Raw genomic sequence first — 72,089 nt, 5'->3', positions numbered from 1 at the left:
CAAAAACACAGAGACCCAGAAAACCTGAGTCTTCGCCTTCACTATGGTGAATCACGAAAACATTACAGAAATACACTACGGAAAAAGAAGGAACAGTCAGAAATCAACTCAATGTAAATGAAGAATCCATAGACTCTAACCACTTCTGGGAAAATTGGAAAATACTAAACAAACAACACAAAGTATTATCTATCCAAAACGGAGAAGTATTGGTAAACCTCTTCTGCAATATTTTTGTCTCTATAACAAAGATAAAACAGTAAAAAGATACACATGATCAAATACAAAAAGGCATGTGGTGTTGATGGTATCCTCAATGAAATGATCAAATATACAGACAACAAATTCCAATTGGCTATACTAAAACGCTTCAACATCATCCTCAGCTCTGGCATCTTCACCAATATTTGGAACCAAGGACTGATCACCCCAATCCACAAAAGTGGAGACAAATTTGACCCCAATAACTACCGTGGGATATGCGTCAACAGGAACCTTGGGAAAATCCTCTGCATTATCATTAACAGCAGACTCGTACATTTTCCTCAAAACAATGTTCTGAGCAAATGTCAAATTACCTTTTTTACCAAATCATCGTACGACAGGCCACATATTCACCCTGCACCACCCTAATTGACAAACAAACAAACCAAAACAAAGGCAAAGTCTTCTCATGCTTTGTTGATTTCAAAAAAGCCTTCGACTCAATTTGGCATGAGGGTCTGCTATACAAATTGATGGAAAGTGGTGTTGGGGGTAAAACATACGATATTATAAAATCCATGTACACAAACAAGTGTGTGGTTAAAATACACACATTTCTTCACGCAGGGCTGTGGGGTGAGACAGGGATGCAGCTTAAGCCCCACCCTCTTCAACATATATATCAACGAATTGGCGAGGGCACTAGAAAAGTCTGCAGCACCCGGCCTCACCCTACTAGAATCTGAAGCCAAATGTCTACTCTTTGCGGATGATCGGGTGCTTCTGTCACCAACCAAGGAGGGCCTACAGCAGCACCTACAGTGCCTTGCGAAAGTATTCGGCCCCCTTGAACTTTGCGACCTTTTGCCACATTTCAGGCTTCAAACATAAAGATATAAAACTGTATTTTTTTGTGAAGAATCAACAACAAGTGGGACACAATCATGAAGTGGAACGACATTTATTGGATATTTCAAACTTTTTTAACAAATCAAAAACTGAAAAATTGGGCGTGCAAAATTATTCAGCCCCTTTACTTTCAGTGCAGCAAACTCTCTCCAGAAGTTCAGTGAGGATCTCTGAATGATCCAATGTTGACCTAAATGACTAATGATGATAAATACAATCCACCTGTGTGTAATCAAGTCTCCGTATAAATGCACCTGCACTGTGATAGTCTCAGAGGTCCGTTAAAAGCGCAGAGAGCATCATGAAGAACAAGGAACACACCAGGCAGGTCCGAGATACTGTTGTGAAGAAGTTTAAAGCCGGATTTGGATACAAAAAGATTTCCCAAGCTTTAAACATCCCAAGGAGCACTGTGCAAGCGATTATATTGAAATGGAAGGAGTATCAGACCACTGCAAATCTACCAAGACCTGGCCGTCCCTCTAAACTTTCAGCTCATACAAGGAGAAGACTGATCAGAGATGCAGCCAAGAGGCCCATGATCACTCTGGATGAACTGCAGAGATCTACAGCTGAGGTGGGAGACTCTGTCCATAGGACAACAATCAGTTGTATATTGCACAAATCTGGCCTTTATGGAAGAGTGGCAAGAAGAAAGCCATTTCTTAAAGATGTCCATAAAAAAGTGCTGTTTAAAGTTTGCCACAAGCCACCTGGGAGACACACCAAACATGTGGAAGAAGGTGCTCTGGTCAGATGAAACCAAAATGTAACTTTTTGGCAACAATGCAAAACGTTATGTTTGGCGTAAAAGCAACACAGCTCATCACTCTGAACACACCATCCCCACTGTCAAATATGGTGGTGGCAGCATCATGGTTTGGGCCTGCTTTTCTTCAGCAGGGACAGGGAAGATGGTTAAAATTGATGGGAAGATGTATGGAGACAAATGCAGGACCATTCTGGAAGAAAACCTGATGCAGTCTGCAAAAGACCTGAGACTGGGACGGAGATTTGTCTTCCAACAAGACAATGATCCAAAACATAAAGCAAAATCTACAATGGAATGGTTCAAAAATAAACATATCCAGGTGTTAGAATGGCCAAGTCAAAGTCCAGACCTGAATCCAATCGAGAATCTGTGGAAAGAACTGAAAACTGCTGTTCACAAATGCTCTCCATCCAACCTCACTGAGCTCGAGCTGTTTTGCAAGGAGGAATGGGAAAAAATTTCAGTCTCTCAATGTGCAAAACTGATAGAGACATACCCCAAGCGACTTACAGCTGTAATCGCAGCAAAAGGTGGCGCTACAAAGTATTAACTTAAGGGGGCTGAATAATTTTGCACGCCCAATTTTTCAGTTTTTGATTTGTTAAAAAAGTTTGAAATATCCAATAAATGTCCTTCCACTTCATGATTGTGTCCCACTTGTTGTTGATTCTTCACAAAAAAATACAGTTTTATATCTTTATGTTTGAAGCCTGAAATATGGCAAAAGGTCGCAAAGTTCAAGGGGGCCGAATACTTTCGCAAGGCACTGTAGATCTTCTGCACAGATTCTGCCAGACCTGGGCCCTGACAGACCTGGGCCCTGACAGACCTGGGCCCTGACTGTAAATCTCAGTAACACCAAAATAGTGGTGTTCCAAAAAGGGGTCAGTCGCCATGGCAACACATATAAATTCCATCTAGACACCGTTGCCCTAGAGCACCCAAAGAAATGATACATACCTTGGCCTAAACATCAGCGCCACAGGTAACTTCTACAAAGCTGTGAACGATCTGAGAGACAAGGCAAGAAGGGCCTTATATGCCATCAAAAAGAACATAAAATTTGACATACCAATTAGAATCTGACTAAAAATACTTGAATTAGTTATTGTCATTTATGGTTGTGAGGTCTGGGGTCCGCTCACCAACCAAGAATTCACAAAATGGAACAAACACCAAATTGAGACTCTGCATGCAGAATTCTGCAAATATATATTATAAGGATATATTTACTCAGGTATTTTATTTTAAGGATATATTTATTCAGGTATTTTATTAACAGCTACTATAATGGGACATTATACGGTAAAATCTACACTGTAACTGTCAATATTTTAACATCAATAACAGATCAATAAAAGTTATAAAAAGCACAAAATCTAAACAACAAATCCACGAATGTATTTCACACGTGTTAGTATTGTATTTAGCATGTTAGTAATGTATTTAACATGTGTTAGTAATGTATTTAACATGTTAGTAATGTTTTTCACGTGTTAGAAAAGTATTTCACGTGTTAGTAATGTATTTCACGTGTTAGTAACGTATTTCACATGTGTTAGTAATCTATTTCACACGTGTTGGTAACGTATTTCACACATGTTAGTAATGTATTTCACACGTGTTAGTAATGTATTTCACATGTGTTAGTAATGTATATCACGTGTTAGTAACGTATTTCACATGTGTTAGTAATGTATTTCACACGTGTTTGTAAAGTATTTCACACGTGTTTGTAACGTATTTCACACGTGTTTGTAACGTATTTCACACGTGTTTGTAACGTATTTCACACGTGTTTGTAAAGTATTTCACACGTGTTTGTAAAGTATTTCACACGTGTTTGTAACGTATTTCACACGTGTTTGTAAAGTATTTCACACGTGTTTGTAAAGTATTTCACACGTGTTTGTAAAGTATTTCACACGTGTTAGTCATGTATTTCACACGTGTTAGTCATGTATTTCACACGTGTTAGTCATGTATTTCACACGTGTTAGTCATGTATTTCACACGTGTTAGTCATGTATTTCACACATGTTTTTAATGTGTATATCATATGTGTTTTTAGAGTACACATAAATGAAGCATGTCTGTAAGTACACAGCCTGCCTGGAAAACATGATGTCTGCTGGCAGTCAAATGAACCCTGTCGTAGAGCTGCGTCTCAGTAAAAAGCACACTATTTCCTATATAGTGCACTACTTTTTGACCAGGACACACAGGTTGTAGTAATTAATACCTTTTTAAAGGGAATAGGGTGCCATTTGGGACAAAGACCTGTCTGGTAGCTGGTAGCCTGCGGTGTTAGTATTCAGAGAAGTACCTCGCTGTGAGGTAATCACACCTCGATACACGACCAGCCATTCTACAGACAGTTTCAGCACCGTCTGCCAGAATGGACCGTCTACGCCTGCTGTCACAGCAAACGGATGGATTTCAGGGAAATGGACACAAACAGAGCACCTGGAGTAGCTGGAGGCGATGTGATGTCGTTGGTCCTGTTTCACTGTGATTCACTGCTGCAGATGTGTGTGTGTGTGTGTCAGCATGCATGTGTTTTTGTGTGTGTGTGTGTGTGTGTGTGTGTGTGTGTGTGTGTGTGTGTGTGTGTGTGTGTGTGTGTGTGTGTGTGTGTGCATGTTTATCTGTGTGTGTGTGTGTGTGTGTGTGTGTGTGTCGGCATGCATGTGTTTTTGTGTGTGTGTGTGTGTGTGTGTGTGTCGGGATGCATGTGTTTTTGTGTGTGTGTGTGTGTGTGTGTGTGTGTGTGTGTGTGTGTGTGTGTGTGTGTGTGTGTGTGTGTGTGTGCGTGCGTGCGTATCAGAGAGATCAGTCAGTCTGGACGTTGATAAGCAGCAGTGTCAGGGCTGCTCATGTTCCTGTGAAGGACATACCCTCTGGTCGCGGCAATAACAGGCCTTCACAGCAAACATGCTTTACATAGGGATTTAACTGTCACAACTTGGTATGTATCATCACACTGAAGTGAGAGACACTGAACAGCACAGCGTTCTGGTCTTGAGCTTTTATTTTCACTGCCTGCTAATGCTAATCATTTAGCATTAACTTTGCTTTTTTGGAAATCATTCATTGTAGCATCATATTGTGCAGCTGTAATTGGTAAATTACAGTCTTCAAAAGCCTCCGTTGTGTTGGTTGTGTCTGAGTTTTAAGCACAACAGAAAGGGGGGGGGGGAACCATGAAAGGGACAAATGAACTCTTTCTGATTAAAGAGTAACAGATTAGTCATCTATCTTGACTGTCAATCACCTCCATGTTTGTCAACAGACATCGGTTTCAAAATTTGTGAATAATGCCATGACTGTCAGGAGTTGACCACTGTGTTTTGAAGATCACACCGACTGTCAGGAGTTGACCACTGGGTTTTGAAGAACACACCGACTGTCAGGAGTTGACCACTGGGTTTTGAAGATCACACCGACTGTCAGGAGTTGACCACTGGGTTTTGAAGATCACACTGACTGTCAGGAGTTGACCACTGGGTTTTGAAGATCACACTGACTGTCAGGAGTTGACCACTGGGTTTTGAAGATCACACTGACTGTCAGGAGTTGACCACTGGGTTTTGAAGATCACACTGACTGTCAGGAGTTGACCACTGGGTTTTGAAGATCACACTGACTGTCAGGAGTTGACCACTGGGTTTTGAAGATCACACTGACTGTCAGGAGTTGACCACTGGGTTTTGAAGATCACACCGACTGTCAGGAGTTGACCACTGGGTTTTGAAGATCACACTGACTGTCAGGAGTTGACCACTGGGTTTTGAAGATCACACTGACTGTCAGGAGTTGACCACTGGGTTTTGAAGATCACACTGACTGTCAGGAGTTGACCACTGGGTTTTGAAGATCACACTGACTGTCAGGAGTTGACCACTGGGTTTTGAAGATCACACTGACTGTCAGGAGTTGACCACTGGGTTTTGAAGATCACACTGACTGTCAGGTGTTGACCACTGGGTTTTGAAGATCACACCGACTGTCAGGAGTTGACCACTGGGTTTTGAAGATCACACTGACTGTCAGGAGTTGACCACTGGGTTTTGAAGAACACACTGACTGTCAGGAGTTGACCACTGGGTTTTGAAGATCACACCGACTGTCAGGAGTTGACCACTGTGTTTTGAAGAACACACTGACTGTCAGGAGTTGACCACTGGGTTTTGAAGAACACACTGACTGTCAGGACAAGGGCACAAGGCGAGCGTAACGGCTTTCTTCCGTCGAAGGAGATGAGGACCAAAATGCAGGGTAGTTCGTGTTGAACATGTTTAATAAAAGATGATAACGTGAACACTACACAAATACAAAATAACAAACGTGGCAAAAACCCAAAACAGTCCTATCTGGTGCAGAGAACACAAAGACAGGAAACAACCACCCACAAACCCCAACACAAAACAAGCTACCTAAATATGGTTCCCAATCAGAGACAATGACTAACACCTGCCTATGATTGAGAACCATATTAGGCCAAACATAGAAACGGACAAACTAGACACACAACATAGAATGCCCACCCAGATCACGTCCTGGCCAACACTAAAACAAGGAAAACACACACGAACGATGGTCAGAATGTGACAGCGAGACCAGATGGCGGAGCTCCAATATTTATTATAGCGAAGGGAGTAGGCAAAGGCAGATCAGAGACATTTCTGTCTTTATGGGACAAATTATACTACACTTTATATGACTGGAGACTTTAGCATAATCTTTTTTTTGAACCCCCAAAGTTCGATGTGTCCGTACCCCCGCTGGAATCTAATTGGCATAATACCAAAATCCCTATAAAAATCTGTCAGTTTATTATGACGGCTGCCCTAGGTCTACCGTGCTGACACTGACAACAGATCGATAAAAACAACCGTCTTGTCTTGAATGGTGCCATGTAATCTAGAAGATAGAAGTGATCCAGCTGTTTTTTTCAAATGAATGTCAAAAGTTTTTTGTTGTTGTTTTTTCCCAGTTTTTTTTTCAACCTTTTCCTAACTTTGACCTAATTCTCCTAACCTACAAAAAAGTCAAATCTGCTGTTCATTTGACATCCGTCTGGCCTGAAAGAGGACATGTACTACAGTAGATTCAACAGCTGACCTCTATCAAGACACTCATGTTCACTGGATTCCCCCTGTGAAGATGAGATATGAAAGAAGACCTCCCTCAGACTAGATGGTTGTAATATGCTGTGGATATGAAAGGAGACCTCCCTCAGACTAGATGGTTGTAATATGCTGTGGATATGAAAGGAGACCTCCCTCAGACTAGATGGTTGTAATATGCTGTGGATATGAAAGGAGACCTCCCTCAGACTAGATGGTTGTAATATGCTGTGGATATGAAAGGAGACCTCCCTCAGACTAGATGGTTGTAATATGCTGTGGATATGAAAGGAGACCTCCCTCAGACTAGATGGTTGTAATATGCTGTGCTTTGGTCAATCTGAATGATTCTGTTGTGCCGTTTGAAGTAGAGAGCACCTTCACCTTGTTGTCACGACAAACTTAAACCGCGTGAATATCTAAGATATGGCAAACACGCTGTACTCTAAAATACTGTATTGTTGTATGGTGAAATTAAAAAGCATTTTGTGTCATCTCAGCCTGTTGAATAAAATGTATTTCATAAAAGCCTAAAACTATTCTTTCTTTCTTTTACAATTGAAACACATTTAACATGGACAATGCAACGAAATGGCAGTCGTAGGAAAACCATCTTCGTTGTCACAGTGGCAACTCCGAGTGCCACTCAGACCCCAGAAAGTAACTTGGTAGTCGTAGTAGTACTATTGTTTTAAGCTAAAGATCTCGTTATGTCCTGCTCCGAGACATTTCACTATCTAGATTACAAGGGTTGGATTTGCACTAAACAATTTCATGTCAGCACAAGGCATGTACGAAATCAAGTATAATGATTATTTTCATATACATTGGTGTCGTTTTGTAAATAAAGGACAAAAAGCTGAATAATATGTAAACGGTGTGTGAGTTAAGCTATTTTCTGCTTTAGATGGACAATGTCAAGGGGTGCATTGCAAATGCTGATAAGGCTAATGCCATCACACTGTAGGCCAGTGGTTCCCAATTCCGGTCCTCCAGTACCCCCAACAGCCCAACTCCATTCTTCCAGTACCCCCAACAGCCCAACTCCAGTCCTCCAGTACCGCCAACAGCCCAACTCCAGTCCTCCAGTAGCCCCAACAGCCCAACTCCAGTCCTCCAGTACCCCCAACAGCCCAACTCCAGTCCTCCAGTACCGCCAACAGCCCAACTCCAGTCCTCCAGTACGCCCAACAGCCCAACTCCAGTCCTCCAGTACCCCCAACAGCCCAACCCCAGTCCTCCAGTACCCAGTACCCCCAACAGCCCAACTCCAGTCCTCCAGTACCCCCAACAGCCCAACTCCAGTCCTCCAGTAGCCCCAACAGCCCAACTCCAGTCCAGTACCCCCAACAGCCCAACTCCAGTCCTCCAGTACCGCCAACAGCCCAACTCCCCCAGCAGCCCACTCCACTCCAGTCCTCCAGTACCCCCAACAGCCCAACACCCCAGTCCTCCAGTACTCCCCAACAGCCCAACTCCAGTCCTCCTCCAGTACTCCCAACACCAACCCAGCAGCCCAACTCCAGTCCTCCAGTACCCCCAACAGCCCAACTCCAGTCCTCCAGTACACCCAACAGCCCAACTCCAGTCCTCCAGTACCCCCAGCAGCCCAACTTCAGTCCTCCAGTACCCCCAACAGCCCAACTCCAGTCCTCCAGTACCCCCAACAGCCCAACTCCAGTCCTCCAGTACCCCCAACAGCCCAACTCCAGTCCTTCAGTACCCCCAGCAGCCCAACTCCAGTCCTCCAGTACCCCCAACAGCCCAACCCCAGTCCTTCAGTACTCCCAACAGCCCAACTCCAGTCCTCCAGTACCCCCAACAGCCCAACCCCAGTCCTCCAGTACTCCCAACAGCCCAACTCCAGTCCTCCAGTACCCCCAACAGCCCAACTCCAGTCCTCCAGTACCCCCAACAGCCCAACTCCAGTCCTCCAGTACCCCCAACAGCCCAACTTCAGTCCTCCAGTACCCCCAACAGCCCAACTCCAGTCCTCCAGTACCCCCAACAGCCCAACTCCAGTCCTCCAGTACCCCCAACAGCCCAACTCCAGTCCTCCAGTACCCCATCAGCCCAACTCCAGTCCTCCAGTACCCCCAGCAGCCCAACTTCAGTCCTCCAGTACCCCCATCAGCCCAACCCCAGTCCTCCAGTACTCCCAACAGCCCAACTCCAGTCCTCCAGTACTCCCAACAGCCCAACTCCAGTCCTCCAGTACCCCCATCAGCCCAACTCCAGTCCTCCAGTACCCCCATCAGCCCAACTCCAGTCCTCCAGTACCCCCAACAGCCCAACTCCAGTCCTCCAGTACCCCCAGCAGCCCAACTCCAGTCCTCCAGTACCCCCAACAGCCCAACTCCAGTCCTCCAGTACACCCAACAGCCCAACTCCAGTCCTCCAGTACCACCAACAGCCCAACTCCAGTCCTCCAGTACCCCCATCAGCCCAACTCCAGTCCTCCAGTACCCCCAACAGCCCAACTCCAGTCCTCCAGTACACCCAACAGCCCAACTCCAGTCCTCCAGTACCCCCAACAGCCCAACTCCAGTCCTCCAGTACCCCCATCAGCCCAACTCCAGTCCTCCAGTACCCCCAACAGCCCAACTCCAGTCCTCCAGTACCCCCAACAGCCCAACTCCAGTCCTCCAGTACCCCCAACAGCCCAACTCCAGTCCTCCAGTACCCCCAACAGCCCAACTCCAGTCCTCCAGTACCCCCATCAGCCCAACTCCAGTCCTCCAGTACCCCCAACAGCCCAACTCCAGTCCTCCAGTACCCCCATCAGCCCAACTCCAGTCCTCCAGTACCCCCAACAGCCCAACTCCAGTCCTCCAGTGTGTGACTTTTAAACTGTATTTTTGTTTACAAAATTTGCTAACATAGGTACACATATAACTCAAATGCAATGCACACCTTTCGCAGACCAGCTGACTGGAGTGTTTTACGGATATATTCAATCTCTCCCTATCCAAGTCTGCTGTCCCCACATGCTTCAAGATGGCCACCGTTGTTCCTGTAGCCAAGAAGGCAAAGGTAACTGAGCTAAACGACAACACGCCCCGTAGCACTCACTTCTGTCATCATGAAGTGCTTTGAGAGACTAGTCAAGGATCCTATCACTTCCACCCTACCTGATACTCTAGGCCCAATAGATCCACAGATGATGCAATCGCCATCACACTGCACACTGCCCTAACCCATCTGGACAAGAGGAATACCTACGTAAGAATGCTGTTCATTGACTATAGCTCAACATTCAACACTATAGTACCCTCCAAGCTCATCAATAACCTTGAGGACAACAGGAAACACACCTCGTTAACAGGGAAATATAATGAGTAAATAGGACACACCCTCTCCACAGTAGGGGGGTAGCTCTAAGAGGTTAAACAGCCACCACTAACATTGAGTGGCTGCTGCCAACACACTGACTCAACTCCAGCCACTTTAATAATGGGAATTGATGGAAATTGATGTAAAATATATCACTAGCCACTTTAAACAATGCTACTTAATATAATGTTTACATACCCTACATTATTCATCTCATATGTATATACTGTACTCAATATTATCTACAGCATCTTTATGTAATACATGTATCACTAGCCACTTTAAACTATGCCACTTTGTTTACATACCATACATTACTCATCTCATATGTACAGTGGGGCAAAAAAGTATTTAGTCAGCCACCAATTGTGCAAGTTCTCCCACTTAAAAAGATGAGAGAGGCCTGTAATTTTCATCATAGGTACACTTCAACTATGACAGACAACATGAGAAAAAAAATCCAGAAAATCACATTGTAGGATTTTTATTAATTTATTTGCAAATTATGGTGGAAAATAAGTATTAGCAGCGATACAGACCACACCATCAGCCGCAATACAGACTACACCGTCAGCCGCGATACAGACTACACCATCAGCCATGATACAGACTACACCCTCAGCCACGATACAGACTACACCGTCAGCCACGATACAGACTACACCGTCAGCCATGATACAGACTACACCATCAGCCACGATACAGACTACACCGTCAGCCACGATACAGACTACACCGTCAGCCACGATACAGACTACACCATCAGCCACGATACAGACTACACCGTCAGCCACGATACAGACTACACCGTCAGCCATGATACAGACTACACCGTCAGCCGTTAGGTGTCCAGGACCAGGGTTAAACACCATGGCAACATGTTCCAGACTAGCTTTTCTCCATGGGCTGTATTATGCGATCTCAGTTAGTGTGAAACTGCCTTTTATTGTATTCGCAATTACATTAAAATGGCAATGTTCTTCAGTCATTGTATTCTACATTGGCTATTGTGTGTGTGTGTGTGTGTGTGTGTGTCTGACACTTGCTGTATATAATGGTTCATAGAATTCTGCAGTCGTGTCTTCGGCATCATTAAAATGAAGACTGTTATTTTATCAAATCAATTCTCTGTAATTATTATTACGTGGTTAAACTAATCATGTAAATGTAATTAACTAGGAAGTCGGGGCACCAAGGAAAATCTTCAGATTACAATGTTATAATTTTCCTAATATAACTCTTCAGATATTTTAATTAATGATTCTTTACCTCACATTAGTCTCATTCCAAACGTCGTAAATTGTTGGTTATCTGCACGAACCCAGCCTTCACTATGAATCTTCCGTACACCAATTGTCTTAATCATTTATTTACTAACTTGTTGATTCTTCACAAAAAATACAGTTTTATATCTTTATGTTTGAAGCCTGAAATGTGGCAAAAGGTCGCAAAGTTCAAGGGGGCCGAATACTTTCGCAAAGGCACTGTATGTGCTCTAGCCAACAGCTCACAGATGCAGGTGGGTAGGCTAGTCTACATGATGAGATTTTTAGGATAACAGTAAAATGTGTATTTGTCAAACGGCAGCCAAGCATCGATCATCGTGTCACCAAAATAAGACCCTCTATATTTATTGGAAAAGAGGATCAATCTCATCTCCGTGCTCTTTTCACCACCCTGTGAAGTTCATCCTCATTTATTCACAGTTTTTTTTTTCATGCATTGGTCTAAACTGAAGTCACGTTGGTCAAAACTCTTCACACGGTCAGTGAAACAGAAGTGTGTGTGTGTGTGTGCTTTCGCACAAAAAATGCATTCAATGTTCACATTCGTCTCGAAATCCATCAACTCTTTTGTCATCCATACTCCACCACCTGCTAAACTATATATTTGCAGCACGTGTTTTTCAAATGCTAACACACTGTTTCCAAAAACAGAACGATGGCGAATGTCGGGCATTTCTCCAGTAACCAGATTGAAACATAAAGAAAATCTCAGCGTTATAATTATATATCAACCCTCCCCGACAAATCAGAAACAACTGCAGGCTACTTCTAAAGAAAGCCGAGTGTGTATTCACCATTGGGGTATACGCTTACAGCAGAAAGCCAGGTGTTCTGTTCTTAGTCTCGTTACCAAACGGGGTACATCCACAGCTATGCGTAGTGTAAAGTAGTGTAAAACTGTGGATGTACTGTATTTCAGACAGTAATGGAGATGGAAGCCAGGCAAACTGCACGTACATTCATCTTTGTGGATGAAGCTGAATTCAACCTGGCAACAAACAAAAAAAACGCCACAGAGGAAGAAATTTGATTGGACAGAGAGCAACCGTAGATGTCCCAGGCCAGAGAGGAGCTAACATCACAATGTGATTGGACAGAGAGCAACCGTAGATGTCCCAGACCAGAGAGGAGCTAACATCACAATGTGATTGGACAGAGAGCAACCGTAGATGTCCCAGGCCAGAGAGGAGCTAACATCACAATGTGATTGGACAGAGAGCAACCATAGATGTCCCAGGCCAGAGAGGAGCTAACATCACAATGTGATTGGACAGAGAGCAACCGTAGATGTCCCTGGCCAGAGAGGAGCTAACATCACAATGTGATTGGACAGAGAGCAACCGTTGGATGTCCCAGGCCAGAGAGGAGCTAACATCACAATGTGATTGGACAGAGAGCAACCGTAGATGTCCCTGGCCAGAGAGGAGCTAACATCACAATGTGATTGGACAGAGAGCAACTGTAGATGTCCCAGGCCAGAGAGGAGCTAACATCACAATGTGATTGGACAGAGAGCAACCATAGATGTCCCAGGCCAGAGAGGAGCTAACATCACAATGTGATTGGACAGAGAGCAACCGTAGATGTCCCAGGCCAGAGAGGAGCTAACATCACAATGTGATTGGACAGAAGGCAACCGTTGGATGCCCCAGGCCAGAGAGGAGCTAACATCACAATGTGATTGGACAGAGAGCAACCGTAGATGTCCCAGGCCAGAGAGGAGCTAACATCACAATGTGATTGGACAGAGAGCAACTGTAGATGTCCCAGGCCAGAGAGGAGCTAACATCACAATGTGATTGGACAGAGAGCAACCATTAGATGTCCCAGACCAGAGAGGAGCTAACATCACAATGTGATTGAACAGAGAGCAACCGTAGATGTCCCAGGCCAGAGAGGAGCTAACATCACAATGTGATTGGACAGAGAGCAACCGTAGATGTCCCAGGCCAGAGAGGAGCTAACATCACAATGTGATTGGACAGAGAGCAACCGTAGATGTCCCAGGCCAGAGAGGAGCTAACATCACAATGTGATTGGACAGAGAGCAACGATGTCCCAGGCCAGAGAGGAGCTAACATCACAATGATTCCAACGAGATGTCCCAGGCCAGAGAGGAGCTAACATCACAATGTGATTGGACAGAGAGCAACCATTGGATGTCCCAGGCCAGAGAGGAGCTAACATAACAATGTGATTGGACAGAGAGCAACCATTGGATGTCCCAGACCAGAGAGGAGCTAACATCACAATGTGATTGGACAGAGAGCAACCATTGGATGTCCCAGGCCAGAGAGGAGCTAACATAACAATGTGATTGGACAGAGAGCAACCATTGGATGTCCCAGGCCAGAGAGGAGCTAACATCACAATGTGATTGGACAGAGAGCAACCGTAGATGTCCCAGGCCAGAGAGGAGCTAACATCACAATGTGATTGGACAGAGAGCAACCATTGGATGTCCCAGGCCAGAGAGGAGCTAACATCACAATGTGATTGGACAGAGAGCAACCATTGGATGTCCCAGGCCAGAGAGGAGCTAACATAACAATGTGATTGGACAGAGAGCAACCGTTGGATGTCCCAGGCCAGAGAGGAGCTAACATCACAATGTGTGCAGCACTGTCCAATGAGTGGTTTGCTGTTACACAAACCACTCCTTGGCCCCCTACAATACAGAAAGGCTCATTTATTTTCTGGATGAATCTGCATAATCGACTCCAGCGGAGGAGAGAGGGGCAAGAAGACACTCCCCTCTACCGTCGTTGTTGTGTGGGATAATGTGGCATTCCACCACTCTGCTGCACTACCTTCATTGTTGTGTGGGATAATGTGGCATTCCACCACTCTGCTGCACTACCTTCGTTGTTGTGTGGGATAATGTGGCATTCCACCGCTCTGCTGCACTACCTTCATTGTTGTGTGGGATAATGTGGCATTCCACCACTCTGCTGCACTACCTTCGTTGTTGTGTGGGATAATGTGGCATTCCACCACTCTGCTACACTGCCTTCGTTGTTGTGTGGGATAATGTGGCATTCCACCACTCTGCTGCACTACCTTCGTTGTCGTGTGGGATAATGTGGCATTCCACCACTCTGCTGCACTACCTTCGTTGTTGTGTGGGATAATGTGGCATTCCACCGCTCTGCTGCACTACCTTCGTTGTCGTGTGGGATAATGTGGCATTCCACCACTCTGCTGCACTACCTTCGTTGTTGTGTGGGATAATGTGGCATTCCACCGCTCTGCTGCACTACCTTCGTTGTTGTGTGGGATAATGTGGCATTCCACCGCTCTGCTGCACTACCTTCGTTGTTGTGTGGGATAATGTGGCATTCCACCACTCTGCTGCACTACCTTCGTTGTTGTGTGGGATAATGCTGCATTCCACCACTCTGCTGCGGTCACAGACTGGTTTACTGCACATCCCAGGAAGTCTGTACTAATATTTTATATTTATTTCACCTTTATTTAACCACTTTATTTCACCTTTATTTCAACCAGGTCGGCCAGTTGAGAACAAGTTCTCATTTACAGCTGCGACCCTGACCAAGATAAAGCAAAGCAGTGCGACACAAACAAACAACACAGAGTTACACCTGGAATAAAACAAACATACAGTCAATAACACAATAGAGAAAGTCTATATACAGTGTGTGCAGATGAGGTAGGATAAGGGAGGTAAAGGCAATAAATAGGCCGTAGTGGTGAAATAATTTTAGTGTGGCAAAGTAAACACTGGGGTGATAGATGTGCAGAAGATGAGCGTGCAAGTAGCGGTGCTGGGGTGCAATGGAGAAAAATAAATAACAAACAGTACTATTTCCTGCCTCCATACTCCCCCTTCCTAAACCCCATAGAACAGACTCTCTCTGCGTGGAGGTGGAAGGTTTATGACCACCATCCACATGACCAGATGTCCTTACCGGATGCTAGGAATGCAGGGGGTGTGGCGACACTTCTCCTGAAGACTGCCAGGGTGAGGCGACACTTCTCCTGAAGACTGTCAGGGTGAGGAGACACTTCTCCTGAAGACTGACAGGGTATGGAGACATTTCTCCAGAAGACTGTCAGGGTGAGGAGACACTTCTCCTGAAGACTGCCAGGGTGTGGAGACACTTCTCCTGAAGACTGACAGGGTGTGGAGACACATCTCCTGAAGACTGCCAGGGTGAGGAGACACTTCTCCTGAAGACTGACAGGGTGTGGAGACACTTCTCCTGAAGACTGCCAGGGTGAGGAGACACTTCTCCTGAAGACTGTCAGGGTGTGGAGACACTTCTCCTGAAGACTGCCAGGGTGAGGAGACACTTCTCCTGAAGACTGCCAGGGCGACACTTCTCCTGAAGACTGGCAGGGTCTGGAGACACTTCCCCTGAAGACTGCCAGGGTGTGGAGACACTTCTCCTGAAGACTGGCAGGGTGTGGAGACACTTCTCCTGAAGACTGCCAGGGTGTGGAGACACTTCTCCTGAAGACAGCCATGGTGTGGAGACACTTCTCCTGAAGACTGGCAGGGTGTGGGGACACTTCTCCTGAAGACTGCCAGGGTGAGGAGACACTTCTCCTGAAGACTGCCAGGGTGTGGAGACACTTCTCCTGAAGACTGCCAGGGTGTGGAGACACTTCTGAAGACTGCCACGGTGTGGAGACACTTCTCCTGAAGACTGTCAAGGTGTGGAGACACTTCTGAAGACTGACAGGGTGTGGAGACACTTCTCCTGAAGACTGCCAGGGTGAGGAGACACTTCTCCTGAAGACTGTCAGGGTGAGGAGACACTTCTCCTGAAGACTGTCAGGGTGTGGAGACACTTCTCCTGAAGACTGGTAGGGTGTGGAGACACTTCTCCTGAAGACTGCCAGGGTGTGGAGACACTTCTCCTGAAGACTGCCAGGGTGTGGAGACACTTCTCCTGAAGACTGTCAGGGTGAGGAGACACTTCTCCTGAAGACTGTCAGGGTGAGGAGACACTTCTCCTGAAGAGTGGCAGGGTGTGGAGACACTTCTCCTGAATAATACCAGGGTCTGGAGACACTTCTCCTGAAGACTGCCAGGGTGAGGAGACACTTATCCTGAAGACTGGCAGGGTGTGGAGACACTTCTCCTGAAGACTGCCAGGGTCTGGAGACACTTCTCCTGAAGACTGTCAGGGTGAGGAGACACTTCTCCTGAAGACTGTCAGGGTGTGGGGACACTTCTCCTGAAGAGTGCCAGGGTGAGGAGACACTTCTCCTGAAGACTGTCAGGGTGAGGAGACACTTCTCCTGAAGACTGTCAGGGTGTGGAGACACTTCTCCTGAAGACTGGTAGGGTGTGGAGACACTTCTCCTGAAGACTGCCAGGGTGTGGAGACACTTCTCCTGAAGACTGCCAGGGTGTGGAGACACTTCTCCTGAAGACTGTCAGGGTGAGGAGACACTTCTCCTGAAGACTGTCAGGGTGAGGAGACACTTCTCCTGAAGAGTGGCAGGGTGTGGAGACACTTCTCCTGAATAATACCAGGGTCTGGAGACACTTCTCCTGAAGACTGCCAGGGTGAGGAGATACTTCTCCTGAAGACTGGCAGGGTGTGGAGACACTTCTCCTGAAGACTGCCAGGGTCTGGAGACACTTCTCCTGAAGACTGTCAGGGTGAGGAGACACTTCTCCTGAAGACTGTCAGGGTGTGGGGACACTTCTCCTGAAGACTGCCAGGGTGAGGAGACACTTCTCCTGAAGACTGCCAGGGTGTGGAGACACTTCTCCTGAAGACTGCCAGGGTGAGGAGACACTTCTCCTGAAGACTGCCAGGGTCTGGAGACACTTCTCCTGAAGACTGTCAGGGTGAGGAGACACTTCTCCTGAAGACTGTCAGGGTGTGGAGACACTACTCCTGAAGACTGCCAGGGTGAGGAGACACTTCTCCTGAAGACTGCCAGGGTGTGGAGACACTTCTCCTGAAGACTGCCAGGGTGTGGAGACACTTCTGAAGACTGTCAGGGTGTGGAGACACTTCTCCTGAAGACTGTCAAGGTGTGGAGACACTTCTGAAGACTGACAGGGTGTGGAGACACTTCTCCTGAAGACTGCCATGGTGTGGAGACACTTCTCCTGAAGACTGCCAGGGTGAGGAGACACTTCTCCTGAAGACTGTCAGGGTGAGGAGACACTTCTCCTGAAGACTGTCAGGGTGTGGAGACACTTCTCCTGAAGACTGGTAGGGTGTGGAGACACTTCTCCTGAAGACTGCCAGGGTGTGGAGACACTTCTCCTGAAGACTGCCAGGGTGTGGAGACACTTCTCCTGAAGACTGTCAGGGTGAGGAGACACTTCTCCTGAAGACTGTCAGGGTGAGGAGACACTTCTCCTGACGACTGGCAGGGTGTGGAGACACTTCTCCTGAAGACTACCAGGGTCTGGAGACACTTCTCCTGAAGACTGTCAGGGTGTGGAGACACTTCTCCTGAAGACTGCCAGGGTGTGGAGACACTTCCCCTGAAGACTGTCAGGGTTTGGAGACACATCTCCTGAAGACTGCCAGGGTCTGGAGACACTTCTCCCGAAGACTGTCAAGGTGTGGAGACACTTCTCCTGAAGACTGCCCATTGTGAGGAGACATTTCTCCTGAAGACTGCCAGGGTGTGGAGACACTTCTCCTGAAGACTGCCAGGGTGTGGAGACACTTCTCCTGAAGACTGTCAAGGTGTGGAGACACTTCTCCTGAAGACTGCCAGGGTGTGGAGACACTTCTCCTGAAGACTGAGGGTGTGGAGACACTTCTCCTGAAGACTGCCAGGGTGTGGAGACACTTCTCCTGAAGACTGTCAAGGTGTGGAGACACTTCTCCTGAAGACTGCCAGGGTGTGGAGACACTTCTCGTGAAGACTGTCAGGGTGTGGAGACACTTCTCCTGAAGACTGGCAGGGTTCGGAGACACTTCTCCTGAAGACTGTCAGGGTGAGGAGATACTTCTCCTGAAGACTGTCAGGGTGAGGAGACACTTCTCCTGAATACTGTCAGGGTGAGGAGATACTTCTCCTGAAGACTGTCAGGGTGAGGAGACACTTCTCCTGAAGACTGACAGGGTGTGGAGACACTTCTCCTGAAGACTGTCAAGGTGTGGAGGCACTTCTCCTGAAGACTGCCAGGGTGTGGAGACACTTCTCCTGAAGACTGCCAGGGTGTGGAGACACTTCTCGTGAAGACTGTCAGGGTGTGGAGACACTTCTCCTGAAGACTGTCAGGGTGAGGAGATACTTCTCCTGAAGTTCTCCTGTTGATGAGAACTAGAACCCTCACAGTACCGTACAGTTTGAGTGATTATACTATACATGTTGATGAGTACTAGAACCCTCACAGTACTCTACAGTATGAGTGATTATACTAGACATGTTGATGAGAACTAGAACCCTCACATTACCGTACAGTTTGAGTGATTATACTATACATGATGATGAAAACTAGAACCCTCACAGTACTCTACAGTATGAGTGATTATACTAGACATGTTGATGAGAACTAGAACCCTCACAGTACCGTACAGTTTGAGTGATTATACTATACATGTTGATGAGAACTAGAACCCTCACAGTACTCTACAGTATGAGTGATTATACTAGACATGTTGATGAGAACTAGAACCCTCACAGTACCGTACAGTTTGAGTGATTATACTAGACATGTTGATGAGAACTAGAACCCTCACAGTACCGTACAGTTTGAGTGATTATACTAGACATGTTGATGAGAACTAGAACCCTCACAGTACTCTACAGTATGAGTGATTATACTAGACATGTTGATGAGAACTAGAACCCTCACAGTACCGTACAGTTTGAGTGATTATACTAGACATGTTGATGAGAACTAGAACCCTCACAGTACCGTACAGTTTGAGTGATTATACTAGACATGTTGATGAGAACTAGAACCCTCACAGTACTCTACAGTATGAGTGATTATACTAGACATGTTGATGAGAACTAGAACCCTCACAGTACTCTACAGTATGAGTGAATATACTAGACATGTTGATGAGAACTAGAACCCTCACAGTACCGTACAGTTTGAGTGATTATACTAGACATGTTGATGAGAACTAGAACCCTCACAGTACTCTAAAGTATGAGTGATTATACTAGACATGTTGATGAGAACTAGAACCCTCACAGTACTCTACAGTATGAGTGATTATACTAGACATGTTGATGAGAACTAGAACCCTCACAGTACTCTACAGTATGAGTGATTATACTAGACATGTTGATGAGAACTAGAACCCTCACAGTACTCTACAGTATGAGTGATTATACTAGACATGTTGATGAGAACTAGAACCCTCACAGTACTCTACAGTTTGAGTGATTATACTAGACATGTTGATGAGAACTAGAACCCTCACAGTACCATACAGTTTGAGTGATTATACGATACATGTTGATGAAAACTAGATCCCTCACAGTACTCTACAGTATGAGTGATTATACTAGACATGTTGATGAGAACTAGAACCCTCACAGTACTCTACAGTATGAGTGATTATACTAGACATGTTGATGAGAACTAGAACCCTCACAGTACCGTACAGTTTGAGTGATTATACTAGACATGTTGATGAGAACTAGAACCCTCACAGTACTCTACAGTATGAGTGATTATACTAGACATGTTGATGAGAACTAGAACCCTCACAGTACCGTACAGTATGAATGATTATACTAGACATGTTGATGAGAACTAGAACCCTCACAGTACCGTACAGTTTGAGTGATTATACTAGACATGTTGATGTGAACTAGAACCCTCACAGTACTCTACAGTTTGAGTGATTATACTAGACATGTTGATGAGAACAAGAACCCTCACAGTACTGTACAGTATGAGTGATTATACTAGACATGTTGATGAGAACTAGAACCCTCACAGTACTCTACAGTTTGAGTGATTATACTAGACATGTTGATGAGAACTAGAACCCTCACAGTACTCTACAGTATGAGTGATTATACTATACATGTTGATGAGAACTAGAACCCTCACAGTACTCTACAGTATGAGTGATTATACTATACATGTTGATGAGAACAAGAACCCTCACAGTACTCTACAGTATGAGTGATTATACTAGACATGTTGATGAGAACTAGAACCCTCACAGTACCATACGTTAGTTTGAGTGATTATACTAGACATGTTGATGAGAACTAGAACCCTCACAGTACCGTACAGTATGAGTGATTGTACTATACATGTTGATGAGAACTAGAACCCTCACAGTACCGTACAGTTTGAGTGATTATACTATACATGTTGATGAGAAGAAGAACCCTCACAGTACCGTACAGTTTGAGTGATTATACTAGACATGTTGATGAGAACTAGAACCCTCACAGTACCGTACAGTTTGAGTGATTATACTAGACATGTTGATGAGAACAAGAACCCTCACAGTACCGTACAGTTTGAGTGATTATACTATACATGTTGATGAGAACAAGAACCCTCACAGTACTGTACAGTATGAGTGATTATACAATACATGTTGATGAGAACAAGAACCCTCACAGTACCGTACAGTTTGAGTGATTATACTAGACATGTTGATGAGAACTAGAACCCTCACAGTACCGTACAGTTTGAGTGATTATACTAGACATGTTGATGAGAACAAGAACCCTCACAGTACCGTACAGTTTGATTGATTATACTAGACATGTTGATGAGAACTAGAACCCTCACAGTACCGTACAGTTTGAGTGATTATACTAGACATGTTGATGAGAACTAGAACCCTCACAGTACCGTACAGTTTGAGTGATTATACTAGACATGTTGATGAGAACTAGAACCCTCACAGTACCGTACAGTTTGAGTGATTATACTAGACATGTTGATGAGAACAAGAACCCTCACAGTACCGTACAGTATGAGTGATTATACTAGACATGTTGATGAAAACTAGAACCCTCACAGTACCGTACAGTTTGAGTGATTATACTAGACATGTTGATGAGAACTAGAACCCTCACAGTACCGTACAGTTTGAGTGATTATACTATACATGTTGATGAGAACAAGAACCCTCACAGTACTGTACAGTATGAGTGATTATACAATACATGTTGATGAGAACAAGAACCCTCACAGTACCGTACAGTTTGAGTGATTATACTAGACATGTTGATGAGAACTAGAACCCTCACAGTACCGTACAGTTTGAGTGATTATACTAGACATGTTGATGAGAACTAGAACCCTCACAGTACCGTACAGTTTGAGTGATTATACTATACATGTTGATGAGAACAAGAACCCTCACAGTACTGTACAGTATGAGTGATTATACTATACATGTTGATGAGAACAAGAACCCTCACAGTACCGTACAGTTTGAGTGATTATACTAGACATGTTGATGAGAACTAGAACCCTCACAGTACCATACGTTAGTTTGAGTGATTATACTAGACATGTTGATGAGAACAAGAACCCTCACAGTACCGTACAGTTTGAGTGATTATACTAGACATGTTGATGAAAACTAGAACCCTCACAGTACCGTACAGTATGAGTGATTATACTAGACATGTTGATGAAAACTAGAACCCTCACAGTACCGTACGTTAGTATGAGTGATTATACTAGACATGTTGATGAAAACTAGAACCCTCACAGTACCGTACGTTAGTATGAGTGATTATACTAGACATGTTGATGAAAACTAGAACCCTCACAGTACCGTACGTTAGTATGAGTGATTATACTAGACATGTTGATGAAAACTAGAACCCTCACAGTACCGTACGTTAGTATGAGTGATTATACTAGACATGTTGATGAAAACTAGAACCCTCACAGTACCATACGTTAGTATGAGTGATTATACTAGACATGTTGATGAAAACTAGAACCCTCACAGTACCGTACGTTAGTATGAGTGATTATACTAGACATGTTGATGAAAACTAGAACCCTCACAGTACCGTACGTTAGTATGAGTGATTATACTAGACATGTTGATGAGAACAAGAACCCTCACAGTACCGTACAGTTTGAGTGATTATACTAGACATGTTGATGAGAACTAGAACCCTCACAGTACTCTACAGTATGAGTGATTATACTAGACATGTTGATGAGAACTAGAACCCTCACAGTACCGTACAGTTTGAGTGATTATACTATACATGTTGATGAGAACTAGAACCCTCACAGTACTCTACAGTATGAGTGATTATACTAGACATGTTGATGAGAACTAGAACCCTCACAGTACCGTACAGTTTGAGTGATTATACTAGACATGTTGATGAGAACTAGAACCCTCACAGTACCGTACAGTTTGAGTGATTATACTAGACATGTTGATGAGAACTAGAACCCTCACAGTACTCTACAGTATGAGTGATTATACTAGACATGTTGATGAGAACTAGAACCCTCACAGTACCGTACAGTTTGAGTGATTATACTAGACATGTTGATGAGAACTAGAACCCTCACAGTACCGTACAGTTTGAGTGATTATACTAGACATGTTGATGAGAACTAGAACCCTCACAGTACTCTACAGTATGAGTGATTATACTAGACATGTTGATGAGAACTAGAACCCTCACAGTACTCTACAGTATGAGTGAATATACTAGACATGTTGATGAGAACTAGAACCCTCACAGTACCGTACAGTTTGAGTGATTATACTAGACATGTTGATGAGAACTAGAACCCTCACAGTACTCTAAAGTATGAGTGATTATACTAGACATGTTGATGAGAACTAGAACCCTCACAGTACTCTACAGTATGAGTGATTATACTAGACATGTTGATGAGAACTAGAACCCTCACAGTACTCTACAGTATGAGTGATTATACTAGACATGTTGATGAGAACTAGAACCCTCACAGTACTCTACAGTATGAGTGATTATACTAGACATGTTGATGAGAACTAGAACCCTCACAGTACTCTACAGTTTGAGTGATTATACTAGACATGTTGATGAGAACTAGAACCCTCACAGTACCATACAGTTTGAGTGATTATACGATACATGTTGATGAAAACTAGATCCCTCACAGTACTCTACAGTATGAGTGATTATACTAGACATGTTGATGAGAACTAGAACCCTCACAGTACTCTACAGTATGAGTGATTATACTAGACATGTTGATGAGAACTAGAACCCTCACAGTACCGTACAGTTTGAGTGATTATACTAGACATGTTGATGAGAACTAGAACCCTCACAGTACTCTACAGTATGAGTGATTATACTAGACATGTTGATGAGAACTAGAACCCTCACAGTACCGTACAGTATGAATGATTATACTAGACATGTTGATGAGAACTAGAACCCTCACAGTACCGTACAGTTTGAGTGATTATACTAGACATGTTGATGTGAACTAGAACCCTCACAGTACTCTACAGTTTGAGTGATTATACTAGACATGTTGATGAGAACAAGAACCCTCACAGTACTGTACAGTATGAGTGATTATACTAGACATGTTGATGAGAACTAGAACCCTCACAGTACTCTACAGTTTGAGTGATTATACTAGACATGTTGATGAGAACTAGAACCCTCACAGTACTCTACAGTATGAGTGATTATACTATACATGTTGATGAGAACTAGAACCCTCACAGTACTCTACAGTATGAGTGATTATACTATACATGTTGATGAGAACAAGAACCCTCACAGTACTCTACAGTATGAGTGATTATACTAGACATGTTGATGAGAACTAGAACCCTCACAGTACCATACGTTAGTTTGAGTGATTATACTAGACATGTTGATGAGAACTAGAACCCTCACAGTACCGTACAGTATGAGTGATTGTACTATACATGTTGATGAGAACTAGAACCCTCACAGTACCGTACAGTTTGAGTGATTATACTATACATGTTGATGAGAAGAAGAACCCTCACAGTACCGTACAGTTTGAGTGATTATACTAGACATGTTGATGAGAACTAGAACCCTCACAGTACCGTACAGTTTGAGTGATTATACTAGACATGTTGATGAGAACAAGAACCCTCACAGTACCGTACAGTTTGAGTGATTATACTATACATGTTGATGAGAACAAGAACCCTCACAGTACTGTACAGTATGAGTGATTATACAATACATGTTGATGAGAACAAGAACCCTCACAGTACCGTACAGTTTGAGTGATTATACTAGACATGTTGATGAGAACTAGAACCCTCACAGTACCGTACAGTTTGAGTGATTATACTAGACATGTTGATGAGAACAAGAACCCTCACAGTACCGTACAGTTTGATTGATTATACTAGACATGTTGATGAGAACTAGAACCCTCACAGTACCGTACAGTTTGAGTGATTATACTAGACATGTTGATGAGAACTAGAACCCTCACAGTACCGTACAGTTTGAGTGATTATACTAGACATGTTGATGAGAACTAGAACCCTCACAGTACCGTACAGTTTGAGTGATTATACTAGACATGTTGATGAGAACAAGAACCCTCACAGTACCGTACAGTATGAGTGATTATACTAGACATGTTGATGAAAACTAGAACCCTCACAGTACCGTACAGTTTGAGTGATTATACTAGACATGTTGATGAGAACTAGAACCCTCACAGTACCGTACAGTTTGAGTGATTATACTATACATGTTGATGAGAACAAGAACCCTCACAGTACTGTACAGTATGAGTGATTATACAATACATGTTGATGAGAACAAGAACCCTCACAGTACCGTACAGTTTGAGTGATTATACTAGACATGTTGATGAGAACTAGAACCCTCACAGTACCGTACAGTTTGAGTGATTATACTAGACATGTTGATGAGAACTAGAACCCTCACAGTACCGTACAGTTTGAGTGATTATACTATACATGTTGATGAGAACAAGAACCCTCACAGTACTGTACAGTATGAGTGATTATACTATACATGTTGATGAGAACAAGAACCCTCACAGTACCGTACAGTTTGAGTGATTATACTAGACATGTTGATGAGAACTAGAACCCTCACAGTACCATACGTTAGTTTGAGTGATTATACTAGACATGTTGATGAGAACAAGAACCCTCACAGTACCGTACAGTTTGAGTGATTATACTAGACATGTTGATGAAAACTAGAACCCTCACAGTACCGTACAGTATGAGTGATTATACTAGACATGTTGATGAGAACTAGAACCCTCACAGTACCGTACAGTATGAGTGATTATACTAGACATGTTGATGAAAACTAGAACCCTCACAGTACCGTACGTTAGTATGAGTGATTATACTAGACATGTTGATGAAAACTAGAACCCTCACAGTACCGTACGTTAGTATGAGTGATTATACTAGACATGTTGATGAAAACTAGAACCCTCACAGTACCGTACGTTAGTATGAGTGATTATACTAGACATGTTGATGAGAACTAGAACCCTCACAGTACCGTACGTTAGTATGAGTGATTATACTAGACATGTTGATGAAAACTAGAACCCTCACAGTACCATACGTTAGTATGAGTGATTATACTAGACATGTTGATGAAAACTAGAACCCTCACAGTACCGTACAGTATGAGTGATTATACTAGACATGTTGATGAAAACTAGAACCCTCACAGTACCGTACGTTAGTATGAGTGATTATACTAGACATGTTGATGAGAACAAGAACCCTCACAGTACCGTACAGTTTGAGTGATTATACTAGACATGTTGATGAGAACTAGAACCCTCACAGTACCGTACGTTAGTATGAGTGATTATACTAAGTAAATGACCTTATGCAAAGCTATAGAAAAAAATAAAGGCAACTTCCTGCATGTCTGATTCATTCTTGTTACATGTACTTTCGTACAAATCAATAATTAATTTAGTCAATAATGTGAAAAGGTGTTATTCTTATTCTATAATGAAATACTGATTTGAAAAATGTTTTTTTTAGGTCAGTGTGTTATGAGTGTCAATGTTATGCCCCCTGAAGGAGAATTGTTGGCAGTGTCATGGTCGAACGAGCTTATTTCGAGTCGTGCTTGAAGTGTGTTGGTGGTTTGAGTGAGTTTTGGAGGAGAGATGAGTTGTTTGGCCCTCAGATGCATGTTGGGTAATGCAGACTGTGTGAAGAGTTTTGAAAAAAAGTGGCTTCACTATTGATCGATGATTGCTAGTAATTGAAAAAAAAACTGGAATATGTAGAGTAATATACGGCATGATTTCCGAGTCATCGCTTAACTCCAAGTTTACTTCGATATGATGATTATTATATCAATATTTACCCATAAAGGCATTTCCACCTCCCGTTCTCACATAATTAATTTTACAGACACAAAAAAGATCTCACCATACCCAAACTAACAAATTATCTTTCTGCATTTATTAAATTGCACCGAAACTTCCTGTTTATGTCACAGCTGTCATGATAAAAAAAAAAATTCTGTATGACAGAAAAACATGGTTGGTGTAGTGACATGAGGAATGTTGACCATCCAGGAGCCCAAGTTCAAAGGTCCTTTGTGTGTGTGTGTGTGTGTGTGTTATATGTGTGTGTGTGTGTGTGTGTGTGTGTGTGTGTGTGTGTGTGTGTGTGTGTGTGTGTGTGTGTGTGTGTGTGTGCGTGCGTGCGTGCGTGTGTGTGTGTGTGTTATGTGTGTTATGTGTGTTGTGTGTGTGTGTGTGTGTTATGTGTGTGTGTGTTATGTGTGTGTGTGTGCGTGTGTTTGTGTTATGTGTGCGTGTGTGTGTGCGTTAGTGAGCATGTGTGTGTGTGTGTTATGTGTGTGTGTGTTATGTGTGTGTGTGTGTGTGTGTGTGTGTGTGTTATGTGTGTGTGTGTGTGTTATGTGTGTGTGGGTGCGTGTGTGTGTTTGTGTTATGTGTGCGTGTGTGTGTGCGTGTGTGCGCGTGTGTGTGTGTTATGTGTGTGTGTGTGTGTGTGTGTTATGTGTGTGTGTGTGTGTGTGTTATGTGTGTGTGTGTGTGTGTGTGTGTGTTATGTGTGTGTGTGTGTGTGTGTGTGTTATGTGTGTTGTGTGTGTGTGTGTTATGTGTGTTGTGTGTGTGTGTGTGTGTGTGTGTGTGTGTGTGCGTGTGTGCGTGTGCGAATGCGTGTGTGCTTGTGCTTGTGTGCGCGTGCGTGCGTGTTGTGTGTGTGTGTGGTCTTTTACCTCAGGCTAGAACGCCAGAAAATACCTCAACACAACAGATGTTTAATGTATGGAGTGGAGGGGAAAAGTATTGATCCCAGACAAAGTTTCCCAAACACAGGTCTGATAATAGGAGGGAGAGCCGTCATCGTTAGGATTGATTGAACCAAATTAATTATTCATGGCTTAAGATCCAGTAGGCCAATTTTAAATACATTTACCAGGTCTGGGACTGACAACCAGCTATAGCTGATCTCCCCTCACCATTACACAGGGCTGGGACTGACAACCAACTATAGCTGATCTCCCCTCACTATTACACAGGGCAACCAGCTATAACTGATCTCCCCTCACCATTACACAGGGCTGGTACTGACAACCAGCTAGATCTTATCTCCCCTCACCATTAAACAGGGCAACCAGCTAGAACTGATCTCCTCTCACCACTACACATGACAACCAACTCTAGCAGACTTTATCCCAAATCCCTCCCTCCCTCCCTCCCTCCCTCCCTCCCTCTCACTAAATGCAGGTGAAAGACTACAGTGTTCAGACTGAGTGGAGGACTACATACCTTGTCATTGGACTCTACAGTGTTCAGACTGAGTGGAGGACTACATGCCTTGTATTTTGTTCTTCTTCTCTGCTACTACTATTGTGGCTATGTCTTACGGTACTGTTAGGAAATGACAGCCTGTCGATCAAAGTCAGAAGGCAAATATACTGTGCCTTCGGAAAGTATTCAGACCCCTTGACCTTTCGTCAAATGTTGTTACGTTACAGCCTTATTCTAAAATGGATTAAATAAATAAAAATCCTCAGAAATCTACACAATACCCAGCAATAATTCCCGAGACAGGATTGTGTCGAGGCACAGATCTGGAGAAGGGTACTGAAAAATGTCTGCAGCGAGAACACAGTGGCCTCCATCATTCATAAATGGAAGAAGTTTGGATCCACCAAGACTCTTCCTAGAGCTGGCTGCCCGGAGAAGGGCCTTGGTCAAGGTGGTGACCAAGAACCCTATGGTCACTCTGACAGAGATCTAGAGTTTCTCTGTGGAGATGGGAAAACCTTCCAGAAGGAAAACCATCTCTGAAGCACTCCACCAATCAGATCTTTATTGTAGAGTGGCTTGACGGAAGCCACTCCTCAGTAAAAGGCACATGACAATCCGCATGGAGTTTGCCAAAAGATGCCTAAAGGACTCTGACCATGAGAAACAAGACTATCTGGTCCGATTAAACCAAGATTGAACTCTTTGGCCTGAAAGCCAAGTGTCACATCTGGAGGAAACCTGGCACCATCCCTACAGTGAAGCATGGTGGTGGCAGCGTCATGCTGTGGGGAAGTTTTTCAGCAGCAGGGACTGGGAGACTACTCATGATAGATGGAAAGATTAACGGAGCAAAGTGCAGAGAGATCCTTGATGAAAACCTGCTCCAGAGCGCTCAACACCTCAGACTGGGGCGAAGGTTCGCCTTCCAACAGGACAACGACCTTAAGCACACAACCAAAACAATGCAGGAGTGGTGTGCCAAGCTTATAGCGTCATACCCAAGAATACTTGATTATTTGGCCTCCCTTGTAGTAACAGTAGAGTAAACATAAAATAATTGCCAATCAACATTGAGCTAAACTGAGTGAGCTCAACTGCGAATGATCCTGGAGCACCAGCAAAAAAGTGCCAAGGGAAGCCCGTTTGGATTTTTCTTCCAACCAATCCCATCGCATCAAAAACCTAACGTCATTGATTGAAAACGTTTTAAATGTTGCATCTCGTTGTGTCGCTGTCTTCGGTGGCTAGCTAGCTAGCTAGCTAAAATCGTCCCTTTCCTAAATTAGCCATGGATGGAAATAGGGATTTGGACATACGGTTTTAAATTAATTATCTGTACTAATGAATGCAACTTTTTATGTCAAATTGTGTTCTATTTGTACCTCTGGTTATCCTGAAAAGAACACACTTCATCATGAGGAAAAATATAAGGGCAGATAAAATAAAACATTTTTTGCTGCTGTCTCAGTTCTGATAGTGTTAACTTGGGGTCTCAGTTCTGATAGTGTTAACTTGGGGTCTCAGTTCTGATAGTGTTAACTTGGGGTCTCAGTTCTGATAGTGTTAATTTGGGGTCTCAGTTCTGATAGCGTTAACTTGGGGTCTCAGTTCTGATAGCGTTAACTTGGGGTCTCAGTTCTGATAGTGTTAACTTGGGGTCTCAGTTCTGATAGTGTTAACTTGGGGTCTCAGTTCTGATAGCGTTAACTTGGGGTCTCAGTTCTGATAGTGTTAACTTGGGGTCTCAGTTCTGATAGTGTTAACTTGGGGTCTCAGTTCTGATAGTGTTAACTTGGGGTCTCAGTTCTGATAGTGTTAACTTGGGGTCTCAGTTCTGATAGTGTTAACTTGGGGTCTCAGTTCTGATAGCGTTAACTTGGGGTCTCAGTTCTGATAGTGTTAACTTGGGGTCTCAGTTCTGATAGTGTTAACTTGGGGTCTCAGTTCTGATAGTGTTAACTTGGGATCTCAGTTCTGATAGCGTTAACTTGGGGTCTCAGTTCTGATAGTGTTAACTTGGGGTCTCAGTTCTGATAGTGTTAACTTGGGGTCTCAGTTCTGATAGTGTTAACTTGGGGTCTCAGTTCTGATAGTGTTAACTTGGGGTCTCAGTTCTGATAGCGTTAACTTGGGGTCTCAGTTCTGATAGCGTTAACTTGGGGTCTCAGTTCTGATAGTGTTAACTTGGGGTCTCAGTTCTGATAGTGTTAACTTGGGGTCTCAGTTCTGATAGCGTTAACTTGGGGTCTCAGTTCTGATAGTGTTAACTTGGGGTCTCAGTTCTGATAGTGTTAACTTTGGGTCTCAGTTCTGATAGCGTTAACTTGGGGTCTCAGTTCTGATAGCGTTAACTTGGGGTCTCAGTTCTGATAGTGTTAACTTGGGGTCTCAGTTCTGATAGTGTTAACTTGGGGTCTCAGTTCTGATAGTGTTAACTTGGGGTCTCAGTTCTGATAGCGTTAACTTGGGGTCTCAGTTCTAATAATGTTAACTTGGGGTCTCAGTTCTGATAGTGTTAACTTGGGGTCTCAGTTCTGATAGTGTTAACTTGGGGTCTCAGTTCTGATAGCGTTAACTTGGGGTCTCAGGTCTGATAGCGTTAACTTGGGGTCTCAGTTCTGATAGTGTTAACTTGGGGTCTCAGTTCTGATAGTGTTAACTTGGGGTCTCAGTTCTGATAGCGTTAACTTGGGGTCTCAGTTCTGATAGTGTTAACTTGGGGTCTCAGTTCTGATAGTGTTAACTTGGGGTCTCAGTTCTGATAGCGTTAACTTGGGGTCTCAGTTCTGATACTGTTACCTTGGGGTCTCAGTTCTGATAGTGTTAACTTGGGGTCTCAGTTCTGATAGTGTTAACTTGGGGTCTGAGTTCTGATAGTGTTAACTTGGGGTCTCAGTTCTGATAGTGTTAACTTGGGGTCTCAGTTCTGATAGTGTTAACTTGGCTGTACTGTTATAATGATGAACGGTTCTTATTCGACATGTTCACCAAAAATCAAAATACAAAAGAATTGCTAACAATTAATGATCAATTCATAGCAATGAGACAGGTAATGTATTGAATCAGGCTGGGCTAAATAACGGAAGAGAGAGAGACAGGTAATGTATTGTAGCAGGCTGGACTAAATAACGGAAGAGAGAGAGACAGGTAATGTATTGTAGCAGGCTGGGCTAAATAACGGAAGAGAGAGAGACAGGTAATGTATTGTAGCAGGCTGGGCTAAATGACTGAAGAGAGAAACAGGTAATGTATTGTATCAGGCTGGGCTAAATAAAGGAAGAGAGAGACAGGTAATGTATTGTAGCAGGCTGGGCTAAATAAAGGAAGAGAGAGACAGGTAATGTATTGTAGCAGGCTGGGCTAAATGACTGAAGAGAGAGACAGGTAATGTATTGAATCAGACTGGGCTAAATAACGGAAGAGAGAGACAGGTAATGTATTGAATCAGGCTGGGCTAAATAACGGAAGAGAGAGAGACAGGTAATGTATTGTAGCAGGCTGGGCTAAATAACGGAAGAGAGAGAGACAGGTAATGTATTGTAGCAGGCTGGGCTAAATAACGGAAGAGAGAGAGACAGGTAATGTATTGTAGCAGGCTGGGCTAAATAAAGGAAGAGAGAGACAGGTAATGTATTGTAGCAGGCTGGGCTAAATGACTGAAGAGAGAGAGACAGGTAATGTATTGAATCAGGCTGGGCTAAATAACGGAAGAGAGAGAGACAGGTAATGTATTGTAGCAGGCTGGGCTAAATGACTGAAGAGAGAAACAGGTAATGTATTGTAGCAGGCTGGGCTAAATAACGGAAGAGAGAGAGACAGGTAATGTATTGTAGCAGGCTGGGCTAAATGACTGAAGAGAGAGACAGGTAATGTATTGGAGCAGGCTGGGCTAAATAACGGAAGAGAGAGACAGGTAATGTATTGTAGCAGGCTGGGCTAAATAAAGGAAGAGAGAGACAGGTAATGTATTGTAGCAGGCTGGGCTAAATATAGGAAGAGAGAGACAGGTAATGTATTGTAACAGGCTTGGCTAAATAACAGAAGAGAGAGACAGTTAATGTATTGAATGAGGCTGGGCTAAAAACGGAAGAGAGACAGGTAATGTATTGTAACAGGCTGGGCTAAATAAAGGAAGAGAGTGCAGGTAGAGAGACAGGTGCTCTCTGATATCACTGCTATCAGTTGTTATTTGTATTTTCTAAGTCTACTCTGGACTTATATACTTTAATTCCTGGTTCAATGTGAATATTTACAATGAGCGCATCGTTTAAGGTTAATTTATTGTTGTTGTTAGGGGTATTAATTCTGCCACTAATTAGATGAGATAAATGACGCATTAACACGCATTTAGGCTCACGTACAAACAGTGATGAATAACATCAGACAGGTTAGATGCTGGAGGAATAATAATTGTTATGACATTTAGCAGAACCATTTATCAGACCGTCTTTGTCTTCTTTAAACAGTCTGCAGTACTCTGGGCTCTGGTCACAAGTAGTGCACTAAATACGTAAGTTATAGCATGCCATTTGGGATGCAGCCAACGTCTATTTTGACATTTAACAGAAGCAGAACTTGGAGGAGGATGCCTGCTTACATGGAAAGGAAAGTATAAATACTGGGACACTTTCTTACTAAAGATGGCGCTGGAAGAAATGGCAGCTGTTTCACGGGAGTGTAACCAATTCTGCTATTATGTGTTTGTTTTTCACGTTATTTTATAACTTATTTTGTACATTATGTTTCTGCCACCGTATCTTACGGGGAAAAAATTGCTTCTGGATATCAGGACAGCGATCACTCACCTCGGATTAGACAAATGTTTTTTCTTCAACAAGCAGGATGCACAGGATGTACTTCGGACACCCGACAAGGCCAACATCCCCGTCATTGGCAAGAGGAAGAGACGCAGGTATAGAGGACACAGATGGTGCCCTCGCCGACGGCGAGTGGGAAATCTGCCCTGACCGTCAATATTACTTGCCAACGTACATCAATCATTGGACAATAAACTAGACGAGGTAAGATCATGAATATCCTACAAACGGGACAACAAAAACTGTAATATCTTATGTTTCACCGAATCGTGGCTGAATAACGACATGGATATTCGACTAGCGGGTTGCACCGGCTAGATAGAACAGCACATTCTGGTAAGACTAGCGGGGGGCGGTCTGTGTATATTTGTAAACAACAGCTGGTGCACGAAATCTAAGGAAGTCCCTAGATTTTGCTCGACTGAAGTAGAGTATCTCATGATAAGCTGTAAACCACACTATTTGGGAAGACAGTTTTGTTCAATTGTTTTAGTGGTCAGGGACATTAATGCAGGGAAACTTAAATCTGTGTTATCAAAATGACTACCAGCATGTTAAATGCACTACCAGAGGGGGAAAAATCTAGATCACCTTTACTCCACACACAGAGACGTGTACAAAGCTCACCTTCGCCCTCCATTTTGCAAATCTGACCACCTGTACTCCACACACAGAGACGTGTGCAAAGCTCTCCCTCGCCCTCCATTTGGAAAATCTGATCATAATTCTATCCTCCTGATTCCCACTAACAAGCAAAAATTAAAGCAGGAAGCACCAGTGACTCGGTCTACAAAAAAGTGGTCAGATGAAGCAGATGCTAAACTACAGGACTGTTTTACTAGCACAGACTGAAATATGTTCCCGGGATTCTTCCGATGGCATTGAGAAGTACACCACATCAGTCACTGGCTTTATCAATAAGTGCATCGAGGACGTCGTCCCCACAGTGACTGCACGTACATACCCCAACCAGAAGCCATAGATTACAGGCAACATTCGCACTGAGCTAAAGGGAAGAGCTGCCGTTTTCAAGGTGCAGGATTCTAACCCGGAAGCTGATAAGAAATCCTGCTCTGCCCTCTGACGAACCATCAAACAGGCAAAGCTTCAATACAAGACTAAGATCGAATCGTACTACACCGGCTCCGTCGCTTTTCTGATGTGGCAGGGCCTGCAAACTATTACAGACTACAAAGGGAAGGACAGCCGCGAGCTGCCCAGTGACACGTGCCTACCAGATGAGCTAAATCACTTCTATGCTCGCTTCAAGGCAAGCAACACTGAGGCATGCATGAGGGCATCAGCTGTTCCGGACAATTGTGTGATCACGCTCTCCAAAGCTGACGTGAGTAAGAACTTTAAATAGGTCAACATTCACAAGGCTGCGGGGCCAGACGGATTACCAGGACGTGTGCTCCGGGCATGTGCTCACCAACTGGCAGATGTCTTCACTGTCATTTTCAACATGTCCCTGATTGAGTTTGTAATACCACCATGCTTCAAGCAGACCACCATAGTCCCTGTGCCCAAGAACACTAAGGTAATCTGCCTAAATGACTACAGACCCGTAGCACTCACGTCCGTAGCCATGAAGTGCTTTGAAAGGCTGGTAATGGCTCACATCAACACCATTATCCCAGAAACCCTAGACCCACACTAATTTGCATACCGCCCAAACAGATCCAAAGATGATACAATCTCTATTGTTGTCCACACTGCCCTTTCCCACCTGGACAAAAGGAACACCTATGTGAGAACGCTGTTCATTGACTACAGCTCAGCCTTCAACACCATAGTACCCTCAAAGCTCATCACTAAGCTAAGGATCCAGGGACTAAACACCTCCCTCTGCAAATGGATCCTGAACTTCCTGACGGGCCATCCCCAGCTGGTGAGGGTAGGTAGTAACACATCTGCCACGCTGATCCTCAACACTGGAGCCCCACAGGGGTACCATGCTCAGTCCCCTCTTATACTCCCTGTTCACCTATGACTGCATGGTCAGGCACGACTCCAACACCATCATTAAGTTTGCCGATGACACAACAGTGGTAGGTAATCACTGACAACATCGAGACAGCCTATAGGGAGGAGGTCAATGACTTGGCCAGGTGGTGCCAGAATAACAACCTATGCCTCAACGTAATCAAGGCTAAGGAGATGATTGTGGACAACAGGAAAAGGAGGACAGAGCACGTTCCCATTCCCATTGACGGGGCTGTAGTGGAACAGGTTGAGAGCTACGAGTACCTTGGTGTCCACATCAACAACAAACTAACATGGTCCAAGCACACCAAGACTGTCGTGAAGAGGGCACGACAAAACCTGTTCCCCGTCTGGAGACTGAAAAGATTTGGCATGGGTCTACAGATACTCAAAAGGTTCTACAGCTGCAACTTCGAGAGCTGGTTACATCACTGCCTGGTACGGTAACTGCTTGGCCTCCGTGCATACGGGCCAGTACATCACTGGGGCTAAACTGCCTGCCCTCCAGGACACCTACACCACCCGATGTCACAGGAAGGCCATAAAGATCATCAAGGACAACAACCATCCGAGCCACTGCCTGTTCACCCCGCTATCATCCAGAAGGCGAGGTCAGTACAGGTGCATCAAAGCAGGGATCGAGAGACTGAAAAACAGCTTCTATCTCAAGGCCATCAGACTGTTGAACAGCCACCACTAACATTGAGTGGCTGCTGCCAACACACGGACTCAACTCCAGCCACTTTAATAATGGAAATTTATGTAAAAAATGTATCACTAGCCACTTTAAACAATGCCACTTTGTTTACATACCCTACATAACTCATCTCATGTATATACTGTACTCGATACCATCTACTGCATCTTGCCTATGCCGTTCTGTACCATCACTCATTCATATATCTTTATGTACATATTCTTTATCCCTTTACACTTGTATGTATAAGGTAGTAGTTGAGGAATTGTTAGGTTAGATTACTCGTTGGTTATTACTGCATTGTCGGAACTAGAAGCACAAGCATTTCGCTACACTCGCATTAACATCTGCTAACCATGTGTATGTGACAAATAACATTTGATTTGATTTTTATAATCTATGCATAGTCACTTTAACTATACCCACATGTACATATTACCTCAATTAGCCCGACTGGACGTGCGTGCACCATCTTGCGCAAATTGATTTTGTCCCCCCACACCAAATGCGATCCCGACACACAGGTTGAAATATCAAAGCAAACTCTGAACCAATTATTTTGGGGACAAGTCGAAAAGCATTAAACCTATCTGGCAATTTAGCTAGCAGATAATTTGTCCTATTTAACATAAAACGTTCAATCGAATCGTTTCTAGTCATCTCTCCTTCCTTCCAGGCTTTTTCTTTTTTGGACTTTATATGGCGATTGGCATCTACATAGTATTACCACGACGACCATCGACCTCAGTTCATCTTTCAATCACCCACGTGGGTAGAACCAATGAGGAGATGGCACGTGGGTATCTGCTTCTATAAACCAATGAGGAGATGGGAGAGGCAGGACTTGCACCGCGTTAGCGTCAACAAATAGAACTGACTTCTATTTTAGCGCTTGGCAAAACAGACGGCAGTTGGCGCTGCGCAAGCAGTGTGGGTGCAATAATTGAATAACATGTATGTTTAAATTTATTTTGTAACGTGAGCGGTTTGGTCAGCAAGTTATACAGGGAACTGACCAAATAATGTAAACTCTGGAGGGAATGAGGGATACAAAGTATATTGAAATCAGATGCTTCCACACAGGTGTGGCTCCTGAGTTAATTAAGCAATTAACATCCCATCATGCTTAGGGTCATGTCGGTGCCTTTGAATCATTATTATTCTAGCAGTGAGTTTGATTTTGGGAGCGTCAGAGCTACAGCTGTTCAGTAGCTGTACAATGTTATTAGAGAATCCGGAGCTTCTCTCCTCCACTCACTTTTTTAGTATACGTCCCAAATGGCACCCCATTCCCTATGTATTAACGTTGGGCTCTGGTCGAAAGTAGTGCACTAGAAAGGGAATAGGTGGGAGTCAGTAACATTTGACTGACATTTGGGAGTCAGTATAAAGACGAATCTGAAGTTATAAATATTCTATCGAGCCTCTCTCTCTCTCTCTGTCTCTCTCTCTCTCTCTCTCTCTCTCTCTCTCTCTCTCTCTCTCTCTCTCTCTCTCTCTCTCTCTCTAAGGAGATGTGAATAAAACAGCGGAAAGCATCAAGCAGATCTGGGTAATAAACCTAATTCTAATTCACACGTGTCTGAAGGCTGTAGCCAGATGGGTGTCTATTATACTACTTCCACCAGAATGTCTGCATCTCAAACAGCCCTATCCCCTACACATGTAACGGATGTCGTCTGAAGAAAGAGAGGGGGAACACAGACATAACAAAAGGGAACTAAGGTCAGAATGTGACAACATAGTGCATTACTTTTGACTCTATGGGCCCTGGTCATAACTAATGCACTACATCGGGAATAGGGTTCAATTTGGAACGGAGACGATATCTCCAAAAAAAATAATTATGAAGGGATCAGCGTAGTACTAGGAGTCATCTTCATCACCTCACCTTCATAAAGTATTACAATCTAAAAATGACAGTGTCGTTATCACAACTTCACTGGACACCTTCATTTGCGTCCCAAATTACACCGTATTCCCTACAGAGTACATTACTTTCGACCGGATTCCTGAGGACCTTGGTCAAAAGTAGTGCACTATATAGAGGGAATAGGTTGCCATTTGGGACCTGAGCGTATATGGAACACGTGTCACCTTTAACTAGTGTGACGATGTGTTCTCATTCTCAAGGTTCACTGTTGGATACACGGGCAATTGAGTCAGGAAGGACGGTCTGTCTGTTCTGATTCAAAACTCAATAACTTCCTTATTCTGGTGTGTCACATGGTTCCCTTCAAACCAAATCCAAATCAAATCAAATTGTATTGGTCACATACACATGGTTAGCAGATGTTAATGCGAGTGTAGCGAAATGCTTGTGCTTCTAGTTCCGACAATGCAGTAATAACCAACGAGTAATCTAACCTAACAATTCCAAAACTACTACCTTATACACACAAGTGTAAAGGGATAAAGAATATGTACATAAAGATATATGAATGAGTGATGGAACAGAACGGCATAGGCAAGATGCAGTAGATGGTATAGAGTACAGTATATACATATGAGATGAGTAATGTAGGGTATGTAAACATTATATGAAGTGGCGTTGTTTAACGTGGCTAGTGATACATGTATTACATAAAGATGGCAAGATGCAGAAGATGATATAGAGTACAGTATATACATATACATAGGAGATGAGTAATGTAGGGTATGTAAACATTATATTAAGTGGCATTGTTTAAAGTGGCTAGTGATACAGTTACAACAACGACCTTATACACTCAAATCTAAAAGGGGGAATGAGAATATGTACATATAAATATATGGATGAGCGATGGACCGAGCGGCAAGATGCAGTAGATGGTTTAAAATACAGTATATACATATGAGATGAGTAATGTAGGGCATGTAGACATCATTATTAAAGTGGGGTTAATAAAGTGACCAGTGATCCATTTGTTAGAGTGTAAATAGTTAAAGTACAAAAGGGAAAATAAATAAACATTAAATGTGGGTTTATGTTTCTCCAGACGACATCCGTTACCTGTGTAGGGGAAGAACACACCTTCCTATTTGTTTTTATTTTATTTCTAAAAGCAACCTGTTGCTTCTGCTGCTGTTACTCTTACTCCTCTCATTCAGATGTGTTGGTTACGTCCCAAATGCCACACTACCCCCCCCCCCCCCCCCCCCCCCCCTTCCCGTAGGGCTCTGGTTGAAAAGTAGTACACTACATAGGGGATATGATGCCATTTGGGACACAGTGGCCGTGAAACCACAGGATCAACACCTTCATCAGGCCAAGTTAAAAAAAAAATCCCCCGACAAGGATGAAATTGAGTCTCCATCAAAGTGCAATATCAAGGACATAATCTTGAAAGTAACTTTTGAGATCTCATAAAACACATGATATAGCTGAATAAATACATCTACAGTATGTGAGGGATTATTTTACATTTCTCAGAGGAAGAGAGAGTGGAGGGGGATAGAGATGGGGAAGGGGAGAGAGAGAGGTGGGGAAGTCGGAGAGAGAGAGGTGGGGAAGGGGAGATAGAGGTGGCGAAGGGGAGAGAGGGAGAGAGAGGTGGGGGGAGAGAGAGAGGTGGGGAAGGGGAGAGAGAGGTGGGTGGGGAGGGGAGAGAGGTGGGGAGCGGAGAGAGAGAGAGGGGAGGGGGAGAGAGAGGGGTGGGGAGAGAGAGGTAGAGAGGGGAGAGAGAGGGGGTGGGGGGAGAGCAGTGAGGAGGGGAGAGAGAGAGGTGAGGAGGGGAGAGAGGTGGGGAAGGGGAGAGAGAGGTGGGGAAGGGGAGAGAGAGGTGGGTAAGGGAGAGGGAGAGTGGGGAAGGGGAGAGAGAGGTGAGGAAGGGGAGAGAGAGGTGGGGAAGGGGAGAGGGGGGGGGGGAGAGAGAGAGGTGGGTAGCGGAGAGAGAGGTGGGGAAGGGGAGAGAGGTGTGGAGGGGAGAGAGAGGTGGGTAGGGGAGCGAGAGGTGGGGAAGGAGTGAGAGAGGTGGGTAGGGGAGCGAGAGGTGGGGAAGGGGTGAGAGAGGTGGGGAAGGGGAGAGAGAGGTGGGGAAGGGGAGAGAGAGAGGTGGGGAGGGGGAGAGAGAGGTGTGGAAAAGAGAGGGAGAGAGGTGGGGAAGAGAGAGAGAGATGGGGAGAGGGAGAGTGGGGAAGGGGAGAGATAGGTGGGTAGCGGAGAGAGAGGTGGGGAGGGGAGGGGAGGGGGAGAGAGAGGTGGGGAGAGGGAGAGAGGTGGGGAGGGGAGGGGAGGGTGAGAGAGAGGTGGGGAAGAGAGAAAGAGAGAGAGGGAAGAGACAGAGAACAAACAGACAGAAACAGGCTGAAGTTGGTGGTCAAACACTTTTGTCAAACCATTTTTTGTGTTACCAAACAAACAGAGAAGAGTTTGTTGCAGGGTGTATATGTGATCCTGTGATCTGGCTGGAGTCTGTCATCTTGGGGCTCAGCAGTCTGGCTTCTCCTGGCCTCAATATTGACACAGCTGTGTCTGGTCTGGACCAGGCTGCAACATCAATACAGGTTCAGAGATACAGACACCTCCCCATCACTCCTCCCCACCGGCAGTAAGAGCAACACAGAGAACACACACTCACACACACACACACTCACACACACACACACACACACACACACACACACACACACACACACACACACACACACACACACACACACACACACACACACACACTGCTGGGTTCCAACACATCAGAGAGATGTATAGAGCACATAAGATCTGAACCCACACGATACACAACAATAACCAGGAGGACCCTGTGTGTGTGTGTGTGTGTGTGTGTGTGCGTGTGTGTCTATGTGTGTTCTTTCTCTGTTGTGGACTCTGTCTTCCTACCAGGAGAATGACTCCTATTATGGGGGTCAAGCATCAGCTAGAACATAGCAGCTTCCTGTTGACTGACCATGATGCCTCGCAGCTTCCTATTGACTGACCATGATGCCTTGCAGTTTCCTGTTGACTGACCATGATTCCTCGCAGCTTCCTATTGACTTACCATGATGCCTCGCAGCTTCCTGTTGACTGACCATGATGCCTCGCAGCTTCCTATTGACTGACCATGATGCCTCGCAGCTTCCTGTTGACTGACCATGATGCCTCGCAGCTTCCTATTGACTGACCATGATGCCTCGCAGCTTCCTGTTGACTGACCATGATGCCTCGCAGCTTCCTGTTGACTTACCATGATGCCTCGCAGCTTCCTGTTGTCTGACCATGATGCCTCACAGCTTCCTGTTGACTGACCATGATGCCTCGCAGCTTCCTGTTGTCTGACCATGATGCCTCGCAGCTTCCTGTTGACTGACCATGATGCCTCGCAGCTTCCTGTTGTCTGACCATGATGCCTCGCAGCTTCCTGTTGACTGACCATGATGCCTCAGATTCCTCTCTATCCCTAAAGTCTGTATAGAACACATTACTTTCTCAGTCCTTAGCTGGGATGCAGAGAGGTATTGTGCCTTTGAGTCCTTGGCCTATATGACAATAGTAAAAAGTAGTGCACAAAATAGGCAATAGGGTGCCATTTGGGTTCTTCTTCTTGGTGCAAGAATGACATTTGGTTAATGAAGCAGGGAACAGTCCTATCATTGATCAATAAGTTGTGTATGTTTGTCATTCTAAAATACAATCACTTTAGTCACTGGTGTTAAAATGCCCTCACTTTAGTCACTGGTGTTATAATACATTAACTTTAGTCACTGGTGTTAAAATACACTCACTTTAGTCACTGGTGTTAAAATACCCTCACTTTAGTCACTGATGTTATAATACATTAACTTTAGTCACTGGTGTTAAAATACATTAACTTTAGTCACTGGTGTTATAATACATTAACTTTAGTCACTGGTGTTATCTGGGGTCATTACTGCTGGTAATGTCACTATGCATCTGCGTCATTAGGCTACTATGGCAACGTCCCAATTTCCACATCAGCATTAGCACTAAGAATACATGCTCAATACCAACACAGAACCATGCAGCAGAGATAAAGACTCTACCACCACAGAGCCATGCAACAGAGATAGAGACTCTACCACCACAGAGCCATGCAACAGAGATAGAGACTCTACCACCACAGAACCATGCAGCAGAGATAGAGACTCTACCACCACAGAACCATGCAGCAGAGATAAAGACTCTACCACCACAGAACCATGCAGCAGAGATAGAGACTCTACCACCACAGAACCATGCAGCAGAGATAGACTCTACCACCACAGAACCATGCAGCAGAGATAAAGAGACTCTACCACCACAGAACCATGCAGCAGAGATAGAGACTCTACCACCACAGAACCATGCAGCAGAGATATAGACTCTACCACCACAGAACCATGCAGCAGAGATAGACTCTACCACCACAGAACCATGCAGCAGAGATAAAGAGACTCTACCACAACAGAACCATGCAGCAGAGATAGAGACTCTACCACAACAGAACCATGCAGCAGAGATAGAGACTCTATCACCACAGAACCATGCAGCAGAGATATAGACTCTACCACCACAGAACCATGTAGCAGAGATAGAGACTCTACCACCACAGAACCATGCAGCAGAGATATAGACTCTACCACCACAGAACCATGCAGCAGAGATAGAGACTCTACCACCACAGAACCATGCAGCAGAGATAGAGACTCTACCACCACAGAACCATGCAGCAGAGATAGAGACTCTACCACCACAGAACCATGCAGCAGAGATAGAGACTCTACCACCACAGAACCATGCAGCAGAGATAAAGACTCTACCACCACAGAACCATGCAGCAGAGATATAGACTCTACCACCACAGAACCATGCAGCAGAGATAGAGACTCTACCACCACAGAACCATGCAGCAGAGATAGAGACTCTACCACCACAGAACCATGCAGCAGAGATAGAGACTCTACCACCACAGAACCATGCAGCAGAGATAGAGACTCTACCACCACAGAACCATGCAGCAGAGATATAGACTCTACCACCACAGAACCATGCAGCAGAGATTGAGACTCTACCACCACAGAACCATGCAGCAGAGATAGAGACTCTACCACCACAGAACCATGCAGCAGAGATAGAGACTCTACCACCACAGAACCATGCAGCAGAGATAGAGACTCTACCACCACAGAACCATGCAATAGAGATAAAGACTCTACCACCACAGAGCCATGCAACAGAGATAGAGACTCTACCACCACAGAACCATGTAGCAGAGATAGAGACTCTACCACCAGAGAACCATGCAGCAGAGATAGAGACTCTACCACCACAGAACCATGCAGCAGAGATATAGACTCTACCACCACAGAACCATGCAGCAGAGATAAAGACTCTACCACCACAGAACCATGCAGCAGAGATAGAGACTCTACCACCACAGAACCATGCAGCAGAGATAGAGACTCTACCACCAAAGAAACCATGCAGCAGAGATAGAGACTCTACCACCACAGAACCATGCAGCAGAGATAGAGACTCTACCACCACAGAACCATGCAGCAGAGATAGAGACTCTACCACCACAGAACCATGCAGCAGAGATAGACTCTACCACCACAGAACCATGCAGCAGAGATAAAGAGACTCTACCACAACAGAACCATGCAGCAGAGAAAGAGACTCTACCACCACAGAAACCATGCAGCAGAGATAGAGACTCTACCACCACAGAACCATGCAGCAGAGATAGAGACTCTACCACCACAGAACCATGCAGCAGAGATAGAGACTCTACCACCACAGAACCATGCAGCAGAGATAGACTCTACCACCACAGAACCATGCAGCAGAGATAGACTCTACCACCACATAACCATGCAGCAGAGATAGAGACTCTACCACCACAGAACCATGCAGCAGAGATAGAGACTCTACCACCACAGAACCATGCAGCAGAGATAGACTCTACCACCACAGAACCATGCAGCAGAGATAAAGAGACTCTACCACAACAGAACCATGCAGCAGAGATAGAGACTCTACCACCACAGAACCATGCAGCAGAGATATAGACTCTACCACCACAGAACCATGTAGCAGAGATAGAGACTCTACCACCACAGAACCATGCAGCAGAGATATAGACTCTACCACCACAGAACCATGCATCAGAGATAGAGACTCTACCACCACAGAACCATGCAGCAGAGATAGAGACTCTACCACCACAGAACCATGCAGCAGCGATAGAGACTCTACCACCACAGAACCATGCAGCAGAGATAAAGACTCTACCACCACAGAACAATGCAGCAGAGATATAGACTCTACCACCACAGAACCATGCAGCAGAGATAGAGACTCTACCACCACAGAACCATGCAGCAGAGATAGAGACTCTACCACCACAGAACCATGCAGCAGAGATAGAGACTCTACCACCACAGAACCATGCAGCAGAGATAGAGACTCTACCACCACAGAACCATGCAGCAGAGATATAGACTCTACCACCACAGAACCATGCATCAGAGATAGAGACTCTACCACCACAGAACCATGCAGCAGAGATAGAGACTCTACCACCACAGAACCATGCAGCAGAGATAGAGACTCTACCACCACAGAACCATGCAGCAGAGATAAAGACTCTACCACCACAGAACAATGCAGCAGAGATATAGACTCTACCACCACAGAACCATGCAGCAGAGATAGAGACTCTACCACCACAGAACCATGCAGCAGAGATAGAGACTCTACCACCACAGAACCATGCAGCAGAGATAGAGACTCTACCACCACAGAACCATGCAGCAGAGATAGAGACTCTACCACCACAGAACCATGCAGCAGAGATAGAGACTCTACCACCACAGAACCATGCAGCAGAGATAGAGACTCTACCACCACAGAACCATGCAGCAGAGATAGAGACTCTACCACCACAGAACCATGCAGCAGAGATAGAGACTCTACCACCACAGAACCATGCAGCAGAGATAGAGACTCTACCACCACAGAACCATGCAGCAGAGATAGAGACTCTACCACCACAGAACCATGCAGCAGAGATAGACTCTACCACCACAGAACCATGCAGCAGAGATAAAGAGAGAGGAGAGATGATTGATATCTTGTTCTGCAAAACAAAGGCTGTTGGAATCACTGAAGCACCAAAAAAATACATTTCAAAGAGACAAAAAGCCTTTTTACCATGACTGATCTTCTTCATTTCAAGTTGCACTAGAAGCAGTAAAATTGTCTTATTTTTGTGATTCATCAGCTATAGCATCTCAAACCCTATAGCATATAGCATATACTGTAGCTATAGCATCTCAAACCCTACAGCATATAGCAGATACTGTAGCTATAGCATCTCAAACCCTATAGCATATAGCATATACTGTAGCTATAGCATCTCAAACCCTATAGCATATAGCATATAGCTATAGCATTTCAAACCCTATAGCATATAGCATATACTGTAGCTATAGCATCTCAAACCCTATAGCATATAGCATATACTGTAGCTATAGCATCTCAAACCCTATAGCATATAGCATATACTGTAGCTATAGCATATCAAACCATATAGCATATGGCATATAGCTATAGCATTTCAAATCCTATAGCATATAGCATCTCAAACCCTATAGCATATAGCATATACTGTAGCTATAGCATATCAAACCCTATAGCATATAGCATATCAAACCCTATAGCATATAGCACATAGCTATAGCATATCAAACCCTATAGCATATAGCAATAGCATTTCAAACCCTGCCCCATCTTATAGGTTGTGTTCCAAATGTCAATCTATGGGCCCTGGTAAAAAGTAGGGTGCTATAAAGGGAAGAGGGTGTCCTTTGGAAGGCAAGCAAACTTACGTGTTAATAGACAGTCTTCTATACGATGTGTTACAATATGTTACCATGGTGTTGATTCTGCCTTTCCTCAAGTTGTTGTTTCTCAGACAATCTCACATGAACATCCATTTATTTCTAAGTGATATTGTGACTAGTACATACAGTGTCTTCAACTAACTCCTAACCCTAAGACCACATACAACGCCTTCAATTAACTCCTAACCCTAAGACCACATACAGTGCCTTCAACTAACTCCTAACCCTAAGACCACATACAACGCCTTCAATTAACTCCTAACCCTAAGACCACATACAACGCCTTCAATTAACTCCTAACCCTAAGACCACATACAACGCCTTCAATTAACTCCTAACCCTAAGACCACATACAACGCCTTCAATTAACTCCTAACCCTAAGACCACATACAGTGCCTTCAACTAACTCCTAACCAACCCTAAGACCACATACATTGTCTTCAACTAACTCCTAACCCTAAGACCACATACAGTGTCTTCAACTAACTCCTAACCCTAAGACCACATACAGTGTCTCCAACTAACTCCTAACCCTAAGACCACATACAGTGTCTTCAACTAACTCCTAACCCTAAGACCACATACAGTGCCTTCAACTAACTCCTAACCCTAAGACCACATACAGTGTCTTCAACTAACTCCTAACCCTAAGACCACATACAGTGCCTTCAACTAACTCCTAACCCTAACCCTAAGACCACATACAGTGTCTTCAACTAACTCCTAACCCTAAGACCACATACAGTGTCTTCAACTAACTCCTAACCCTAAGACCACATACAGTGTCTTCAACTAACTCCTAACCCTAAGACCACATACAACGCCTTCAACTAAGTCCTAACCCTAAGACCACATACAACGCCTTCAACTAACCCTAACCCTAGGACCACATACAGTGCCTTCAGAAAGTAATCACACCCCTGGGTTGGCGCCCCCCCTTGGGTTGTGCCGTGGCGGAGATCTTTGTGGGCTATACTCAGCCTTGTCTCAGGATGGTTAGTTGGTGGTTGAAGATATCTCTCTAGTGGTGTGGGGGCTGTGCTTTGGCAAAGTGGGTGGGGTTATATCCACCCTGTTTGGCCCTGTCCAGGGTTGTCATCGGATGGGGCCACAGTGTCTCCTGACCCCTCCTGTCTCAGCCTCCAGTATTTATGCTGCATTAGTTTATGTGTCGGGGGGCTAGGGTCAGTTTGTTATATCTGGAGTACTTCTCCTTTGATTTGATTTGATTTGATTTTGGACCTTTTTCCACATTTAGTTGTGAATTTGAACAAATTAATACAAAATGAAAATCTGAAATGTCTTGAGTCAATAATTATTTAACCCCTTGGTTATGGGAGCCGAAATCACTCTGTTTGCAATAATATTGTTTAACAAACATTTCTAAAAACATGTTTTCACTTTGTCATTATGGGGTATTGTGATGTCATTATGTGGTATTGTGATGTCATTGTGTTGTATTGTGATGTCATTATGGGGTATTGTGTTGTCATTATGGGGTATTGTGATGTCATTATTGGGTATTGTGATGTCTTTATGTGGAATTGTGATTTCATTATGGGGTATTGTGTGTGTAGATGGGTGACAGGGTTTTGTTGTTGTTGATTTAATCCATTTTGAAATCAGGCTATGGAATAAGTCAAGGGATCGGAACACTTTTTGAAGGCACTGAAAAAGCGTGCATCCGTGAGTATATCATATAATTGCATGTTCAGAATGCACACAGACACAGGAAATGAACGCACGCATGCACGCACGCACGCACGCACGCACACACACACACACACACACACACACACACACACACACACACACGGAAATAGTTTATCCTAAGTTGTACAAATTACTGTGGTGGTAGAGTCTCTATCTCTGCTGCATGGTTCTGTGGTGGTAGAGTCTCTATCTCTGCTGCATGGTTCTGTGGTGGGAGAGTCTCTATCTCTGCTGCATGGCTCTGTGGTGGTAGAGTCTCTATCTCTGCTGCATGGCTCTGTGGTGGTAGAGTCTTTATCTCTGCTGCATGGCCCTGTGGTGGTAGAGTCTCTATCTCTGCTGCATGGTTCTGTGGTGGTAGAGTCTATATCTCTAGGGTCATTACCAGCAGTAATGACCCTAGACAACACCAGTGACTAAAGTTACTGTATTTTAACACCAGTGACTAAAGTTACTGTATTGTAACACCAGTCACTAAAGTTACTGTATTTTAACACCAGTGACTAAAGTCAATGTATTTTAACACCAGGGACTAAAGTCAATGTATTTTAACACCAGTGACTAAAGTGAGTGTATTTTAACACCAGTGACTAAAGTTACTGTATTTTAACACCAGTGACTAAAGTTACTGTATTTTAACACCAGTGACTAAAGTGAGGGTATTTTAACACCAGTGACTAAAGTTACTGTATTTTAACACCAATGACTAAAGTGAGGGTATTTTAACACCAGTGACTAAAGTGAATGTATTTTAACACCAGTGACTAAAGTTACTGTATTTTAACACCAGTGACTAAAGTGAGGGTATTTCTTCAGTTACCATAAGGGATGTCAGCGCTGTAGACTATGATGTTTTGAGTCATTTTGTACCCGGTCCCTTTAGACACAGGATGGGTAAACAATGTGTATAAAGGTAAAAGTAAGTGAATCTCCTCTCCTCTCCTCTCCTCTCCTCTCCTCTCCTCTCCTCTCCTCTCCTCTCCTCTCCTCTCCTCTCCTCTCCTCTCCTCTCCTCTCCTCTCCCCTCTCCTCTCCCCTCTACTCTCCTCTCCTCTCCTCTCCTCTACTGCAGCCCAAAGCTTTTAGGGAAGATTGTGTTCAAGTCATCTTCATCGGTAGTGCTAGTGCGACAGCTGTCACTTTCTTCACAGTGCAGTACCTGTTCCTTGCTCACAAGCCTTACCAGTTCTTGATATTGTAGTATTGTTCTTGATATTTATAAATCGTGGATATAGACTCTGCCGCACCGAGCATGGCATTTGCGGCACAGTCGATAGCGTGCTGGACTTCGGGGTAAGAAAGGTTGAGGGTTCGAGACCTGCTCCCTGGACTCTGTTTCATTACAATATTGTGAACTCTGTCCCTCGCAAACACAACTGATCACTCTATTGATAACAGCTGTGCCGGGTAATCGACCAATCAACGTGCTTGCATAGAACATCTTGACTGATAGACAATCGTTGTCAGGTGCCGTTTCCATCTGGATTTTGTGGGAAATTTGAAGTCCTTCTGTTTTCTCACCTCTCTTGAAATACCAAACAACATCCATCCATTAACACCTCTATGGTGAAATTCCTCGCTACCCTTCTCCCAGGTCAATACCTGGCCACTGCATTGAGGAAAAAAAATCACTGTGAGATGGTAGAAATGGCTTAGGTATGATGCGATTGCTCATTCAAAGCACACAGGAGGAGAGACAGGGAGAGAGCAGAGAGGGGAGAGAGAGAGAGAGAGAGAGGAGAGCGAGAGAGAGAAAGATAGAGAGAGAGAGGGAGAGAGAGAGAGGGAGAGAGAGAGAGAGAGAGAGAGAGAGAGGGAGAGAGAGAGAGAGAGAGAGGAGAGCGAGAGAGAGAAAGGGAGAGGGAGAAATACAGAGAGAGAGAGAGAGAAAGAAGGAGAGAGAGAGAAAGACAGAGAGGGGAGAGAGAGAGGGAGAGAGAAAGACAGAGAGCGAGATAGAGAAAGAAAGACAGAGAGAGAGAGAAAGACAGAGAGAGAGAGAGAAAGACAGAGAGAGCGAGAGAGAAAGACAGAGCGAGAGAGAAAGACAGAGAGAGAGAGAGAGAGAGAGAGAGAGAGAGAGAGAGAGAGAGATTGTGGGGTTAGATAGAGGAAGAGAGAATGAACTGTACCTTAGAAACATTGCATCACCTGATGAGTCAGGTGTCTCTTCTCTTCTCTCACATCACAGCCCAGAAAAAGAAGAGAAGGGTTTGGAGAGGAGAGGGAAATAGTGAAGGTGAAATGAAAGCTCTTCAAACACAAGACAGGGAAGAGGGAAGGAGAGATTGCTGTCAGTTTGTTATCGTACTGCACAGTATATTTACCTGGAGACATTGACAAGCCGTGTGCTTTGTTCAGTGAGACGGAACAAAACAACCACATATAAAGTATTCAGCCTCTGTCTGTGCTGATGTTCTACACCGCCAATACCAGGTGCCTGCTCTATATTCTACGACCGACCTCCAATAATGAGGAGAGGGGCTAATGCTAGAATTACAACTGATGCAGTGGATAGAGAGATCTGGCGCAGTGGGAGAGAGAGATGGAGGGAGGGTTAAGAGAGAGAGAGACGGAGGGAGGTAGAGGAGCGAGGAGAGGGAAGGAGAGAGGGGGTGGGGGGGAGATGAAGGGAGGGTTAAGAGAGAGAGAGATGGAGGGAGGTAGAGGAGCGAGGAGAGGGAAGGAGAGAGGGGGGGAGAGAGATGGAGGGAGGATTATAAGAGATAGAGATGGAGGGAGATAGAGGAGCGAGGAGAGGGAAGTAGAGAGGAGGGTGGGGGGGAGATGGAGGGAGGGTTAAGAGAGAGAGAGATGGAGGGAGGTAGAGGAACGAGAAGAGGGAAGGAGAGAGGGGGGGAGAGAGATGGAGGGAGGATTAAGAGAGATAGAGATGAGGGAGGTAGTGGTGCGAGGAGAGGGAAGGAGAGAGGGGGGGAGAGAGATGGAGGGAGGATTAAGAGAGATAGAGATGGAGGGAGGTAGAGGAGCGAGGAGAGGGAAGGAGAGAGGGGGGAGAGAGATGGAGGGAGGGTTAAGAGAGAACGAGAGATGGAGGGAGATAGAGGAGCGAGGAGAGGGAAGGAGAGAGAGAGAGATGGAGGGAGGTAGAGGAGCGAGGAGAGGGAAGGAGAGAGGGGGGGAGCGAGAGATGGAGGGAGGGAGAGTTAAGAGAGAGAGAGATGGAGGGAGGTAGAGGAGCGAGGAGAGGGAAGGAGAGAGGGGGAGAGAGAGATGGAAGGAGGGTTAAGAGAGAGAAAGAGATGGAGGGAGGTAGTGGAGCGAGGAGAGGGAAGGAGAGCGGGGGAGAGAGAGATGGAAGGAGGGTTAAGAGAGAGAAAGAGATGGAGGGAGGTAGTGGAGCGAGGAGAAGGAAGGAGAGAGAGAGAGAGAGAGATGGAGGGAGGTAGAGGAGCGAGGAGAGGGTAGGAGAGAGCGGGGGGAGAGAGATGGAGGGAGGATTAAGAGAGATAGAGATGGAGGGAGATGGAGAGGGAAGGAGAGAGGAGGGGGGAGAGAGAGATGGAGGGAGGGTTAAGACAGAGAGAGAGAAAGAGAGATGGAGGGAGGTAGAGGAGCGAGGAGAGGGAAGGAGAGAGGGGGGGAGAGAGATGGAGGGAGGGTTAAGAGAGAACGAGAGATGGAGGGAGATAGAGGAGCGAGGAGAGGGAAGGAGAGAGAGAGAGCGAGATGAAGGGAGGTAGAGGAGCGAGGAGAGGGAAGGAGAGAGGGGGGAGCGAGATATGGAGGGAGGGAGAGTTAAGAGAGAGAGAGATGGAGGGAGGTAGAGGAGCGAGGAGAGGGAGGAGAGAGGGGGAGAGAGAGATGGAAGGAGGGTTAAGAGAGAGAAAGAGATGGAGGGAGGTAGTGGAGCGAGGAGAGGGAAGGGGAGAGGGGGGAGAGAGAGATAGAGGGAGGGTGAGTTAAGAGAGAGAGAGAGATGGAGGGAGGTAGAGGAGCGAGGAGAGGGAAGGAGAGAGAGAGAGAGAGAGATGGAGGGAGGTAGAGGAGCGAGGAGAGGGAAGGAGAGAGGGGGAGAGAGATGGAGGGAGGGTTAAGAGAGAGAGAGAGAGAGAGATGGAGGGAGGTAGAGGAGCGAGTAGAGGGAAGGAGAGAGGGGGAGAGAGAGATGGAGGGCGGGTTAAGAGAGAGAGAGATGGAGGGAGGTAGAGGAGCGAGGAGAGGGAAGGAGAGAGGGGGGAGAGAGAGATGGAGGGAGGGTTAAGAGAGAGAGAGATGGTGGGAGGTAGAGGAGCGAGGAGAGGGAAGGAGAGAGGGGGGAGAGAGCGATGGAGGGAGGGTTAAGAGAGATAGAGATGGAGGGAGGTAGAGGAGCGAAGGCGGGTAGAGAGAGTGATGAAGAAAAGGAAGGAGTAGAAGCGTTGAGAGCGAGGGTCGAAGGAGGGTAGAGAGCAAGGAATGTAGGGGGTTGTAGGGGTTGTAGGGGTTGTGTGGGGTGTAGGGGATGTAGGGTTTGTAGGGGTTGTAGGGGTTGTAGGGGTTGTAGGGTTTGTAGAGGTTGTAGAGGATGTAGGGGTTGTATAAGTTGTAGGGGTTGTATAAGTTGTAGGGTTGTATGGGTTGTATAAGTTGTAGGGTTTGTAGGGGTTGTTTAAGTTGTAGGGGTTGTAGGGGTTGTAGAGGTTGTAGGGGTTGAAGGGGTTGTAGAGGGTTGTAGAGGTTGTAGGGGTTGTAGGGGGTTGTAGGGTTTGTAGGGGTTGTAGAGGGTTGTAGAGGGTTGTAGAGGGTTGTAGGGGTTGTAGAGGTTGTAGGGTTTGTAGGGGTTGAAGGGGTTGTAGAGGGTTGTAGGGGTTGTAGGGGTTGTAGGGGTTGTAGAGGGTTGTAGGGGTTGTAGAGGTTGTAGGGTTTGTAGGGGTTGAAGGGTTTGTAGGGGTTGAAGGGGTTGTAGGGGTTGTAGAGGGTTGTAGAGGGTTGTAGGGGTTGGAGGGGTTGTAGGGGTTGTCGGGGTAGTAGAGGTTGTAGGGGTTGTAGGGGGTTGTAGGGGGTAGTAGAGGTTGTAGGGGTTGTAGGGGTTGTAGGGGTTGTAGGGGTAGTAGAGGTTGTGGGGGTTGTAAGGGTTGTAGGGGTTGTAGGGGGTTGTAGGGGTTGTAGGGGTTGTAGGGGGTTGTAGGGGTTGTAGGGGTTGTAGGGGGTTGTAGGGGTTGTAGGGGTTGTAGGGGGTTGTAGGGGTTGTAGGGGTTGTAGGGGGTTGTAGGGGTTGTAGGGGTTGTAGGGGTTGTAGGGGGTTGTAGGGGTTGTAGGGGGTAGTAGAGGTTGTAGGGGGTTGTAGGGGGTTGTAGGGGTTGTAGGGGTTGTAGGTGGTTGTAGGGGTTGTAGGGGTTGTAGGGGGTTGTAGGGGTTGTAGGGGTTGTAGGGGGTTGTAGGGTTTGTAGGGGTTGTAGGGGTAGTAGAGGTTGTAGGGGTTGTAGGGGGTTGTAGGGGTTGTAGGGGTTGTAGGGGGTTGTAGGGGGTTGTAGAGGGTTGTAGAGGGTTGTAGGGTTTGTAGGGACTGTAGAGGTTGTAGGGTTTGTAGGGGTTGTAGAGGTGTTTGGGTTTGTAGGGGTTGTAGGGTTTGTAGGGTTTGTAGAGGTTGTATGGTTTGTAGGGGTTGTAGGGTTTGTAGGGATTGTAGAGGTTGTAGGGGTTGTAGGGGGTTGTAGGGGTTGTAGGAGGTTGTAGGGGTTGTAGGGGTTGTAGGAGGTTGTAGGGGTTGTAGGGGTTGTAGGAGGTTGTAGGGGTTGTAGGGGTTGTAGAGGTTGTAGGGGTTGTAGGGGTTGTAGGGGGTAGTAGAGGTTGTAGGGGTTGTAGGGGTTGTAGGGGTTGTAGGGGGTTGTAGAAGTTGTAGGGGTTGTAGGGGGTTGTAGGGGTTGTAGGGGGTTGAAGGGGGTTGTAGGGGTTGTAGGCGGTGTAGGGGTAGTAGAGGTTGTAGGGGTTGTAGGGGTTGTAGGGGGTTGTAGGGGTTGTAGGGGTTGTAGGGGGTTGTAGGGGGTTGTAGAGGGTTGTAGAGGGTTGTAGGGGTTGTAGGGATTGTAGAGGTTGTAGGGTTTGTAGGGGTTGTAGAGGTGTTTGGGTTTGTAGGGGTTGTAGGGTTTGTAGGGTTTGTAGAGGTTGTATGGTTTGTAGGGGTTGTAGGGTTTGTAGGGATTGTAGAGGTTGTAGGGGTTGTAGGGGGTTGTAGGGGTTGTAGGAGGTTGTAGGGGTTGTAGGGGTTGTAGGAGGTTGTAGGGGTTGTAGGGGTTGTAGGAGGTTGTAGGGGTTGTAGGGGTTGTAGGGGTTGTAGGGGTTGTAGGGGTTGTAGGGGGTAGTAGAGGTTGTAGGGGTTGTAGGGGTTGTAGGGGTTGTAGGGGGTTGTAGAAGTTGTAGGGGTTGTAGGGGGTTGTAGGGGTTGTAGGGGGTTGAAGGGGGTTGTAGGGGTTGTAGAGGTTGTGGGGGTTGTAGGGGTTGTAGAGGTGTTTGGGTTTGTAGGGGTTGTAGGGTTTGTAGGGTTTGTAGAGGTTGTATGGTTTGTAGGGGTTGTAGGGTTTGTAGGGATTGTAGAGGTTGTAGGGGTTGTAGGGGGTTGTAGGGGTTGTAGGAGGTTGTAGGGGTTGTAGGGGTTGTAGGAGGTTGTAGAGGTTGTAGGGGTTGTAGAGGTTGTAGGGGGTAGTAGAGGTTGTAGGGGTTGTAGGGATTGTAGAGGTTGTAGGGTTTGTAGGGGTTGTAGAGGTGTTTGGGTTTGTAGGGGTTGTAGGGTTTGTAGGGTTTGTAGAGGTTGTATGTTTTGTAGGGGTTGTAGGGTTTGTAGGGATTGTAGAGGTTGTAGGGGTTGTAGGGGGTTGTAGGGGTTGTAGGAGGTTGTAGGGGTTGTAGGGGTTGTAGGAGGTTGTAGGGGTTGTAGGGGTTGTAGGAGGTTGTAGGGGTTGTAGGGGTTGTAGAGGTTGTAGGGGTTGTAGGGGTTGTAGGGGGTAGTAGAGGTTGTAGGGGTTGTAGGGGTTGTAGGGGTTGTAGGGGGTTGTAGACGTTGTAGGGGTTGTAGGGGGTTGTAGGGGTTGTAGGGGGTTGAAGGGGGTTGTAGGGTTTGTAGAGGTTGTGGGGGTTGTAGGGGTTGTAGTGGGTTCTAGAAGTTGTAGGGGTTGTAGGGGTTGTAGGGGGTTGTAGGGTTTGTAGGCGGTGTAGGGGTAGTAGAGGTTGTAGGGGTTGTAGGGGTAGTAGAGGTTGTAGGGGTTGTAGGGTGTTGTAGGGGTTGTAGGGGTTGTAGGGGGTTGTAGGGTGTTGTAGGGGTTGTAGAGGTTGTAGGGGTTGTAGGGGTTGTAGGGGGTAGTAGAGGTTGTAGGGGGTTGTAGGGGTTGTAGGCGGTGTAGGGGTTGTAGGGGTAGTAGAGGTTGTAGGGGTTGTTGGGGTTGTTATGGTTGTAGGGGTTGTAGGGGGTTGTAGGGTTTGTAGGTGGTGTAGGGGTTGTAGGGGTTGTAGGGGTAGTAGAGGTTGTAGGGGTTGTAGAGGTTGTAGGGGGTTGTAGAGGTTGTAGGGGTTGTTATTGTTGTAGAGGTTGTAGGGGGTTGTAGGGTTTGTAGGTGGTGTAGGGGTTGTAGGGGTTGTAGGGGTAGTAGAGGTTGTAGGGGTTGTAGAGGTTGTAGGGGTTGTAGGGGTTGTAGGGTTTGTAGGTGGTGTAGGGGTTGTTGGGGTTGTAGGGGTAGTAGAGGTTGTAGGGGTTGTAGAGGTTGTAGGGTTTGTAGGGGGTTGTAGGGGGTAGTAGAGGTTGTAGGGGTTGTAGGGGTTGTAGGGGTTGTAGGGGTAGTAGAGGTTGTGGGGGTTGTAAGGGTTGTAGGGGTTGTAGGGGGTTGTAGGGGTTGTAGGGGTTGTAGGGGGTTGTAGGGGTTGTAGGGGTTGTAGGGGGTTGTAGGGGTTGTAGGGGTTGTAGGGGGTTGTAGGGGTTGTAGGGGTTGTAGGGGGTTGTAGGGGTTGTAGGGGTTGTAGGGGTTGTAGGGGGTTGTAGGGGTTGTAGGGGGTAGTAGAGGTTGTAGGGGGTTGTAGGGGGTTGTAGGGGTTGTAGGGGTTGTAGGTGGTTGTAGGGGTTGTAGGGGTTGTAGGGGGTTGTAGGGGTTGTAGGGGTTGTAGGGGGTTGTAGGGTTTGTAGGGGTTGTAGGGGTAGTAGAGGTTGTAGGGGTTGTAGGGGGTTGTAGGGGTTGTAGGGGTTGTAGGGGGTTGTAGGGGGTTGTAGAGGGTTGTAGAGGGTTGTAGGGTTTGTAGGGTCTGTAGTGGTTGTAGGGTTTGTAGGGGTTGTAGAGGTGTTTGGGTTTGTAGGGGTTGTAGGGTTTGTAGGGTTTGTAGAGGTTGTATGGTTTGTAGGGGTTGTAGGGTTTGTAGGGATTGTAGAGGTTGTAGGGGTTGTAGGGGGTTGTAGGGGTTGTAGGAGGTTGTAGGGGTTGTAGGGGTTGTAGGAGGTTGTAGGGGTTGTAGGGGTTGTAGGAGGTTGTAGGGGTTGTAGGGGTTGTAGAGGTTGTAGGGGTTGTAGGGGTTGTAGGGGGTAGTAGAGGTTGTAGGGGTTGTAGGGGTTGTAGGGGTTGTAGGGGGTTGTAGAAGTTGTAGGGGTTGTAGGGGGTTGTAGGGGTTGTAGGGGGTTGAAGGGGGTTGTAGGGGTTGTAGGCGGTGTAGGGGTAGTAGAGGTTGTAGGGGTTGTAGGGGTTGTAGGGGGTTGTAGGGGTTGTAGGGGTTGTAGGGGGTTGTAGGGGGTTGTAGAGGGTTGTAGAGGGTTGTAGGGGTTGTAGGGATTGTAGAGGTTGTAGGGTTTGTAGGGGTTGTAGAGGTGTTTGGGTTTGTAGGGGTTGTAGGGTTTGTAGGGTTTGTAGAGGTTGTATGGTTTGTAGGGGTTGTAGGGTTTGTAGGGATTGTAGAGGTTGTAGGGGTTGTAGGGGGTTGTAGGGGTTGTAGGAGGTTGTAGGGGTTGTAGGGGTTGTAGGAGGTTGTAGAGGTTGTAGGGGTTGTAGAGGTTGTAGGGGGTAGTAGAGGTTGTAGGGGTTGTAGGGATTGTAGAGGTTGTAGGGTTTGTAGGGGTTGTAGAGGTGTTTGGGTTTGTAGGGGTTGTAGGGTTTGTAGGGTTTGTAGAGGTTGTATGGTTTGTAGGGGTTGTAGGGTTTGTAGGGATTGTAGAGGTTGTAGGGGTTGTAGGGGGTTGTAGGGGTTGTAGGAGGTTGTAGGGGTTGTAGGGGTTGTAGGAGGTTGTAGGGGTTGTAGGGGTTGTAGGAGGTTGTAGGGGTTGTAGGGGTTGTAGAGGTTGTAGGGGTTGTAGGGGTTGTAGGGGGTAGTAGAGGTTGTAGGGGTTGTAGGGGTTGTAGGGGTTGTAGGGGGTTGTAGAAGTTGTAGGGGTTGTAGGGGGTTGTAGGGGTTGTAGGGGGTTGAAGGGGGTTGTAGGGGTTGTAGAGGTTGTGGGGGTTGTAGGGGTTGTAGTGGGTTCTAGAAGTTGTAGGGGTTGTAGGGGTTGTAGGGGGTTGTAGGGTTTGTAGGCGGTGTAGGGGTAGTAGAGGTTGTAGGGGTTGTAGGGGTAGTAGAGGTTGTAGGGGTTGTAGGGTGTTGTAGGGGTTGTAGGGGTTGTAGGGGGTTGTAGGGTGTTGTAGGGGTTGTAGAGGTTGTAGGGGTTGTAGGGGTTGTAGGGGGTAGTAGAGGTTGTAGGGGGTTGTAGGGGTTGTAGGCGGTGTAGGGGTTGTAGGGGTAGTAGAGGTTGTAGGGGTTGTTGGGGTTGTTATGGTTGTAGGGGTTGTAGGGGGTTGTAGGGTTTGTAGGTGGTGTAGGGGTTGTAGGGGTTGTAGGGGTAGTAGAGGTTGTAGGGGTTGTAGAGGTTGTAGGGGTTGTAGGGGTTGTAGGGTTTGTAGGTGGTGTAGGGGTTGTAGGGGTTGTAGGGGTAGTAGAGGTTGTAGGGGTTGTAGAGGTTGTAGGGTTTGTAGGGGTTGTAGGGGTTGTTATTGTTGTAGAGGTTGGTGACTGTAATGTTTTTTAAACAAGCCGTGACTGTAAAGTGAATATTTACATATTTACTGATTTGCTTAAGTTCGGGCTTTAATGTAGGCACCATTCATTATTTTGTCATTGATTTGTTGTGTTGCATCTGCCCCCTCCATTACACTGAAGAGAAGGATGAAGAAGAATAGCAAATACTGTATTCATTTCCTATTGTTTAATTCAGGGGTATGGAGAAGCTAAATTATACACATAGTGTTATTCACATTTTCCTTGTCCTCGGCACCCTGACTGGCTGTTACAGTAGCTTGGAGGACTGCTACTAACCTACTACTGTTACTCTGTTGTTATCTCCTGTAACCTGCTGCTAACCTACTACTGTTACTCTGTTATCTCCTGTAACCTGCTGCTGCTAACCTACTACTGTTACTCTGTTATCTCCTGTAACCTGCTGCTGCTAACCTACTACTGTTACTCTGTTGTTATCTCCTGTAACCTGCTGCTAACCTACTACTGCTACTCTGTCGTTTTCTCCTGTAACCTGCTGCTACTAACCTACTACTGTTACTCTGCTGTTATCTCCTGTAACCTGCTGCTAACCTCCTACTGTTACTCTGCTGTTATCTCCTGTAACCTGCTGCTAACCTACTACTGTTACTCTGCTGTTATCTCCTGTAACCTGCTGCTAACCTACTACTGTTACTCTGCTGTTATCTCCTGTAACCTGCTGCTAACCTACTACTGTTACTCTGTCGTTATCTCCTGTAACCTAATGCTGCTAACCTACTACTGTTACTCTGCTGTTATATCCTGTAACCTGCTGCTGCTAACCTACTACTGGTACTCTGTTGTTATCTCCTGTAACCTGCTGCTGCTAACCTCCTACTGTTACTCTGCTGTTATCTCCTGTAACCTGCTGCTAACCTCCTACTGTTACTCTGCTGTTATCTCCAGTAACCTGCTGCTAACCTCCTACTTTTAATCTGCTGTTATCTCCTGTAACCTGCTGCTGCTAACCTACTACTGGTACTCTGTTGTTATCTCCTGTAACCTGCTGCTGCTAACCTCCTACTGTTACTCTGCTGTTATCTCCTGTAACCTGCTGCTAACCTCCTACTGTTTCTCTGCTGTTATCTCCTGTAACCTGCTGCTAACATCCTACTGTTACTCTGCTGTTATCTGCTGTAACCTAATGCTAACCTACTACTGTTACTCTGCTGTTATCTCCTGTATTCTTCTGCTAACCTACTACTGTTACTCTGTTGTTATCTCCTGTAACCTGCTGCTAACCTACTACTGTTACTCTGTCGTTATTTCCTGTAACCTGCTGCTGCTAACCTACTACTGTTACTCTGCTGTTATCTCCTGTAACCTGCTGCTAACCTACTACTGTTACTCTGTCGTTATTTCCTGTAACCTGCTGCTGCTAACCTACTACTGTTACTCTGCTGTTATCTCCTGTAATCTGCTGCTAACCTCCTCTGTTACTCTGCTGTTATCTCCTGTAACCTGCTGCTAACCTCCTACTGTTACTCTGCTGTTATCTCCTGTAACCTGCTGCTAACCTCCTACTGTTACTCTGCTGTTATCTCCTGTAACCTGCTGCTAACCTACTACTGTTACTCTGCTGTTATCTCCTGTAACCTGCTGCTAACCTACTACTGTTACTCTGCTGTTATCTCCTGTAACCTGCTGCTGCTAACCTTCTACTGTTACTCTGTTATTTCCTGTAACCTGCTGCTGCTAACCTACTACTGTTACTCTGCCGTTATCTCCTGTAACCTGCTGCTGCTAACCTACTACTGTTATTCTGTTGTTATCTCCTGTAACCTGCTGATAACCTACTACTGTTACTCTGTTGTTATCTCCTGTAACCTGCTGCTGCTAACCTTCTACTGTTACTCTGTTATTTCCTGTAACCTGCTGCTGCTTACCTACTACTGTTACTCTGCCGTTATCTCCTGTAACCTGCTGCTGCTAACCTACTACTGTTACTCTGTTGTTATCTCCTGTAACCTGCTGCTGCTAACCTACTACTGTTACTCTGCTGTAATCTCATGTAACCTGCTGCTGCTAACCTACTACTGTTACTCTGCCGTTATTTCCTGTAACCTGCTGCTGCTAACCTACTACTGTTACTCTGCTGTTATCTCCTGTAATCTGCATCTAACCTAATACTGTCACTCTGTTATCTCCTGTAACCTGCTGCTGCTAACCTACCACTGTTACTCTGTTGTTATCTCCTGTAACCTGCTGCTAACCTACCACTGTTACTCTGTTGTTATATCCTGTAACCTGCTGCTAACCTACTACTGTTACTCTGCTGTTATCTCCTGTAACCTGCTGCTAACCTACTACTGTTACTCTGCTGTTATCTCCTGTAACCTGCTGCTGCTAACCTTCTACTGTTACTCTGTTATTTCCTGTAACCTGCTGCTGCTAACCTACTACTGTTACTCTGCCGTTATCTCCTGTAACCTGCTGCTGCTAACCTACTACTGTTATTCTGTTGTTATCTCCTGTAACCTGCTGCTAACCTACTACTGTTACTCTGTTGTTATCTCCTGTAACCTGCTGCTGCTAACCTTCTACTGTTACTCTGTTATTTCCTGTAACCTGCTGCTGCTTACCTACTACTGTTACTCTGCCGTTATCTCCTGTAACCTGCTGCTGCTAACCTACTACTGTTACTCTGTTGTTATCTCCTGTAACCTGCTGCTGCTAACCTACTACTGTTACTCTGCTGTAATCTCATGTAACCTGCTGCTGCTAACCTACTACTGTTACTCTGCCGTTATTTCCTGTAACCTGCTGCTGCTAACCTACTACTGTTACTCTGTTGTTATCTCCTGTAACCTGCTGCTAACCTACTACTGTTACTCTGTTATTTCCTGTAACCTGCTGCTGCTTACCTACTACTGTTACTCTGCTGTTATCTCCTGTAATCTGCTGCTGCTAACCTACTACTGTTATTCTGTTGTTATCTCCTGTAACCTGCTGCTAACCTACTACTGTTACTCTGTTATTTCCTGTAACCTGCTGCTGCTAACCTACTACTGTTACTCTGCCGTTATCTCCTGTAACCTGCTGCTGCTAACCTACTACTGTTATTCTGTTGTTATCTCCTGTAACCTGCTGCTAACCTACTACTGTTACTCTGTTATTTCCTGTAACCTGCTGCTGCTTACCTACTACTGTTACTCTGCTGTTATCTCCTGTAATCTGCATCTAACCTAATACTGTCACTCTGTTATCTCCTGTAACCTGCTGCTGCTAACCTACCACTGTTACTCTGTTGTTATCTCCTGTAACCTGCTGCTAACCTACCACTGTTACTCTGTTGTTATATCCTGTAACCTGCTGCTGCTAACCTTCTACTGTTACTCTGTTGTCATCTCCTGTAACCTACCACTGTTACTCTGCTGATATCTCCTGTAACCTGCTGCTATTTCATGTAACTCTTATTTTACCAGGTCAGTTGACTGAGGACACGTTCTCATTTACAGCAACGGCCTGGGGAATAGTAACAGGGGAGTGAAGGGGGGGGATGAGTGAGCAAACTGTAAACTGGGGATGATTGATTAGGTGGCCGTGATGGTATGAGGGCCAGATTGGGAAATAGAGCCAGGACACTGGGGTTAACACCCCTACTCTTACGATAAGCGGCATGAGATCTTTAGTGACCACAGAGAGTTTAACGTCCCACCCGACACAGAGCAATGTCCCTATTCACTGCACTGGGGCATTGGGATTTTTATTGGGATATATTCATTAAAGAGTTTTTCTTTATTGTACTTTTTTCTGCAGTGTAGAATAATAGTGAAGACATCAAAACTATGAAATAACACGTATAGAATCAGGTAGTAACCAAATAATTGTTACATTTTGTTTTTTTTACTAGTTAAGTCAGTTAAGAACAAATTCTTATTTACATTGATGGCCTACACTGGCCAAACCTGGATGACACTGGGCCAATTCTGCACCGCCCTATGTGACTCCCAATCAGCGCCGGTTGTGATTCTGCCTGGATTCGAACCAGGATCTGTAGTGAGACTTCTAGCACTGAGATGCAGTGCCTAAGACCGCTGCGCCACTCGGGAGCCCATTAACAAATCCAAATCTATTCTTCAAAGTAGCCACTCTTTGCCTTGGTGACAGCTTTGCACTATTGGCTAATTGTTTGAAAGCTTCCCTCCCTCCCTTCTTCAAGCCTGTCTCAAAATATAACACTGCCCCATTTAGACAAAAAAAAAGCTCTTTCCCTGACTCTCTTTTCAAAGATGTCTAGAAATGTACATGTTTTGTGTTCTTGTTGGAAGCGACCACTCCTCCACTTCTGACTACAAACTATCTATAACTGAGCTAATAACTACAAACTATCTATAACTGAGCTAATAACTACAAACTATCTATAACTGAGCTAATAACTACAAACTATCTATAACTGAGCTAATAAGTCACTAAGTTGCGAAGGAGATGAATTAAATGTTCACACGTGGCTACACGACCGCTCATCCTGTAAACACAGTCCAGTTCTAAGTGCTCGACACATATCCATATATGACAATGGTATATTTGCTTATATAGGCTTACTGCTGCACTGATTGGCTACGCCGCACAGGTCTGTGGTTGGTTGAGTCATGCAACAGAATCCTACTCCTACAACAAAATCTCTTGCATAGTTTGTTTTGCTTCGGCGTGTTGGATTAAAAAACGGCTAATATTGCGTTGATTTGTTCACTCTAGAAAGTGAAATACATTTCAATCTCATGCTTCTCTCTGTGGCCTGATATTGCTTCGCCAGCACACAGTTTAGAGGGAGCATTGCGTATTCGCCCTAATTGATAAAACAAACAAACCAAAACAAAGGAAAAGTATTTTCGTGCTTTGCTGATTTCAAAATTGATATTGACTCGATTTGGCAAGAAGGTCTGCTGTACAAATTGATGGAAAAGCGGTGTTGGGGGAAATACATACAACATTATAAAAATCCATGTACAAGAAGAAGTGTGCAGTTAAAATTGGCAATAAAAAACCCACAAACATTTATTTCCACATATATATCAATGAATTGGCGAGGGCATTAGAACAGTCTGTCAGACCTGGGCCCTGACAGTAAATCTCAGTAACACAAAAATAATGGGGTTCCAAAAAAGGTCCAGTTGCCAGGACCACAAGAACGAGAGAGAGAGAGAGAGAGAGAGAGAGAGAGAGAGAGAGAGAGAGAGAGAAAGAGACAGAGAGAGAGAGAGAGAGACAGAGAGAGAGAGAGAGAGAGAGAGAGAGAGAGATAGAGAGATTATGTGGTATATATAGGAAGATGAAGAGGGGGGTCAATGTAAACAGTGATTAGTTTAGTTGTTCAGCAGTCTTATGGCTTGGGGGTATAAGCTGTTAAGGAGCCTTTTGATCCTAGACTTGACGCTCCGGTACTGGTTGCCATGCAGTAGTAGAGAACAGTCTATTACTTGGTTGACTGGAGTCTTCAACAATTTTTAGGGCTTTCCTCCAACACCGCCTAGTATAGAGGTCCTGGATGGCAGGAAGCTTGGTCCCAGTGATGTACCATACCAGGCGGTGATGCAACCGGTCAGGATGCTCTCGATGGTGCAGCTATAGAGCCTTTTGAGTATCTGAGGACCCATACCAAATCTTTTCAGTCTCCTGAGTGGGAATAGGTTTCGTCGTGCCCTCTTCACGATTGCCTTGGTTTGTTTAGACCATGTTAGTTTGTTGGTGACGTGGACAACAAGGAACTTGAAGCTCTCAACCTGCTCCACTGCAGTCCCTTTCAATGGGAATGGGGGGGACGTGCTCGGTCCTCTTTTTCCTGTAGTCCACAATCATCTCCTTGATCACGTTGAGGGAGAGTTTGTCGTCCTGGCACCACACGGCCAGGTCTCTGACTTCCTCCCTATAGGCTGTCTCGTTGTCGTCGGTGACCACTGTTGTGTATTGACATCTAGGCTACATGTGCCTTTTGTGTTAAAAAATAAAATGTTTGTAGTTTTCTCCTTGATCTGTTCTTGTCTTTTAGCGTTCTGTATTACATCACGTTTCATGTTTTGTGTGTAGAAGGAAGAGTAGACGCTGCTTTTGCAACAGCTAATGGGGATCCTAATAAAATACAACAACAAAAATAACAACAAATACCAAAATCCTCCTGGTTTCTCGACCCCACCTCACAAAAGGATGGTTTCACATGTGCCAGATAAGGTGAGATTTTTTTTATTATTTTAACTGAATAGCCTGAAATATTTTCTCAGCTCAGATTTACAGATACACACAACCTAGGGTATGCATAACCTATAGTGTTTCGTACGTTTCTCTCTCTCTCTCTCATATATATATATATATATATATATATATATATATATATATATATATATATATATATATATATGTTTTATGTATTCATTGGGCTTCACAGTGCAGACCGAACCCAGGTCCCCACCTGTTTGTAGAATACGGTGTACCTTTACAACCCTAGGGGTTATATTATATCTAGGGGTTAGGACAAAACAAACCCACTGATATCTACTGTAGAACTTATGGGAGTCCTTTATGTTGGTATCAAGTTACTGTAGGGTAGAGCACTATATGCATGGCAGCGTTCAACTAACAAAACTCATCTCCAAACCGCGAGGACTCTGTGCAGCATAAACAGTGATCGTAGAGTGTGTGTGGACTGAGAAAGTGATCAAGATCAAGCAAGCATATGGTGAGATGAGAGGAAAGAAGGAAAGGAGAGGAGAGGAAAGAAGGAAAGGAGAGGAGAGGAAAGAAGGAAAGGAAAGGAAAGGAGAGGAAAGAAGGAAAGGAGAGGAAAGAAGGAAAGGAGAGGAGAGGAGAGGAGATTAAAGAAGGAGAGGAAAGGAGAGGAGAGGAGAGGAAAGAAGGAGCGGAGATGAGACGAGAGGAGATTAAAGAAGGAGAGGAAAGAAGGAGCGGAGATGAGAGGAAAGAATGAGAGGAGAGGAGAGGAGAGGAAAGAATGAGAGGAGAGGAAAGAATGAGAGGAGAGAATGAGAGGAGAGGAGAGGAGAGGAGAGGAGAGGAGAGGAGAGGAGAGGAGAGGAGAGGAGAGGAGAGGAGAGGAGAGGAGAGGAAAGAAGGAGTGGAGATGAGAGGAGAGGAGATTAAAGAAGGAGTGGAGATGAGAGGAGAGGAGATTAAAGAAGGAGAGTAGAGGAGAGGAGATTAAAGAAGGAGAGGAGAGGAGAGGAGAGGAGAGGAGAGGAGAGGAGAGGAGAGGAGAGGAGATTAAAGAAGGAGAGGAGATTAAAGAAGGAGAGGAGAGGAGAGGAGAGGAGAGGAGAGGAGAGGAGAGGAGAGGAGAGGAGAGGAGAGGAGAGGAGAGGAGAGGAGAGGAGAGGAGAGGAGAGGAGAGGAGATTAAAGAAGGAGAGGAGAGGAGAGGAGAGAAGGAGTGGAGAGGAGAGGAGAGGAGATTAAAGAAGGAGAGGAGAGGAGAGGAGATTAATGAAGGAGAGGAGAGGAGATTAAAGAAGGAGAGGAGAGGAGAGGAGAGGAGAGGAGAGAAGAGGAGAGGAGAGGAGAGGAGAGGAGAGGAGAGGAGAGGAGAGGAGATTAAAGAAGGAGAGGAGAGGAGAGGAGAGGAGAGGAGAGGAGAGGAGATGAGAGGAGAGGAGAGGAGATTAAAGAAAGAGAGGAGAGGAAAGAAGGAGCGGAGAGGAGAGGAGAGGAGAGGAGAGGAGAGGAAAGGAAAGGAGAGGAGAGGAAAGAAGGAGAGGAGAGGAGAGGAGAGGAAAGAAGGAGAGGAGAGGAGAGGAAAGAAGGAGAGGAGAGGAGAGGAGAGGAGAGGAGAGGAAGGAAGGAGAGGAGAGGAGAGGAGAGGAAAGGAGAGGAAAGGAGAGGAGAGGAAAGAAGGAGAGGAGAAGAGAGGAGAGGAGAGGAGAGGAGAGGAGAGGAGAGGAGAGGAGAGGAGAGGAGAGGAGAGGAGAGGAGAGGAGAGGAGAGGAAAAGAGAGGAGGTTGGGGGTTCCCATTCTCTGCTTAATGCCTACTGATGTTATTCCATTTTAAGTAGAAGAGGAGTGGAGAGGAGAGGAGAGGTATTCACTGATGAGTGTTCAACTACCGTGTGCCGGAGAAGAGTACCAAAATAAGACTTCTCTTCCTAAGTGCATACCCTGATCTCTTCATCTCTCTCTCTCCTCTCTCTGTCTCACTCTCTCACTCTCTCTCTCTCTCTCTCTATTTGGTCCTCTCTTTACCCTGATCTCCTCATCTCTCGCTCCCCCCCCCTCAATATTTTATGTCTCCCTTGTTCTCTCCAGTGACTATTGGCATGTAAAACATTTCTCCTTCATGTCACAGTGATGAAACGAGAACCCCCCCCTGTCGATAACTGTTTCGTGTCCACTACACAGATGCTTCTATTTGTTTTTAACATGCTGTGCTTGTATACCCACAGCCTTCCCTGTGCATACAGTACTGTAGAAATGCTTTGGCATCAGTCTGATATGTTAGAGAGAGAGAGAGAGAGAGAGAGAGAGAGAGAGAGAGAGAGAGAGAGAGAGAGAGAGAGAGAGAGAGAGACAGAGAGAGAGAGAGAGAGAGAGAGAGAGAGAGAGAGAGAGAGAGAGAGAGAGAGAGAGAGAGACAGAGAGAGAGAGAGAGAGAGAGAGAGAGAGAGAGAGAGCCTGTTTTTCTTTCAATGTTTATTTTTTTCAGATATAAAAAACACTTGTCCCTTTAATGGAAATCTGTTGTGTCTATTGGCCCGTGGAGGTTTATTTGTTTTTGAGTGGTGTCTTCTTCTCTCCTTCCGAATGAGTCAAAACAGTAGGAGGTATTTGGGACAGAAATATTGAATCAGGGTGTAAGTGTCCCATAAAGCAAACTATTCCTTACATAGCGCACTACTTTTGACCAGAGACAAACGTATGGGTCAAATTTAGTGCATTATAAAGGGAATATTTAGGAGGTAAACTTTTAACCCAGGAGAGGGGTCGGAGGGCCAAACATGACAGTCCATCACATCTGGGTGTTATTCAACCCAGGAGAGGGGTCGGAGGGCCAAACATGACAGTCCATCACATCTGGGTGTTATTTAACCCAGGAGAGGGGTCGGAGGGCCAAACATGACAGTCCATCACATCTGGGTGTTATTTAACCCAGGAGAGGGGTCGGAGGGCCAAACATGACAGTCCATCACATCTGGGTGTTATTTAACCCAGGAGAGGGGTCGGAGGGCCAAACATGACAGTCCATCACATCTGGGTGTTATTTAACTCAGGAGAGGGGTCGGAGGGCCAAACAAGACAGTCCAACACATCTGGGTGTTATTAAGGATAAAGTTATAAACAGTAAACATTGGAGACGGGTCATCTACATGCATTATTTTCTACCCGGATATTCGTATCTGAACTCTGGTAGGATTTGGATAATTTTCACAGCTACATTTAGTAGAATGTTTACAGAAAACATTGACTTTTCCACATAGAATAAATAGCTACAGTAGCTACATCTTTTAAACATGATTCGACATGTTGTTGACACCACCAACAGCAACAGTATATGAATAAACACAGACATAAAACCCTACTGTATCATAATGTCTGAGGCTGTTGTAGAATAACCAATGCCATCTCTGATTGGACCATATTAACCCCTATTAACCCCGGATTTAACCCCGGTCACGACACTTTGATCGTCGGGGCCAGTATCTCAGAAAAGGCCCATCCTCCTGTGAAGGGAAACAGCTCGTTGATAAAAAGAGGTCGGAAGAGAATTGGCAAGAATCGTTCAAGCTAACAGACGGACCACAAACAGGTAAACAAGCAGAGCAGTACAAACAGGTAAACAAACAGAGGAGTACAAACAGGTAAACAAACGGACCACAAACAGGTAAACAAAGGGACCACAAACAGGTAAACAAACAGGTAAACAGACGGAGGAGTACAAACAGGTAAACAAACGGAGGAGTACAAACAGGTAAACAAACGGACCACAAACAGGTAAACAAACGGACCACAAACAGGTAAACAAACGGACCACAAACAGGTAAACAAACAGAGCAGTACAAACAGGTAAACAAACGGAGCAGTACAAACAGGTAAACAAACGGAGCAGTACAAACAGGTAAACAAACAGAGCAGTACAAACAGGTAAATAAACAGAGCAGTACAAACAGGTAAACAAACGGAGCAGTACAAACAGGTAAATAAACAGAGCAGTACAAACAGGTAAATAAACAGAGCAGTACAAACAGGTAAATAAACAGAGCAGTACAAACAGGTAAACAAACGGAGCAGTACAAACAGGTAAACAAACAGAGCAGTACAAACAGGTAAACAAACAGAGCAGTACAAACAGGTAAACAAACGGACCACAAACAGGTAAACAAACAGAGCAGTACAAACAGGTAAACAAACAGAGCAGTACAAACAGGTAAACAAACAGAGCAGTACAAACAGGTAAACAAATGGAGCAGTACAAACAGGTAAACAAACGGACCACAAACAGGTAAACAAACAGAGCAGTACAAACAGGTAAACAAACAGAGCAGTACAAACAGGTAAACAAACGGAGCAGTACAAACAGGTAAACAAACAGAGCAGTACAAACAGGTAAACAAACGGAGCAGTACAAACAGGTAAACAAACGGACCACAAACAGGTAAACAAACAGAGCAGTACAAACAGGTAAACAAACAGAGCAGTACAAACAGGTAAACAAACAGAGCAGTACAAACAGGTAAACAAACAGAGCAGTACAAACAGGTAAACAAACGGAGCAGTACAAACAGGTAAACAAACAGAGCAGTACAAACAGGTAAATAAACAGAGCAGTACAAACAGGTAAATAAACAGAGCAGTACAAACAGGTAAACAAACGGAGCAGTACAAACAGGTAAACAAACAGAGCAGTACAAACAGGTAAACAAACAGAGCAGTACAAACAGGTAAACAAACAGAGCAGTACAAACAGGTAAACAAACAGAGCAGTACAAACAGGTAAACAAACAGAGCAGTACAAACAGGTAAACAAACAGAGCAGTACAAACAGGTAAACAAACGGAGCAGTACAAACAGGTAAACAAACAGAGCAGTACAAACAGGTAAACAAACAGAGCAGTACAAACAGGTAAACAAACAGAGCAGTACAAACAGGTAAACAAACAGAGCAGTACAAACAGGTAAACAAACAGAGCAGTACAAACAGGTAAACAAACGGAGCAGTACAAACAGGTAAACAAACAGAGCAGTACAAACAGGTAAATAAACAGAGCAGTACAAACAGGTAAACAAACGGACCACAAACAGGTAAACAAACAGAGGACAACAGTGGTGCGTAGAACAACATATCGGAAACGCACAACATGTCGGTCCTTGTCACGACCAGACGACAACACCCGGTTTCACCTCTATCAGCTAAAAACAAGAACAAGTGTCTCCAGTGGGCAGAAGAGGAGTGAGAAAAACATAGTCCGGTCTTTAAAAATAAAAATAAATCCTGGGTTCCTGTTGTATCGTGCTGAGCAGAAGAGTCAGGATTTGGCGTATGAGTCCGTGGCCCCCATCCTGCTTGGTATCAACCGTACAGGCTGATGGTGGTGTGATGGTGTGGGGAATGTTTTCCTGGCACACGTTAAGTTGGTAACAACTGAGCAACGTTTGAACGACACGCCTTGTAGAATACATGCCCCGAAGAACTCAGGCAGGAGGGCTCCAAATTGGTACTAGATGTGTACCCAATAGTCTATATCTAGATGTGTATCTAATAGTCTATATCTAGATGTGTATCTAATAGTCTATATCTAGATGTGTATCTAATAGTCTATATCTAGATGTGTATCTAATAGTCTATATCTAGATGTGTACCTAATAGTCCATATATAGATGTGTACCTAATATTCTATATCTAGATGTGTACCTAATAGTCCATATATAGATGTGTACCTAATATTCTATATCTAGATGTGTACCTAATAGTCTATATCTAGATGTGTATCTAATAGTCTATATCTAGATGTGTACCTAATAGTCTATATCTAGATGTGTACCTAATAAGTCTATTTGCGTTACTTTGAGAGCATGTCAGACAAGCAAAGAGTACTCGGGCTGGAGAATTGGAACTGCTAAGTGGGAAAACACATTAAGCATACATCTAACCAGTAAAATCCCTCTCCGGCATCAACCAGCTCCACAAAGTCATTGTAGAAAATAGTGAGTGACTACAGAGAGACAGACTACAGAGAGACAGACGATAGAGAGACAGACTACAGAGAGACCGACTACAGATCGACAGAGAGAAAGACTACCGAGAGACAGACTACAGAGAGACAGACTACAGAGAGACAGACTATAGAAAGACAGACTACAGAGAGACAGACTATAGAGAGACGGAGAGACAGACTACAGAGAGACAGAATATAGAGAGACAGACTACAGAGAGACATACTACAGAGAGACAGACTACAGAAAGACAGACTATAGAGAGACAGAGAGACAGACTACAGAGAGACAGACTACAGAGAGACAGACTACAGAGAGACAGAGAAACAGACTACAGAGAGACAGACTATAGAGAGACAGACTACAGAGAGACAGACTATAGAGAGACAGACTATAGAGAGACATACAGAGAGAGAGACAGACTACAGAGAGACAGACTATAGAGAGACAGACTATAGAGAGACAGACTACAGAGAGACAGGCTATAGAGAGACAGACTACAGAGATACAGACTATAGAGAGACAGACAACAGAGAGACAGACTATAGAGAGACAGACTACAGAGAGACAGACTACAGAGAGACAGACTATAGAGAGACAGACCATATAGAGACAGACTACAGAGAAACAGACTACAGAGAGACAGACTATAGAGAGACAGACTACAGAGAGACAGACTATAGAGAGACAGACCACAGAGAGACAGACTATAGAGAGACAGACTACAGAGAGACAGACTATAGAGAGACAGACTACAGAGAGGCAGACTATAGAGAGACAGACTACAGAGAGACAGAGAGACAGACTACAGAGAGACAGACTACAGAGAGGCAGACTATAGAGAGACAGACTACAGAGAGACAGAGAGACAGACTACAGAGAGACAGCGAGACAGACTACATAGAGACAGAGAAACAGACTACAGAGAGACAGACTAGAGCGAGACAGAGAGACAGACTACAGAGAGACATACAGCGAGACAGAGAGACAGACTACAGCGAGACAGACTACAGCGAGACAGAGCGACAGACTACAGCGAGACAGACTACATAGAGACAGAGAAACAGACTACAGTACTCTGCTCAAAGGCAACATGCAGACAGACGAAATGACAGACTGAGTGGTTCATTGATTTGGTTGACTAGATACTTGAGACTATTACTCATTAACTTTTAAGACTTTAGCTTTGGCAATATAAAGGAATATACTGTAATAATTAAATGTTTATGTAAAATAGTCATTATTGTATTTCCCTCTAAATTACAAAAACCAAACACCTGCAATGACAGTTTGACTTTTATGAAATCAGAATAATTGTAATTTGTTTGTTTGTTTTTCTTTGTTCCTGTGATTGGTTTATTTAATCTTCTTGTTTACTACGTGCTCCTGAAACAGCTCGGAGAAGGAGACAACGGGCACATAGCTGTATTCATTTACAACAGGGGCGGACTGGGATCAGAAGGAGACAACGGGCACATAGCTGTATTCATTTATAACAGGGGCGGACTGGGATCAGAAGGAGACAACGGGCACATAGCTGTATTCATTTACAACAGGGGCGGACTGGGATCAGAAGGAGACAACGGGCACATAGCTGTATTCATTTATAACAGGGGCGGACTGGGATCAGAAGGAGACAACGGGCACATAGCTGTATTCATTTACAACATGGACGGACCGGGATCAGAAGGAGACAACGGGCACATAGCCCTATTCATTTACAACAGGGACGGACTGGGATCAGAAGGAGACAACGGGCACATAGCTGTATTCATTTACATCAGGGACGGACTGGGATCAGAAGGAGACAACGGGCACATAGCTGTATTCGTTTACAACAGGGATGGACCGGGATCAGAAGGAGACAACGGGTACATAGCTGTATTCATTTACAACAGGGACGGACTGGGATCAGAAGGAGACAACGGGCACATAGCTATATTCATTTACAACAGGGACGGACTGGGATCAAAAATACACTGGCCAGTTGTTGTCCTCAAGGTCCCTGTTATAAAACAAATAACCCCCAAATGAGATAATCACACTTGACTAAACACACCGGGTTAAAGATGGACCAGGCCATCTGGCATTAACCCGAACTGCCCTTTGGCCGGTCTAGTCCTCAAAGTTAGCTCAGCCCTGCCTGGCCCATAGCCCATATTACCATATTGCCTTTCAACAGACTTCAGTTTCCAAAGACGTTCTCAGTGACTGATGAATCAACATCTCTTGATGTTTCACAGCTATTAAAAGTTGATTTTTGAACAAAACATAAACTCAACATGTAAAAAGTGTTGGTCCCATGTTTCGTGAGCTGAAATAAAATATCCCAGAAATGTTCTGTACGCACAAAAAGCTTATTTATCTAAAATGTTGTGAACAAATTTGTTTACATCCCTGTTAGTGAGCATTTCTCCTTTGCCAAGATAATCCATGTACCTGACAGGTGTGGCATATCAAGAAGCTGATTTAACAGCATGATCATTACAGAGGTGCACCTTGTGCTGGGGACAATAAGAAATGTGCAGTTTTGTCATTTTAGAGAATTTAGCAGTACATCCAACCA

The 72,089-nt window shown here is 45.1% G+C and overlaps 1 pseudogene; it reads left to right on the top strand.

Annotated features, from left to right (window-relative positions):
• Positions 1 to 35,330: 35,330 nt before the first annotated feature.
• Positions 35,331 to 65,340, top strand: LOC139365891 (trichohyalin-like; annotated as a pseudogene).
• Positions 65,341 to 72,089: the final 6,749 nt, after the last annotated feature.

This window comes from Oncorhynchus clarkii, chromosome 14 (assembly GCF_045791955.1).
Source record: "Oncorhynchus clarkii lewisi isolate Uvic-CL-2024 chromosome 14, UVic_Ocla_1.0, whole genome shotgun sequence".
Taxonomy (NCBI): Eukaryota; Metazoa; Chordata; class Actinopteri; order Salmoniformes; family Salmonidae; genus Oncorhynchus; species Oncorhynchus clarkii.
Note: the sequence above shows the minus strand (reverse complement) of the source record. Positions and strands in the feature narration are given on the sequence as shown.